This window comes from Psittacula echo (genome assembly GCF_963264785.1).
Source record: "Psittacula echo genome assembly, chromosome: 2".
Lineage (NCBI taxonomy): Eukaryota > Metazoa > Chordata > Aves > Psittaciformes > Psittacidae > Psittacula > Psittacula echo.
The window spans coordinates 124,790,981-124,863,069 of NC_137737.1; the positions used below are offsets into that span (position 1 = coordinate 124,790,981).

At 44.1% G+C, this 72,089-nt stretch overlaps 2 protein-coding genes across 3 annotated transcripts; one reads left to right on the top strand and one right to left on the bottom strand.

The window, feature by feature from the left end:
• Nucleotides 1-16,976: 16,976 nt before the first annotated feature.
• TRIM55 (tripartite motif containing 55) lies at nt 16,977-52,870 on the top strand (the record flags this gene model as incomplete). Of its 2 annotated transcripts, XM_080610760.1 has the most annotated exons (10): nt 16,977-17,165; nt 17,572-17,744; nt 24,485-24,650; nt 26,274-26,369; nt 30,227-30,460; nt 31,308-31,330; nt 31,430-31,554; nt 33,704-33,927; nt 35,774-36,061; nt 52,751-52,870. In XM_080610760.1, 10 exons carry the CDS (start codon nt 16,977-16,979, stop codon nt 52,868-52,870), a joined length of 1,638 nt encoding a protein of 545 aa, XP_080466886.1. The 2 variants fall into 2 exon arrangements, with proteins under 2 accessions (XP_080466886.1, XP_080466887.1); XM_080610761.1 differs by lacking the exon at nt 35,774-36,061 and having other exon boundaries at nt 16,998-17,165.
• Nucleotides 52,871-55,457: 2,587 nt separating this feature from the next.
• On the bottom strand, nt 55,458-55,985 carry CRH (corticotropin releasing hormone; the record flags this gene model as incomplete). The annotated part of the gene is made up of 1 exon (XM_080611539.1): nt 55,458-55,985. One exon carries the CDS (start codon nt 55,983-55,985, stop codon nt 55,458-55,460), a length of 528 nt encoding a protein of 175 aa, XP_080467665.1.
• Between the last annotated feature and the right edge of the window lie 16,104 nt (nt 55,986-72,089).

Genomic DNA, 72,089 nt, shown 5'->3' on the forward strand with positions numbered 1-72,089 from the left:
CTCAGAACTTACTATATGTTAAGCAACTATTCTGCCTTTTGAGCTGTTACATTAATGCTACTGCTTGGCTCAGCTTCCAGGACATGCTCGTGTATCTAAAGGTACTAAATGCATTTTACTATGGTAACAGCCTATTCAGTGCTTGGATGACAGTGTGGCTTGCTAAGAACTTCATCTAGGAGCAAATTACTAGTGACTGGTCGCCTTCAGGTGCTTCATTACTTCTGTACCTGGTCTCCAGCAAGGGCCAGTAACAAACTGTGTGTGTACCCTGTTCAATCAGTTGTAGCACTTAATAACCCAAATGCCATTAATAAGACATATCACGCTGATGCACTGGGTCACCAGAGTGAGATGGGCAGGCAAACAGATTAACTGGGTGCTGTTAAATAGCCTGATGGGTACCTGGGGGGCACTTGCTCCAACAAAAAGAGATTTTCAGCTCCAGTGTTGTAAGAAAAGGTTTGTTTGCATTTCCAGCAAAAGCTGCCCCTTCTCCTGGAGAAATGGGAAATAGAGTAAATCTCAGGGGAGACAAGGGTATGAGGATAACAATATTCAGACTGCCTGGAGGATTTCAGAGAAGAGATGGTGAAAATGTTCCCATATTAAGAGGTACTGGCTGAAGGATTCAGTGTAAGATACGTAGCATCCTTAGACAAGGTGTTCTGCTGCTCACATAGGTGGGAAACCACTGGAAATGAGAAACAGCTTTCCTGGTTTTCTTAGCATCTGAAATTATTTCTTGACTTAGGTCCTCTTCTCAGTGTCTCTCTTATGAATATGGCAAACACATTATTCTATTTCTACCGACTCTTCACCTGGCTTGAGATAAATGGGATTTCAGGGTCACCAGGTCTATGTGGTTATCGCTCGGCTAACAGCAGCTGTCTCAGCTGACACTGAGGCATGATTTTTAGCTCCCCAGCCATTCCCCAGAGCAGCTAAACTTGCCCTATTTCAGTAGCGGGAGCTGGATGAGTGAGGATCCTCTGGGGTCAGCCAAGCCAGAGTAAGACAGTGAAAAACTGGAAGATGCTGGTTATAGACTTGGGTGGCTGGAGGTTCACAGTGGGATTGAGAAAGAATCCATGTAATAAGCAAGATTTAAAAAAAAAACTAATCTCTTTGGAGATGGAGTTGGCAAAATTGAGGACTTCCAAGGGTGTTGAGCAGGATGTGCAGGTACCACGTTAACTGAAGGAATCCCCTAACAAGGAAGTCCATGTCTCCATCTTTCCAACCTGTTTCTCTTCTAACCTTCCCACTTTTCCCTCCACCCACTGTTGTGTAGGAGCCTCAGGAGAAGTGCAGGCCGGGAAGAAGAGGTGTAGGGGGGGGAAATGTGTAAAAGTAAGATTAGCGAGCCAGGCAGGAGTCGAACCTACAATCTTCTGATCCGTAGTCAGACGCGTTATCCATTGCGCCACTGGCCCCTGCTCTTATTGGGGGGCAAAGCCCAAACCGGGGCTGTGGTGGGGTGGGAGCAAAGTCCTGCACAGGCAGCTCCCAAAATGCTGGGTCCCCAGTGCTGCTCCTGACCCTGGTCTTGGCTGTGCTGTTTGTTTTTTGGGGAACACCCCAAAATCCGCAGTAGCGGTTGTGAAGGGTGTGCAGTGGAAATCCCATTTTCCCACCAGCATCCTTGTCCAAGCTCACTCTCTGATATTGCTCCAAAGAAGAGCTTTGCAACTGCAAGCTGGGAGCAAGTCACATTGTGTCACCTGCTGCAATATCTATGCTGAAAGGCAAATTAAAAAGACAAATGCCGTAATCCTATCCAGTTCCCAAATGCTGGGAGTTGTGTCATGCCCCTTCGCTCACAAACACTGTTCCCCACGCCCTAGGCAGCCAGTGGGGCCAGCAGAGCCTGCCTGCTCCTGTGGTGTCTGGAGGAGGAATCCTTGCCAGTGGGAGGAAGAGGTGCGATCTGCCTTTGATTCCACGATGCTGTAGCAGAAGAGCCTTGTAGCCTTCACCCCACACTCAGTCCTACCTCTGCAGAAGGACCCCAGAGCAGACAGAGAGGGCCTGCAGGGCTGGAACAGGCTGCGTGGTGCAGCGCTGAGCTGGTCTATTCAGGGCAGCTCTGAAGACACCATCAGCGCCTTGTCTTCCAGGAAACCCCCACTCCACTGTCACACCGACACCTCTGCCATTGCAACGTGCCTGACTCACCTCTGCATGTTGGTTCCTGCCCCAGTCTCTGAGTTACTCCTGGTCCATGCCCCGTATTTTCTTCCCGCAGCTCAGCTGTCAAGAGACAGCATTCTTTGGTCTGTCAAGAGAATCTTTGCCTCTGAATCCATACAAAGCACCATGCTGGTTCTTCAAGAGGGAGACCAGTGTCCCAGCAGCTGTTGTCTTGGTCACTTGGTATACACTGCAAAGGTCACAAGACCCCAGAACTTGTTTTCCAGTTTTTCCTTGTCAATCAAACCTTGCAAAGTAGGTTCTGCTTTTGCAGGAAGAGCCAAGGAATGCCTCACAGATTTATAACATTTTGGATTCAGTGTCAGGGCTTCTTGATGACATTTGCTGCCTGCTTCTCTGAGCCCTTTGCTGACCTTATGGCAGCCAAACATGGTGACCCATTGCTGCTGATAACCTGGGTGTCTGTGAACTCCTGGGTTCTTTCCAGTGGTAGCCTTTGATTGCTGTTTGATTTCTGGCCTGACCTTGTCCATTCAGGCAAATAAACAGAAATCAGTGCCAGAGAGAGCACAGCTACTGAAAATAAACTTAGCATATTTAGCCCTAGCTTTATTAGGCAAACAAAAAAACCAGTTTGCCAGTATTGGACATTAGGAAGCATGAAAATACATGAATGGCATGGCTCTTTTTTCCGTTCCTTAAGAGCAGGATGAGATTCATGTAACCTGCTGCCAGAGAAAATGCTGGGAGCGGCTGGAGACAGACATTCATCACTGCAACCCTATCTGAACACTCGTTGCTACTGTACCTCCCTCAGCAGCAGTTATTTTGCCAGACCACTGCGGTAAATGATCGCTTTTGGCTTGACTTGCTTGTGAGTGCTCCTCCAAGTCATGGACCATCTCATGGGGTGCTGAAGGTATTATTATGTTCTGGCTAACAATGAAGATGTTAAGGGTGAAGTTTGAAAGGAGAATGGGCCAGTTTAGCAGCTCTTGTTCCAAAGTAGAAAGGTTTCACTTCTCCTCCCCTCTTCTCCCCTGCACATCTGGCCTTGGCCTTGTCCTGTGGTCACTCCCAGCACCTGAGTCGATGTGCTAATCCAGCAAAGAAGTGGGTAAGGGGAATCAGCCCGGCTGGGAACAGGACCTTGCACTAGGGCCAGCACAAGGAAGGTGAGAGGCACAGGCTGCCCCATCCTGCTGGGCAGAGCAGCTCAGCTGCCTGCAGTTGCTGGTCAAACTGCAGCCCAAAGGAAGGATGTTGTGCTGAGACAGTGAAACTGAAGACATGGAGTGGGAACAAGGCGTAAGAGTTGGACAGGATATCCAGTAGGTGAGAGGTAGAGCCGCTGTCCGCCTCCACAAACACCTCGCTTTCTGTTATTTCCATCCTCTCTTCATTTTACTTCTTGTTCTCTTTACTTTTTGCAGGCGCTAGTAAGGCGGGTGGTGAAGGCAAGGCCAATGCCTCAAGCCAGTGCAGAGGGGTAAGCACCTCCCTCATAAGCAGAAACTTGCAAATAGCTCCTCTTTCGCACATGGGTTTTGTTTTTTTTTCCCCTCTGAATCAATCATGAAAAACCACAAAGTGAATGAAAGGGGGTGAGCATGTCCAAATGGCTGGTGGGCATATAAAAACAGGAAGAACCTAATTAGAAAGAGGAGTTTGTGGAGGTAGCACCTTCTTCTAGCTGGACGGCTTGAACTTGCACCTATTCTTCTAGTTGGCAGCCAGAGAGATGATACACCACATGCCTAGGCCAGGCAGGATAAAGGGCTCCCACGTATTTGCCCAGATATCCTAGGGATGTTATTACCCCACTGCAACAATGGGATGAAGAATGATGGTAGAAAAGGGTGATTGCCCAAATTTCCATGCACTTCAGACACAACTACTCTAAGCAAACAAGGCCTCTCGGTTCTGCCTAATGGTACACATGTACTGCATGCAAGAACAGCAGGAGGTTCCTGCTCGAGCTCAGGTGAGGGCTGCAACCAAGAACAACGATTTGAGGTGAAAACTTGGGCAAGCAGGGAACTATCTTCATGCCTGGAGGAAGCTGGAGCCAGGGCTGGGAAACCAGGCCAGTGTCCCAGGGAGAGAATCAATACAGGTGAGAGCTCGAGATGAGAAGGCGTGATACAACTGTGGAAGACACTTTTCCCCTCCTGGCTATTGCCTGCCTGGGGCAGGGCTGCAGCTGAAGGAAGGCACATTCAGTAATGCTTTGGTTATTATGGAGAAGAAGCTGGCAATCCAGAGTGCTTGTAAGGTGCCCCAAGCTCTAGGTGGAGATTTACCACATCCTTTGGCAAGGAACGAGTCATTAGTATCCAATTACACTGAAATCATACTTAATTCAAGACAGGTTAAGACAGAAAGCAAATAAAAACATTTACTCACAGCTGCCAAGATAGATAAACATATAAAAGATGTAGGTGGAGAAATGAGAGAAAACCAGGCTACAGTTACAGGCTTTGAAGATTAAATCAGCAAGGCCATTCCCTCATATCCAGGCATTTTGCCGCAGGCTCTCCTGACACAGTGAGGAGCAGCGAGCCTATCTTCTTCCCCAGCTTATACCTCAGGTTGTGTTGGCCAAGAAGTATTTCCTCATGGGGAAACAAAGTACCTCACATGTCTAATTTCCTCCTAAAAACCCAAATTCTTCCTTTCCAGGGAGGTCCACCACTTTTGTATGGAGCTCCTCCTATTTCTTTCTTATCCAGGAAACATGCTGGCCTTTCCTCTTGGCAAAAATGACTTCATTCTTTTAGCATTACCAGGCCAGCTAACAATGCTTTGGCTGAAGTGCTAAGCCAGAGTACTGTCATGGGAAATGCATTGTCTAGATTATCTGAATGCCACTGCTTTCTTTTCCTACCTCTCTTTTTATTATTGTTATTATTTTTTTCTGTAATAATGTAAATACCTCTTCTTTGCTGTGCTGCTATCACTATTTTAAAGGGCATGTGGGAAAGCATGGGGGGTTAGTCAGCCTTGGTTTGGAGGGAATGTCTTGCTTCAAGCTAGTGAAGGAGCCAGAGGAGTGGTTTTGCCTTGGATGAAAAGGATGAAAAGCAGGTTGATGTGGTGCTGCAAAGTAGAAGAGGAGGTAGGGAAGTTGTGCTGGACTTGGGGAATCACTTCAAAAGGCTTGTTCTGTGCAAGGGGCATCCTGAGACTTACCTCTGTGCATGCATACGTGGTCTCCTTTCTTATCTTTCGTTGTTACCGTGTCCTTTTTGCTTTGCATCTTCCTCTTGCCTCTGCAAACTTCCTCCTTCCAGTTTTACAAAGTGACCACACATAGGGACCACTCGGAGGTACCTGTGAGCCAGCTGGCAGCACAGTTTCCTCCCTAAACTGAAAAGGAAATGGCCAGCACCTTTCTATCCCCCTGCACAGCTCCTGCAAAGCTTCTTGCTCTATGCGTTGTCTCTTTCAGTTGCTTAATTTTTTGATGTCCAGCTCAGTGCAAACCGGGGCAACCCAGGAACACATCATGAAGTCACCAAGGAAAGGATGAGAGAGATGTCACTGTTCTCATACCTGACTGGGTAACACCCAGCTTGTTAACGAGACATACTTCCCTGGAACTGAACAATGGCTGGCTTCAGTTCCTGGGCATGAGCAGCCAATCTGGATGCATTTCAGATTACAGTCTGCCAGAAGCCTGGGGAATTGACTGTGAGACCTGACACATCAGGAGCACCCCAATGAATGCAGCCTGAGCTGTGATGTGCAGAAGAAACTTTCAAGGAAGCACTGTACCTTCTTAGGGCAATCACCCGCACACCATCTGGTGACAGGTGAGAGATCTTGCTGGTTTAGATGAATAAAGGTGGGGGTCTGTTTATCTTATCTATGTATTCCATAAATACAACCTATTTTGGGTGGATATTAATGGATTTTTTGTGGATAAATTGTTTGCAGTTTTGCTTAATCTCATCTGGATTAAGTGTGATTTCCGTGTTACTGGTTGTCCACTGGCATTGCTTGCTGAAGGTTATGGTGAACTGTTACCCTGTGGCCACTAAACTCAAGTCTGGCTCCTTGGCATGTTCTCCGGAGTATTAAAGGGCAGCAATAGCCATGCCTGCCCCATTTTGGCTGCAGGAGTGAGGTCTCTGAAAGCACCACAGCTCTCCACCTGGGAGCTGAGCTATTAAAGAATGAGAGATGTTGTCCTGAGAGAGACTCCCAGCAGGATCCTGCAGCAGGCCCAGGCGTGGCAGCATGTTGGCAAGTGGCAGATGCATCACTCTGGGATATGAGGAGCCAAGGCCTACAAGGCACCTTGGATACAAATTTCTGCACAAAGGGATGCTGCTTACAAAGCTGTCACCTCCCTGCTCATTTGTAGCAATGGTTAGGGATGGTAATAGCACCAAGGCCATACATACTATGTACTCATGCATAAATCTATTACAGCCTCTCTCATGTTTTCACTGCAGTCCTTGGGATTATCAGAAACAGCAGAAATGCACTGTGTACTGCTCCAACTTATCACCTCCCAAGTTTTCCCTGAACTTAGATTCCCTGCAACAGGATAGAGATGAGGGAGATACAATCCATGACATTAGAAAAACAGCAGCACAAGTGACATGAGGAGGTAAGACTTGCAATAAGCAGATCCATCAGAGGACTGATTTTGCACCACCTCTTCTTTCTTGTAGACTACGTGCAGTCACCCATGTGCTTCACTGGGAGCACAACTCTAAATGCTGTGGTAACAGAAATGCACAGTAGCTCTGGCACTGATCCTGTGCTCTACTTTGCCATCTTTTCCCAGCCCTCCCTGCACCCTGCACACACCTGTCCTCTCCCCAGCTGCATTCTTCTGATCCAAAGGGTGGCTGTGGCATGGAGACCTCGTAGCTGCCTTGCACTATCTGAAGGGGGCTACAAGGATGCTGGGGAGGGACTCTTCATCAGGGACTGTAGTGATAAGACAAGGGGTAATGGGTTAAAACTTGAACAGGGGAAATATAGATTAGATATAAGGAAGAAATTCTTTACTGTGAGAATGGTGAGGTACTGTAACAGGTCGCTCAAGAAAGCTGTGAATGCTCCAGTGTTCAAGGCCAGGTTGGATGGTGCTTTGAGCAACCTGGTCTAGTGGAAGGTGTCCCTGCCTGTGGCAGGGGGCTTGGAACTGGATGATCTTAAGGTCCTTTCCAACCCAAACCATTCTATGATTCTATGATTCTATAATATGGGGTTGGTGGTGCCCTGTTTTCCCAGCTTCTTGACCACAGTGGTAATACAGGGAAGGTCAAGCACATCCAGCTCGCAGCAGCACACCTTCCCTCAACACACAGTGCTGGAACAGCTTCCCTCACTGCCGATAGCTGGGGTCACAGGGAGTCACCCTTTAGGCTGGGGACAGGCTGTGCTTGGCTGGGTGAGGTGGAGGCAGGGGGAGAATTTGGGGTGGGGAGGGAGAAAGCCCCAAACTCTTTGTCTTCTCCCAGATTGCGGTATCAGATTAATATCATGCAGTTTGCTGCCATGAACTCTTCATTCATATTGCCCAAACTTGACCACAGGGGATAGGACTTCATGGAGAGATATGCATCCTCAGGCAGCCCAGAGGATTTTACTCAGGTACTACTACAAAACTGCCCCTTCCATGGCAAGGTCAAAAGCTTTGAAAAGGCACCTGAAATCTGATTCATTCTGTGGCCAGAGGACTTGCTGCCTGTCCTTTCTTCACTCACATTCTCTAAACACAGAATCAGAAAGGCTGAATCCTTGGGGAGAGCATGAGGGGAGAGAGGGACACAAGACCGTACATGCAGAGATCTGCCGCCATGCTTGGGATGCTTCTTGAAGTAATAGTTCAAAAAGACATTAATCTAATAGACTGCTGCTTGGTACAATGAACACAGTGTCACAGCGGATGGCATCCCTGATCATAGCTTAAAGTGCATTCATTCAACTCCTGCTCAGCTTGAAGGAATTTCCAGCTGTTGTCCTTGCAAACACCTGCATCTCTCACGCATCGTGCTCCCCTATGCTCACATGAATCTCACATGAAGGAGTGAGAGAAAGAACTTGGCTGGAAAATGGCCAAAAGGCAAACTTGTTCTTCTAATCTAACTTTCAAAAGAAGAAAGGCATTGGCACTCAGAAATGAATAGTCATGCTGGTTTTGCTGTACATCTAAAGAGCATTTGCAGGGGAAAGAAACACGTGAAAGGAAAACTGAGAAATTTGACAAAAGAGCTAAAGGACAGAGGTACCACCTCTGTTACCAGTCACATGCTAAGCAGGCACTTGACCAGTTCGGGTAATGCCTTGCTGTGTGAAAACCTTCCTGCCACCACAGAACAGCATTTTTGTTTAGCTGTAATACCGTGATGTCCGATCCTTTATCTTCCAGCACCAAATCCCTATTCTGTCCTGGAGGAATGACCCTCAAAGGGGATGGTCGTAAACATAATCTCGACTACCTAGGGAGCTGGGACAGAGTCTCAGCAGGTCTCTGACGTAGTGTAAAGTCATGTGCTGAGAATAACCTTAAAACCAGTCTCTTCTTTGAGCTACAGACCTCAGCATTGTCCTGGAGAAAAAAGATATCTGCATTCCTTTATTCTGCCAGCTGAGCTATGGAGGGGTTGTACTGAAATAGCATCAAGAGTGCCTTATGTTGAACAGACCAAGGCTGGGGAGAAACCTGACACTGGGACAGGGCTGTATCTCTGCGAAGTGATGAGCTGATGCCAGCTGGGAAGCCTGAGCTGGTTCTGTGCTGTGAAACACAAGTCACTTCTCTATTGAAACATCACTCTCCATTCCTAATGACAGAGCTGGGGTTGCAGCAGCAGAGTTTAAAGGGGAATACCATGGCCTGAGCAGTAATAGTATCTATTTCCCAGTCAAAATTCTTACTGTTAAAACTCTGCAATCACCTTTTCCTTGAATTTTGGTATGGTCAGAAGTCCCCTAGAACTGCCCCAGCTGTGCTATCTGTGTCCAGCCCTGTTGTCACAACACCACCACAGTTAACACAGCACTAAACAATCATGTTATTCCATAAAATGCAGGAACCTGGGGAGGAGCTGTCATTCCTTCCTCTCTGCTAGCAGGGAGACGTGTAGTGATGATTTACAAACAGGATCCCATGGGATGCTGTGATAGAGCAGAGGGGAAAGGGTCACGGCTGCATTTGAAGAGTGAGAGACTGTGTTGGAATAATAAAGCATTTAGTCACCTACTCTCCAACAAGAAGCAGAATTCTCCCACTTTTCTAACTGGTGTTTTCTGCTGGTTTTCTACCTGGTTTTGTTTTATTTATATCCTTTCTTCCTTCACATCTCATTCTCACTGCAGAGCATATTTTGGGGGGGTGGAAAAACAAGCCTGTGCCTGTTATCTGTGAAAATTGCCCCTAGCCCTGGAAAGGACCTATTTTTAGATAGGCAGTAGTGCAGTGCTATTTCTTCCCCACATGCACTGCTTCCTCCATGCAGTGCTTTGGACATATTTTTGTGCCTTGCCTGTGGAGTGTAGATATCTTTCCAGCAGTGATGTGTTGAGGGGATGAGGGTTTGGGAACCCCTGGGCTTGTAAAGTTGTGTATGGCTCAGGGAGATGCTGAAGCACTGATCTCGTGTTTGTTATTCCACAGCACTGGCAGCCTGTCTTTTCAGACTTACTGCTTTTGAGACTTAAGCGAATACAGATGACGGCAGGGAAGATGATTAACACCTTGTCTTCATCACCATTTGTGGTCACCCTGCTTCCCATGACCACCATTTCTCATCCCAATCTCAAGGACTATGAGAAAGCCAAAACTTTCTGGGATGTGTCTGTGTGTGTGTTCTGTTTCCCTGTGGCTTCTAAAGCTGGGTGACATGTAGGTCCACACTGGCCTGCTGGCATTACTGAAGGGCAGCAAGAAGCCACAGGACCCTCCTTCTCCCAGGCAGGGAGCCGGGAGCAGCAATCCCATGGATTGGTGACTCACCAGTGGCAGAGCCATGGCCCACAGGGCAGAATCCTCGATGGAGTTCATCCGTGGACTCTCCATGTTTCAAGGTCCTTTAATCTAAATCTCTGAGGTTTCTCTGCTATAGTTTATGTTGGTACTGCTGATGAATCTGGAACAGAAACTATAATCTATGTCATCTGCCCTTTGGTCCCAGGGGAATTACAGACCAGTCAGTCTCACCTCTGTGCCTGGCAAAATCTTGGAGCACATTCTCCTGGAAGGCATGCTAAGGCACATGAAAAACAAGGAGGTGGTTGGTGACAGCCAGCATGGCTTCACTAAGGGGAAATCCTGCCTGACCAATTTGGTGGCCTTCTATGATGGGGCTACGGAACTGATGGACAGGGGCAGAGCAGTTGATGACATCTACCTGGACTTGTGCAAAGCGTTCAGCACTGTCCCACATGACATCCTTGTCTCTAAATTGGAGAGACATCAATTTGATGGGTGGACCACTCGGTGGATAAAGAACTGGCTGAATGGCCCCATGCAAAGAGTTGTGGTCAATGGCTCGATGTCCGGCTGGAGACCGGTAACGAGTGGTGTCCCTCAGGGATCGGTGTTGGGACCGGTCTTGTTCAACATCTTTGTCGGTGACATGGACAGTGGGATTGAACGCGCCCTCAGCAAGTTTGCCGATGACACCAAGCTGTGTGGTTCAGTTGATACGCCGGAGGGAAGGGATGCCATCCAGAGGGACCTCGACACGCTTGTGAGGTGGGCTGATGCCACCTTATGAAGTTTAACCATGCCAAGTGCAAGGTCCTACAGCTGGGTCGGAGCAATCCCAGGCCCAGCTACAGGTTGGGCAGAGAAGAGATTCAGAGCAGCCCTGCGGAGAAGCACTTGGGGGTGTTGGTCGATGAAAAAATGAACATGAGCCGGCTTCAGTGTGCGCTCGCAGCCCAGAAAGCCAACCGTATCCTGGGCTGCATCAAGAGGAGTGTGACCAGCAGGTCGAAGGAGGTGATCCTGCCCCTCTGCTCTGCTCTCGTGAGACCTCACTTGGAGTATTGTGTGCAGTTCTGGTGTCCTCAACATAAAAAGGACATGGAACTGTTGGAACAAGTCCAGAGGAGGGCCACGAGGATGATCAGGGGACTGGAGCACCTCCCATATGGAGACAGGCTGAGAAAGTTGGGGCTGTTCAGCCTGGAGAAGAGAAGTCTGTGTGGAGACCTCATAGCAGCCTTCCAGTATCTGAAAGGGGCCTACAAGGATGCTGGGGATGGACTCTTCATCAGGGACTGTAGTGACAGGACAAGGGGTAACAGGTTCAAACTTAAACAGGGGAAGTTTAGATTGGATCTAAGGAAGAAATTCCTTACTGTGAGGGTGGTGAGGCACTGGAATGGGTTTCCCAGGGAGGTTGTGAATGCTCCATCCTTGGCGGTGTTCAAGGCCAGGTTGGATGAGGCCTTGGGTGGCACGGTTTAGTGTGAGGTGTCCTTGCCCATGGCAGGGGGGTTGGAACTAGATGATCTTAAGGTCCTTTCCAACCCTAACTATTCTATGATTCTATGTTTCTGTCTGTTTACTCCAATCTGTGGAAGCTTCCTGAGCGTGGATAAGCCCAGAGAAGGCTGTTTTCAAGCACAATTCAGCTCAAGTCAGTGTCCATCCCGTATTCAGAAGAATCATCCCTCTGACTGATCTTTGTAGCTTGTCCCTGAAGTCCTGTGCTCCTGGACATTTGATGTACTCTCAATGACTCACCATTAGAAATCCTTTGAGCTTGCCCCTGCTGTTATGATTTTGTATGTGCAAAAGGAAATTTTGAAAGATGTCCTTATCTCCTGTGCTGGTCCTTGTTTTCCTGGAGATCTGAAATCATCTCTCAGGTTGTTTTTAGAAGGTATCGAAACACTGACAGCATATGGCCTTTCGTCATGTATGAGGTACACAAAAATTTATATGTAGAGTGGAAAAATGTCATTCTCAAAAAGCAACTGCTTTTGAAAACACGTGTCCTTTGTAAAGGCTGTCTTTGACAACATAAATTGACATACAAGAGTAGTTTTGGTACTTATTGTGGGATGTTGAGTGACCACAATAAAGCAAAGAAATTATAGACTCATAGAATCAAGTAAGTTGGAGAAGACCTTTAAGATCATCAAGTCCAACCGCTACTCCCGGTCTGCCAAGTCCACTGCTAAACCATGTCACTGAGGGCCTTGTCTACATGTTTTTTGAACACTTCCAGGGATGGTGGTTCCACCACTTCCTAAGAAGCCTGTTCCAATGCCTGATCACCCTTTCAGTGAAGAAATTTTTCCTAATATCCAATCTAAACCTTCCCTTTTCTCCCATGTGTCAACTGCACCACAGAGGTTGGTGTCATTGACAGACTTGCTGGGCAAGTCGGCAGAAATGCTAGATACTGTTTGCAGTTTGCACTTGTGCAGGTAGGAGGGCTTCATCTTATAGCTGGCTCATTGGCTTAGCGAGTTGTTGCAAGTGTAAGTGAAATTTGAGTTCCTGCAACATGCCTGCTGTAGGTGAGAATGCTGGTGCTCACCAGCCACTGCTGAGGGGCTGCTCACCGCAGGGTAAATGGGCACAGAAAAAAGGTGAGATGGATAAAGAGCCTCCCCCCTACCTCCCCAAGGGAGGCTTAGCAGGATGGGAGGAGGGGAAGGCTGCCCTGTCATTTTATTCTAAATCTCATGTTTGGGTGGGCAGAAATGGATGCAGCAGCCTCCTTTTCATTAGATGCTGTAGTGTTCGGGCAGCCAGGGCTTTTTGCCAAGAGGTGAGTAAGGCAGGGCAAAGCTGAGGGGAGATGGGTTGCTGGTTCCAGGCACCAACCAGCCCTGTACTCTTCCAGCAGCAGAGCTGTCTTGCAAAGCCCTCTGCTGAGCCCCATGATCCTCGGAAATGCAGGTTGCTGCTGGAGGCAATGGAATGAAGGCAGGTATCCACTCTGTCCAGGGGAGAGTGGGCTGCTTTCCACCTGCTTTAGGGGTGGCAAGGGTGTTGGGATCCTTGCTCCTCCCCAGGCATAGGCAGGAGGTTGGGTGGCTGCAGGCCAGGGTACCATCCCATGGACTGGGATGTTCCATGCCACCCACCACGTCCATGCCTGGGCAAGGAGCCTCTGCTTGCAGATCAGGCTTTGTCTCTGCTGGGCTTAGTGGACGGGTAAGTCATATGGGACTTACCCTCTGGCAAAATACGCTTTTTGTCTTTGTTTTCCAGCCATGCAAGAGAGCCACAGAGCAGACTTTCTGTGACTGACACACAAGAGCTTCACAAGAGAAGAGGTTGCAGAGGGGAATTCTGTGAACACAAAATCCAGGGATGTCGTTATGGCATTGAAACCTGAACCTGGACATTGCTCAGCCTCTTCTTCCTCTTCCAAATCCCTTTCCTAAACCCACTGCTTTACAGCTAGCCTTCCAGGCTCTCCTGGCCAACAGTCCACAGCCCATAAGCTGTTACTTGGCTGCAAAACCAAAGGAGTTAGAAGTAATGTCCATAAAAGAAAGCATATCTCCAGGAATTAGTGCTCTGGTTGTGTCAGCAAAGCCAGGTAACATTCCCAGGCAAGCAGTACTGAAAAAAAAAAAGTCATTTAAAAATGGTATTTTCTTATTGGTGATGGCTGGAAGGCAGCCAGAGTTTCTATCCAAGAGTAGGGTTAAAGCAGGCCCTCTTGTCCTTTGTTAGTCACTTGAGAGATGGCTTGATGGACAGCTGTGCTTGCTGGTGGCCTTCCCTTGCAAGTGTGGAAGGGCAGGAAGAGGAGGATGACAAGGCTTCTAGGGAGAGATGGGAGGGTGCTGGGCTCTTTCTCAGTGCGAGTACTTCAAAGTCCAACCCAAGCACTTCCTGCTGAAGACTGCCTGCAGGACCATCCCCTGGATCCACTGCCTCTTGGGCTTTGCTCTTCTCTTCTTCCTTGTTGCAGCGCAGTATGCAACATTGCAGTTTGCAGTGCGTGGCTTTCCTGGCGTTTCTCATCCAGCATTCACAAGCATGACCAAGTCTCCGTATCTCTTTACCTAGCAATCACTGCTGGGGTTCATAATACTTTGACAGAAAAACCGAAACTTTTTTTTTTATGTGTCTGAACTACATATCCCTGCCAGAAAAATATTTCAGCTTAGGTGTGGCTGCAGGAGGTGGGTTTTTCTTTGTTTTGTCAACTCCTTTTCATGGTTGCGCTGTTTACCAGCTGGTTTGTAATAGCATGTTTCAGCACACAGAAAGGGGAAAACTGGCAGCAGCCTGTCCCTTATCTTGTTGCCACCGGTTCCTAAAATCACAGAATCATGGAATCATAGAATCACAGAATAGTTTGGGTTGAAAGGGGCCTTCAAAGCTCGTCTAGTCCAAATTCCCTGCAGTGACCCGGGACATCTTCAACTACATCAGGTTGCCCAGAACCACATCCAGCCTGGCCTTGAATGTCTCCAGGGTTGGAGCACCCACCACCTCTCTGAGCAACCTGTGCCAGGATTTTACTACCCTCACTGTAAAAAATTTCTTCCTCATGTCCAGTCTTAATCTCCCCTTTTTTAGTTTAAAACTGTTACCCCTCGTCCAGATGCATCAGGGATCACGCTCAGCCTGTTAACCTATGGCTTTTGTGGGCTACCACAGGTAAGTATAAATTCATTACATTTACATCCTAAAGGCCCATTACACCTTGAGAGGTGCATCAGTTCATAGTCCAAAGGGCTGGCACAGCAGCACAGTCCCCCAACTTCTTTTGATATCTACATCTCCCCTTCCTACATCACCATATGCGGGTGTTTCTGGGCATTGACATTTCTAACCTTCAGCTTTTCCTCCTAGATTTTATCTGTTTCTGCCTGTGTAGTGAGGTGGAAGTGCCTGCCTCACCAGGCAAGCACAGCTTTCCTCATCTAACTCAAAGTCCTTCATTAAAGCAGGTTTTGATGCATGAGAGGCAGCTGACTCAGAGTTAGGAGGGTAGGAATGAGGCATTCAAATTCCTGCAGACGTGAAAGTCACCTCTGACCCAGCCAAAGAGGGGAGGGAAGAAGAGGAATATCTTCTGAATGCTGCCAGGAACGGCTCCCTGCCAGCCCTGCAAAGCCCCAGCTGTCCATGGCTCAGCTGCCGGACCAGCTTCTCCTGCTCAGCTCCGGGCTCTCTTCTGCATCAGGCAGTCGAAGCAAAGGTGTGATTTCAAATGGGTTTAGCTGAGATATCATGAATGTCCCATGAACGCAAGACTTCAGAAAAATCTGTTTGTTTTCATGTGACTGCTGACAAATGTGTATGTTTAGGTAGGGGAAGTGCCAGCTCGGTGGGCTGAAAATGGGTACAGGAGTTCACCCAAACACTTAAAAAGTATGCAAGGCTTTGAAAATAAAATAGTCAATAATACATTTAACTTAATGTGATTCATTGCTGTTGCATGCAGAGAATAGTATTCATTTTCATGCAGAAAGCAATAAAAACCTTTACTTTTATATTCCTCCAAAGTGCACAGTTTCCAGACTGGTGTTGCATGCAGATGAAGGACCCTGGAGTCGGGGTCATTCCATAGAAGGGCTTTGGAGTTGGGGCCTGTCCCTGGACTTGTAGGGGACTTGCCCATCCGCTCTACAGCATTTTTCAGATGCAAGCCCTATGCATTCATGAAGGATTATAAATGAGAACTTTCTACAAGACACTTAACAGAGAAATCAATTGTAGGTTTTGATTAAAAGAGAAGACAACATTCTGATTTCATGTACAGTACAATGGCAGAGTGATTTTGTACAGTACATGCAAGGACTTCAGCTTAAATTTGAGGGTATTTATTGCTTGTACAGTTGTGTGATAAATTGACAAGTAGAAGCACAGATGGCTTTCCCTTAAGATCAGGCATCACATGCCACAAATTATCTGGGAAATTGTCATTTTAAAAATAACTCTGGAACAAGTGCCAAGCTGAGAGGGATATCAGTGTCTAATAAACAGATATAAACACAGCAGTGCCCAAAACTAAAATATATTTGAATTAAACTGTGTGGAGAGAGAGCATATACAATTAGCACCTATTCTCTAGCACCACAAATGAAAGCTTTTCAGACTGTATTTCTTCTGCCTCTTTCTCATCAGAAAATTCAAATAATGGGGTTTTTTTTGTGCATATTTAAATCACTGTGGAGTTCACAGCTTGAATAGTTGTGTTAGATTCTTGTGTTACAGCTCCTAGAAAAATATCAGACCAGGAGAACCTTAAGCACATTTATAGGCAGGCAATTTCTTTTTAACTGTTCTTCAGGGTGGTGACATGTTTACACCATGATGTGTCTGAGCTCCAGCGCAGCCATCGCTCCTGTTGTCTTCTCCAGCAACCACACGTGCTTCACACCTTGGGAAGGTGAGATCCCGGACCCTGCCAAAACATATGGGGAAAATAATATCCTGCATCTCACAGCCACGGCTGCTTGCTTGAAACAGAGCATTTGTTAGACTGGGGCAGCCCTACGCTCTCTGCTGCCGTGCAGAGATAAGAGGGGAGCGGACTTAGTTTGCTTATCACTTGATGTCTTCCTCAAGGGGTGAAGGCCGCCATGTGTGAGTGAGGAGAGCCAGGGCCCTGGGGGCCACCCCCCATCCCCCGCCAGCTGTCACCTGTCCCAGCCTGTCTTCCTCTCACGCGCTTATATGGGCACGGCAGGATGGCATCTCGTGACGCTGCGCTGCTAAAAACAGCCCCTGCTCCCTTCGGCCCCGCGTCTGAACAATATCCTCCAGCCACAGCAGCCCAGAGAGCCTCTGATCGCAGCACAGCCTTGGACTTATTTCAAGGGAAATTAACCTGGAAACCCCTCCGCGAGGCTGTAATCCTAAGCGTATGCCTCTGGAAAAGCTAGGGATGAGCACCGCCCTGAACTACAAGTCCTTCTCCAAAGAGCAGGAAACCATGGATAACCTGGAGAAACAGCTGATTTGCCCCATCTGCTTGGAGATGTTCACCAAGCCTGTGGTCATCCTGCCCTGCCAGCACAACCTCTGTCGGAAATGCGCCAGCGACATCTTCCAGGTAGGTTTCTTCCCGCGGAGAGCTCTACTTTCCAGGCAGCACTGGCTGAAATACATGGAAAAGCAGGGTTTTTACATGGTGTGGCTGATTGCTTTCAATGGTCAGCAAGGCGGGAAGGGTGGTGATTTAAAACACAAACTGTGTGTCCACGGAGGCCAGGGCTGAGCTCACAGCAGACTGAAGTGACACCTGTTAGCTGAAGGGACATGGCCACGTGTGTGAGCTGAGGAACTGGCCCCCCACAGCCACTGGGTGTTTTGCTGAGGGTGGGTTGTTGGAGCTACCCTCCCCTTGGGCTTATTGACAAATGGTTTCCTACAAGTGTGTTTTTGCCCCAGTGCTTTTGAAAGGGGTTTTTATGGCTTTGCATGGCCTTACCTCTCCTTGTGCTTCTTGGCAAGAGCAGGCCTCCAACCCCTACCTGCCGACCAGAGGAGGCACAACTGTGGCATCGGGAGGCCGCTTCCGCTGTCCCTCGTGCAGGCACGAGGTGGTCCTTGACCGGCATGGCGTCTACGGGCTGCAGAGGAACCTGCTGGTGGAGAACATCATCGACATCTACAAGCAGGAGTCCACAAGGTAACAAGTGAATGTGTGCCCTTTGGAGGAGGTTTGCTACAAAATCAGACAGGGCTCAGGAGGCTGGTGGCCTTTGGTGTCTTCGTTTGGTGCACATGAGGCTGATTGAGATGTTTTGTGTCTTGGAAATACAGAAAAGGATTGTGCTGCCATGCATGCCTGTCTGTTTGCTGTGCAATGAAGTCAGCTCTGACTGAGCACAGAAAACCTTATCCAAATAGATGCTGATTTTCCCTGCTTCCACTTACATCAGAGGACTGTGCCATGCTTATTCACATGAACACTTAACTCATGCAAGCAAAGCCCTTGAGGTCAGCATGGCTCCATGAATAAGGGAAAAGCAGCTAGGTTCACATCATTTATTTTAAAAACAGTTCAGATTACTTTCATTTGTCTTTAACCTGGGTGTTCTCATGCTAGAGAAGGGAAAGAAATTTCAAGTCTTGTTAGAAAATCGTGAGGGACAGACTGCAAACAAGAAGAAAACTGAATTTCACACAGAAGATACCCTGCATCACAATGTTGAATCAAAACTCAATAAAAAAAAATCTTCATTCTTATCAGCTTGCGATGTGAACTCATGAAATCAAGTCTTATTTAAGACTCCATAAAAGAGGAAGAATACCCAGAAATAATATGTATCAGTGCTGTGTGGCTGTGCACGAGAGTCAAGACCTCAGGGTAGACGAATGGGTTAGTCCTAAAAAGTAAGATTACTCCTGAATGTTAATTTCCTGCATTGGATGTGTAATGGATCCAGCAGTAGAAAAATGTTGCTTTCTCATCTTTATTTCCCTGGGATGGGTCAGACTCATGGTACTGACATGGGAAACTTAGTAGGGGGAATGCTAAGCCTGGCCCCAGGCCTCTAAGCAAGCAGATCTCACCCAGGGAAGCTGCCTTTTGTCACCAGCATGGATCCACAGGGCCAGTTTTATATGGCAAGGTGTTTTGTACACCTGAAAGAGGGTGTAATCCTGGCTGTGCTCCCTGACAGTCTTCCCATCCCACCCCAACAAGGAGCTGGGTTTTGCAGGAACAAGGTGGTATCACTGCAGCAGGTGGACACAGCCATTGGAGCCCAGAGCCTGAGGTGGCTTACGGCACTTCTCGCCTTCTCTGGCAGAGGAGGACAGTCAGCAGAGAACATTTCCAAAGGTGGCTTTGGCTTTTCTTGGCTGTTCAAATGCCTTTGGGGACTGTTGTAGCTAGGCATAGGTTGGAGCTCCAAAGTGTCAGAGAGCATGAAATTGGCTTAAAATTGTCCTTTTTGCTGCTCTTCACTCTCAGTGCCAAGGGAAGGTCAGCTACCCTTGTGTGTGTCATTGATAACCCAAATATTATTCTAGTCAGGAAAATCTCGGAGGAAATGAATCAGCAAAGCTATGGTGGTGGACTTTGCTTTTGACCTGACCAGCTGGACCTGTGTGGCTTCACGTCTTTCTTGGTTTTTTGGGTTTTATTTTTTCAGCTCACAGTTGTATTTAGCTTAAAATATAAATGCTGCTGCTTTTCCCATGTAGTTCGTGGGAATTGGAACAAAATTCAGTTAAATACTGAAGAGATTTGGTAGAATTTTTTTAAAAATTCCACAGAAGTAAACCACATGATCAATAGAAGAGGAGAATAGGGAAAAAAATGAAGCATGAACATATATTTGCTGAGATATTTGTCCAAAAGGCTAATTTATTCAGTCTGTTAAGGTGCTTATTTAACCTTCATATATGTCCTTAGAATGAGAGTTAGCATCAGGGTTACGTAGGAGCGGCAATGCATAGCAGCATTATCTAAACTATTTGGCACTTTGTAGGCGTCAGCTACTTATCTCCCTCTGCCTAATATTTCTCAAGCTTCTATGAGAATGTGAGCAAGATCTGCCATGCTGTTCCACTGAAACCAAAAAGCAAGTGAAATCAAGTCTTCTCCACTTCTTCCTTCCTCTTCCTAACTGAATGGCTGAGGCCTGGCAGAGGTAAGTAAGAGGAAGAGTGAGATGTGACCTTTGCCTCCTTGTTTCTTCCCAAGACAGCCCTTCAAACTGGCAGCAGCTGTGATTTGCACAGGAGCCTCTTTCCCTTCAGTCCTCCTCTGGGTATAATTCACCATAACTGTGTCTGCCAGAATGATGCCAGCTCCCAGCTGCATTTCACATGGACTTAGGAGAGTGAGGAATAATTCATCTAGGGAGCAAGCTTTATCTCCTGCTTAGGCAAAACCGATTTATTTTAAAAATACTTTTTGAAATTTGAGCTTCTATTTGAATTTCGGAATTAGGGCTTTTAGATAGAAGCTGGGGCAACAGCTGGGCTACAAGTTGGAAGGGTCTGCCCAAGCCCTCACAGGCAGCTTCTCCTATTACTGAAAATCACATCATCATGTGACCAAGAATGGTCTATCCCCATATACTCAAGTAACAGTGGCAGGATATCTGCATTGATTAACAGGGAGCTCCTGATAAAACACTAGAGAAGAAGCAAAAATAAGGTGGACAGATGACTCAGGGGAGACACTGTCCAAGCATGTACAGATGGACTCAGGAGGGACGTGGAAGCTAACAAGAGCTTCTACAGGTGCATCAGCAGCAAAAGGAAGATTAGAGAAAGTGTGGGCCCACTGCTAGAATGGAGCAGGGTCTTCTGTGGTAAAGGACATAGAAAAGGCTGAGGTACTCAATGCCTCCTTCATCTCTGTCTTTACTGGTAAAATCAGTCTTCAGTAATCCCAGGCTCCTGAGACCAGTGGGAAAGACCAGAGTAAGGAAGACTTACCCTCGGAGGAGTGGGGTCAGGTGAGGGAATATTAAAAAAAATGGACATCCTGGTGGGACGCACCCATGAGTGGTGAAGGAACTGGCTGATGTCATTGCAAGACCATTCTCAATAATCTTTGAAGGATCATGGTAATCGGGAGAGGTTCCTGAGGACTGGATTGGAAGAAGGCAAATGTTACTCGAATCTTCAAGGAAGAGAATCCAGGGAACCACAGACTGGTCATCCTCACATTGGTTCCTTGAAAGCTGTTGAAGCAAACCCTCCTGGAAACTATTTTCAAACATATAAAAGACAAAAAGGTGATTAGAAATAGCGAGCATGGATTTATGAAGCGAAAATCAGCCTGACTAATCTGATGGCCTTTTATAGTGAAACAACTAACCCAGTGAATGAGAGGAGAGCAGTAGAAGTTGTTTATCTAAACTTTCAATAATATCTCCTGTAACATCTTTTTTGACAAACTGCTGAAAAAAGGTCTATAGTGGACAGTGAAGTGGATTGAAAACTGGCTGAACTGCCAGACTCAAAGGGTCATGGTGAGCAACATGAAGTCAGGTGGAAGTCAGTCATTAGTGGTGTATGCCTGAGATTGATACTGAGGCTAATACAGTGTAATACCTTCACTAATGACCTCACTGTGCCTCATACAGCCATGCAGATTTTTTCTCCATTCCCTGACCAGGTGCAGGCACTAGGTGATGCAATGATACAGGAAGGGCTACAGCTATCTTAGGTCCTCAGCAAAAACACTATCAAAGTTGCATTCAAGATTTCAGTAGACACCTTCTTGGATATGTAAAAATCCTAAGGAAAACATGCTTTCTAACAAAACAGCAGTTTTCCTAAGGTCTTACTATGTCTTTAATTAAGGTGTGCTCTTTTAACTTGCACAGCGACTTTGTATTTCCTCACCAAATCACAGAATCACAGAATATCTGAGACTGGACAGGACCTCTGGACATTATGTGGTCCGCCCACCCTACTCAAAGTAGGGCCACCCAGACCCAGTTGCCCAGGACCATGTCCAGGTGGCTTTTAAAGACTTCCGTGGATGGAGAGTCCACCACCTCTGTGGGCAACCTGTGCCAGTGCTTGGTCACCCTCACAGTGAGAAAGTGTTTCCTGAAGTTCAGGGAGAACCTCCAGTTCTTCAGTTTATGCCCATTGCCTCTGGTCCTAGCATTGGGCACCACTGAGAAGACTCTGGCTCAATCCTCATTACACCCTCTGTTCAGGTATTTGGATACCTGAAGATATTGGTAAGATCAAGGTCATTGTTAAGATCCCCCCGAACATTCCCTTATCCAGATTGCAAGTCCCAAGCTGCAACCTTTACTCACAGGATAGATGCTCTAAACCTTTGATCATCTTCATGGTCCCTTGCTGAGCTCTCTCCAGTATGTCCATGTCTCCATGCACTGAGAAACCCAGAACTGGACTCAGTGTTCTAGGTGTGGCCTTACCAGTGCTGAGAATCCTTCTCTCCATAAAGCACACACAACACTCCACATGTTAGGATCCAAACCCAATGTTAATGGAAAAGAATAAACCTCTTAACAGTCAAACACAGGCTAAGCAATTCAAAGAGCAGAGTCAGAGGAGAGCACAAAGTTATTAGGCTATTTCAGCAACCTACCACTTCTTTGGTCACAAGCACATCTGTGATGAATCTTTTCTTTTACTACAGCCATGCTGTTTCTTTAATCAGCTACTCTTTAATCTCCTGTTTCAGGAGCAGCCACCATTTTAAACGTCGAGGTTGTGTTTTGGCTTTTGCTACACCAATATAGACCTAGAGGATTCCCTCTGAAGTTAGGGAATGCTGTGCTAAAAATCATTCCTTTTGTGCAGCCTGGGAAGGAGACTGTAGTTCTGTTTACTTCTACTCTTCTGTCAGTGTCTTTAGGGCCCCACTAGTTCAGGGAGTTCTGCCAGGTTTCTTCCAGCTCTTTGCTGCACCTTTGAAGGTTCATTACTTCTGGCTGAACTCGCTTGACATCTCCTTTTTGCCATGTGCGATTTGTCTTTCATGTTAGTGGCATCATTCCAGTGTCAAGTAACCTTCTAGTAGTTTCTGTTTCTGGTCTTTTAAATATTTGCAGGAAGAGCAGCTATTTCAGGCTTAATTAATCACTTTGAAATTCATTGTCTGTTAGTGCCGTCACATGCAGGCCCTGCTACTGGTGTGCTATAGCATGAATATATTAAGGGCTGTTTGCAGTCACCTGCAAACAGTGTAAAGTGTTTTTACAGTGGAAACACACGCCTTTTGAATAGCATTAAAATGATGCAGGATTTGACACACTGAGTGCCTTATGTAAATATATGCTAGAAATCTGACCCAAATAATACAGGCTTCCTTCAGAAGTTTCTGTTTTGTTTTATTATGGTATATCATGTTATTACTGCAGATTACAAACTTTCCATATAAATCCTTTAAATTCCAGTGCCTTCTTTAAATTAAATAATATGAATGCATGAGACATTGTCTTTGTTGCTTGATGGTTTTTTAAAGGCATCTAGTTGATCATATTCATTCCATTCCCTTAAGAAGAGAAAACCTGTACTTTGTCATTTAAAAATAAATGCCATGTCCATTCTACCAAACTGTATGGAAAAACTCCACTGTAATTTAATCTAAAATAGTGATTTTCCCATACGTGGTTTTTTTCAGTTGAACAGAATGACTGATTGCCTCGTTGCTACAGAGCTCTGTAAAATGGCTTAATTTTTTTTTTTTTCACATGGAATTCCATTAAATTCTATAGTTTTGGAAAATATTTTGTATCTGAAGATGAAAAGATGTATTTGTGTGATGCCATTGCTCCACTTGCTACAGGTAAATCATAGTTCTCCTTCCAAATGGCAGCAGAAGGGAATAATGGCTTATGTTGGAAATATTTAACATTGCTGCCATAGGAGTGGCAATCTTTGGGGGCTCAAACCCCCAGACACACTCCATCAAGCTACTGACCCTGTCCTCTGGTACCACATCTTCACACACTCATGTGTTGCTGCAGATGTGTTCAGGGTGTTAAGCTCAAAGCACGGGCTCAGAAAACCATCTGCCTGCCCATGCAGACTAGACCAGAGCTTTCACTTACACTGGGAACATCAGTTAAGTGGCTCATTTAAAGGAAGCTACAACTAAATTAGTTCCTAAAATAGCAGGAATTGACTTGTGTGTATATGGAGAAATCATTTTGCTGAAGAGAAGATCAGGACTGAACCCTAGTCTGGTGACAGTTCCTGGCTTAACACAGGAGAGGAATGCTCCTTGTGTAACCCATGTATTTTGAGATGAGTACAATCGAGTTACCTACTGTTAAAACGGTCAACATCGTACAAGCCAGACACATGCCACACAGAAAAAATTAATTTGTGTCAGACCTTATTTGGTTGCTGGCCTAGTGTAAAGGCCATAAGGACACAGTCCTGTTTGATAGAGTCCTGGCCTGAGCCTTGCAATGCTCATCAGCAGAGACGTAGAGTTAAAGGCATAAAGGTCCATCAATACCTAATTTGATTCAATTATTCCCTTGCAGAAGAGCTCTTCTATTTTAAAGCTAAGTGCCCAACATTTTGTATGATGAACCTGAGAGAAATTACATATGTTTCATATTTCAGATAGATGTTAGATAACATGCTAATTAAAGTATATGAGTAGTCTGAGATCACTCTTAGTGAGGTTGTTTACATTTTAAAATATGAGTGAGGGTTCAGTCACACTCCCAGCTGGCATTCCCATATGAACTCATGTTGCTATATTGTCATCACATCCTCTTGTGTCAGGACGTTAATCTGTCCCACTGTCTATTTAGTCATCCCATGTGGCAGGTTTAAGTCTACACTGCATATTCAGGTCAGCCTTAGATACTGCTATATATCATATTTCATGCTGATACCATAAGTGTTGTCATCAGAAACTCATGAGCACCAAGTTTGTTTTAATTTTGTATTCTTTTGCAGACCTGAAAGGAAGTGTGACCAGCCAATGTGCGAAGAACATGAAGATGAGAGAATTAATATCTATTGTTTGAACTGTGAAATACCCACCTGCTCCTTGTGCAAAGTCTTTGGTGTCCACAAAGACTGTCAAGTTGCTCCTCTCACAAATGTTTACCAGCAACAGAAGGTAAATATCTTTTTGTATGTCATAGTCAACAGACAGGAACATCAATAGGGATTCCTGTGAATTTCCAAAGGGGCTTTTGCCATTCCTGTGTGTGAGTGAAAGGCTCACACAAATCTGTTAGAACTGTTTAGAAACACAGGAAAATAAATCTATGAGAGATCACACAGAAATATATTAGAGTGTCCCAATTTTTATTAGTATAGTGAGTAAACATTTTAGACAGCAATTTGATGTGAAGCTGAGGATCTCTCACAAGGTTCCTATTGTCTTTTTTCAGTGCTTTTAGATCAGAAAAACAAGTGGGATTTACAACATATGAACTGGAAAGAGAACAGACCGTTACAAGCCAAATAGTTATCTCTCAGGCACTTTTGCCTTTAAGCATCCAATTTTTAAGAAAAGTTAAGTGAAAAACCTCCTTCTGCAAGTGAATGCAGGAATATTCAATAGTTGGCAGCACAGGATGTACCTAACATCCTCTGCCCTTGCTGTCACCAGTAGAAGACTTGTTTATTTTTAATACAGTATTAATTTAAAACCTGACTCACTGGGTTATCCTTCTGAGATAAACAGCTCATTTTTCTGGAGGGTCCCAGTGGGGCAAGCAATCAGACAGGCCAAGTTTGCAATCCCAGCCTCCAACTTTGTCACACAGATGCTTGTGTGTGGAAACTATAAATGAGAAGTTGCTTTAGGAAAGTAGCTACAAACATCCTTTTCAATCAAAAAAAAGAGGGAGAAGGGGGAGAAGTTTCTTGGACTGAATCCATGCATCCAGTCACTCCCTTTGCATGGAGATTTGCAAGGTGTGGTTTCCTTCCCAGAGTGCCTGTGGAAAGGGGCTGTCATGCCCAAGACTGGAGGTATAACCTGGAGGCTGCAGAATGCGTGCTTCAAAGGATCATTTACAAATCCGTGGAGACCATGGACATGGTTGCTTCTGTCACAGCAGACTGCCAAGAGTCCCTTACGCTCCCCAGCACCCTGAACAAGTTCCCTAAAGACCAGCTTTTCTGCTTCTCCTCTTCTAAGCATACCTCATAGTCATCCCCATCCACACATTCCGGCCATTTCTCTCTTCCACTGGTTTCCCTCATGCCAGTGGATCAGCAGCCTCCACTTTCACCTCCTCCTTTCCTCTCTTCCCCTCTCACAACAGCACCAGCCCTGCTGCCTTTGTGCCAGGGGCTCTGTAGCGCCCTGATCCTTCCAGGTCATTGGGCTACCTCTTCTACTCTCCAGTGCCAAGAGCTGCAGGCCTCAGGGAATAGCACAGTAGCATGGCTAGACACAAACACTAAAAAGAGCCAACCCATCAAGAGACAAAGTCTTTTCTCTCAACTAATCCAAATGGAATATTTTGGGGCTGTTGAAAAAGTGTTTCAGACAAAAACATCTAGAAGAGCTTCCTAGAACAAAGTGCTTCCTCCTTTCAAAACCATGTTTTTTTCTCCATGAAAAGTTTCAAAATGTCAATGTTTTCATAGTTTTTTGGGAGAGGAAACTAGGTAAAGCTAATATCCTGGTATGGTCTGTTCATCTCTTGCTCCTCACAATTAGATGTGCCACCTTGAAATGGGACAGTATATAACACCTCTTGCTTGCTCTCCCCTTACTTCCTAGTCTGAGCTGAGTGATGGCATTGCAGTCCTTGTGGGGAGCAATGACAGAATGCAAGGGATAGTCTCGCAGCTGGAGGAGACCTGCAAGACAGTTGAGGTAGGTACCACCTCTTTAAATGCAGTTATTTCAATAAGTCACATCTTTTAAACTGCTGGTAACAATTATTCTTTAACAGACCTCACTTTACGTAAGTGCACTCCCACAGCCTTTTACTAAACCATTACCTAAGACTTTGTACATTATCAGCTGTACTGCCTCAACCAAAGGATGCATCCTGCTGGGCACCCTGCCTCTGACATTGGCCATGTGATGAAGGACAAAGAATAAGAATAATCCATATCAGCACATCTTGCTCAGCATTCTTAGTGGCATAAGATATCACTGAAGTTAAAAGCAGATCCAACAGAATTCCATCAACTCCCAGCTCATTTAACATCTAAGATCAGGTTCTAGAGCTGTAGAAGTCTAAATCCTGACTGGTCCTGTGAACAGAGCCTTAGTCTAAGCCACAGAATAACCTGTGTAGCATGGCACCCAAGGAATGTCAGTGAGCTCTGTATTTGGTTGATGTGCCTTCTGCACAGAAGTACTTCTAAATACACTTAGGTTGGCATTTAAGAAGTCTTGTTTTGTTGCTTGTGGGAGTGAAGACTTTGGTTTCTTACTGGATTTTCTGGTAAAGGTCTTACTCTGACAGAGCTGGAATTAGTTTTGTGTCATTCAGTAGCAGAAGTGGCTTTCATTTTCTCCAAGAGGTTTGTACCAGCAAAGCAAATATGAATATCAGCTCTGACCAATTTGAGCATCACAGAGCAACATGCTGAAAGGAGCTCATATGGATTGATTTTGTGATAAGAGTTTGATGAAGCATCTAGTGAAGGAGTTCCATCCCCCTCAGCCCAATTAGAATTATATTGACCCTTTAGAGCTGGAGCAGAAAAGAGAAATGGCAGAGAAAAATAAGTTAATCCAAGATGTATAGACTCTAATTGGTAAGAAGAATTATTCCACAGTCTATGTACACAATTGGCCAAGGCTCCTATTTCCTTAGAGCAACGAAGAACAGAAGATGTTCAAGTTTGGTTCAAGGAACATAAAATCATTAGCCCAAGTAAATGAAAGTGGATGTTAGCAGCAGCCACAGCTTTGTAGTCAGGAAGGATGAAATGACAAGGATGGAAATGGCTGCTATCAGGACTTTGCAGACAGAAACAAGCTTTTCAAGTAGGTTAGCTGCAGAAATTGGAGTGATATAAAAGCAAAACCTTATATTCATTTAAGTTGAACTAGCTGAACCAGAAACAAAACTTCAAATATCTAGTCTGAAGTATGGAGAAAACTCTATGCTAAAGATACCTTAACAAATACATGAGTTTCTGAAACTAGCTTCCTCAGAGTCATCCACTCAATTTAAAGTCTAACCTTTAAACTCAAAACCTAAAGAAAGTACAGCCATTTTGCCTTCAGATGTTTTAACAGGCTCTTCACCTTTAAAGTCAAAGATTGCAGAAAATAGATCTTAGAGCTTACCTTGGACCTTCCTTGTTACATTTTAAGCAAATCACATTTCCTACCACACAAAAGCTTTATCTAAATTGACATCAGTTTGCCCTTGAAGATGAAAAGCTACAGCTGGAGCTAAGAAATGTGCACACATGGAAATAATGGTTATAATCCACGACTGTCTCTTCTCTCTGCTTAACACTTTGCAGAGAACAGTAAATATCTGCTTTAGCATAAAATTCATGATCACTTTCCTTTTAGCTGGAGTAGGTTCAGTAGCAGTAGTCTACAGTTCCATATTTAGTTATTGCTTCTATCCAATCCTAAAAACCACATATTACACTGAAAATAAAAAAGGAATATAAAATGCTAGGTAGTGGAAAACAATTCTAAATAATTAAGTACTGTTTAGCCCTGTAAACAATATGAGTCAAATAATGAAAAATTACTGTGTTTCAGTCAAATGCTAATAACATAGGCCAGTCAATACAGATAACTTCAGAATAAGCAGTGCAACTCATGCTCAGTGGCAAGGACTCTTTTATTTTTGCTGTAGCCGTGCTTTAAGAAACAAAAAGGCTGAGAACATTTCAGAATGGAAAGTCATGTATTTGTTAACCTTTTTCATTACACAGAATCTGATTAGGATACTTCCATGAGGCAGAGACTTCATATGGGAACATTTTGTGCAGAAAGAGAATATTTCAGAAATATTTCAGCATTTGCAGTTAGGAACCTGTTTTACACTCTTACTCTTGAGGTTCACAGCTCTGTAATATCTACTGGCAGGAAATAATATATACTAGAGTTAAGGAAGGATCTCTCGGGACACCCTGCTATCACTCTCTTGTTCTCCTCCTACCCTTTGTCCTGTGTCAGATGGCAAAGATAGCACATACATGTCTTGAAATTAAGGTTATTTTACAAGGGATCTGAATGACATTTCAAAGGAGGTCATTGTAGACTAAACCGAAGAGGAATCTGGAGAAAGCTAGGAGAGGCATGAAAGAAGAGAAGAAGATTATTTGAGGTCTGAAGAACAGAATGACACCCAGGAACTGTGACTCACTTGGTTTGAAAACTTCCTCATCCCCACCCCTTAATTCACTAATCAGGAATCTCTGGGAAGTGGCAAGGACCTCCAGAAGGTCAGGGCAAGCCTGCCCCCCTGCAGGGAGTTTTAAATTACAAGTGCCTGTTTAGCCTAGTCTTCCTCGTTAGAAAGCAGAGGTGGATACTTTGGTCAATGCAACAAGATCTGTATTCAATTCCCACCCCTCAGTGCAGACTATGATTTTTGGCCACACGTCCAGCTTCAAAAGGCTTTCTCCTCTGAATGATACAGAGCAGACTGTCACCACTTGTAGGAAAGAGCTCTGGCTGAAAGTCAAGAGAAAAAGTGGGATTCTCTCTGGCCAAGTGCTATGAATAATCAGTCTTACCACTTCCAAAAGTACTGTTGGACTGTTAATAATTCTGTGCTGCCAGGATCTCAGCATTATGCCTCAAGGGAAGAAGATGAGGAATTGATTCAACCTCAGTTCCTAGGAAGGATTTTTAAATAATCACCACCAACCAGAACCAGATATAACCACAATAAGGTTATGCCCCAGGGCACACAGATGACTCAAGTACTTCTGTTTGGTAGACCTCAGACATTATAGATAACCTGTCTCCTATTTCCTCCCCATAAATCCTCCCTTGCAAATGCAGTGTGTTCTTCTTAGAGAGCACTCAATGAAGCAGTCATCAAACCCATCCTCCTTACTCAGTGAAATATACTATGTTGTCTGATTGGAAGGACAATAAAAGTGTCTCAAAAAATGATGTGAAAACCAGTGCCTGAAGGCAGGATTGGAACCTGAAACCTCCTTCTTGTCTTTGTGCTTCTGTCACACGCTGTTTCCTTTGTGGTACCGCTACCTCATTCAGTGCACAGTAAATGGAATATAATGGACACCTATTGTCAAAATAGAGTCTGAGTGGGTGTATGTGAAAATCAAGGCCAGCCAGGATAGTTCTAGGTTCTCTGGTAGAAAAATAAAATTTTCCAGAGCTGCTATGAGACAATCGCCCCTCTAAAAACATTCTGTCCATGCAAATGAATCCAGCTGCTAATAAAATGGAGGTTTTTACTTTTTCTGCAGACTTTGATGTGTCACTGCAGATATCATAAAAACCTTTTACAGATTTTTTAGCAGACTGACAAGTTATACAATAACCTGTTTGGGGGCTTTCATTGTCTCGAAACTCAGAGTTTGAGAATGGTTTTAAAACTTTTGTTCCAATAGCTTGGGCTTTGAAAATTATGAAAGCCTCTGGGGTCATTCAGAATCCTTTGCACTACTCAGAAAGAGGAATCTCTTTGATGAAAATGCTTCCAAGTAACTGTAAAAATAGAAACTCTTTTAAGAACATAACATGTTTAACATAAACCAAATGATTTGCAGGAATGCTGCAGACGACAGAAAGAGCAGCTGTGTGAAAAATTTGATTATCTATATTCTGTACTGGAGGAAAGAAAAAATGAGATGACACAAATAATCACTAGAACCCAAGAGGAGAAACTGGAACATGTCCGCTCCCTGATGAAGAAGTATGCAGATCATTTGGAAGCTGTGTCAAAGCTGGTTGAATCAGGAATCCAGTTCATGGAAGAACCAGAAATGGCTGTGTTTTTACAGGTATAAAGTCAATAAATGCAGATAGAAGAAGAATGATGGGTTTATTGAAATACTATTTAAGCATTTCTCGATTTTAGGCACATTCAGAATTCGAGTAAACTTTTACTCAAACTCATTTTTTAAACACTTGCATCAGCACAGGCAAATGACTAGTCTTCTTGTGAATGGTGTCCAAACCAAGAACATGTGTATTTGATATGTGCACCAAAATATACTATTCTGGGTATGAATTTCTTATCCTCAAAGAGGAAACAGGAATTTTAACATTTTCCAACATATCTGTATTGTCCCACTGTTATAATATGCGTGTAGTTGAACTTCTGTGAGTTATAGGTTTTGTTTGTGTATTGACAGGGTGATTAACTTTCCAAGAATTAAATATTTATGTTTTAAGTCACATTTTTATGATTTTACTTATTTTTTTCCTACGATGTCTCTACATTAAAGGCAATATTCTTTCCAAAGAGGCTCCAGAAGTATGCCCTTATGAATGGCCAAAGACAGTTACTGTGACTGAAGATGTAACACAGCAATTGCTTTTCACCACAAACACACAAAAAAGAAGAGCAAAAATATTTCCAATTAATTTCTGTAGAAATTGTACATACTTCCAATCATATTTGGATTTTACTTTAAAAGTCTTCAATGGACTAAAAGGTTTACTCAGCTGTATACTAATTACCATGTAAATCTGATCTCATTCATAGGTCTGTCATGGTTGTCATTTATGAGATCCATATTAGCATGTTTAGAAGCAGCCACTGTAAGAATAGTATCTCAATGCATAAAATCTCTGAAAAAAAATGAACAATTTAAAAAGTCAGTTATTTCCTTTTTGTTTTCACAGAATGCCAAAACATTGCTACAAAAGTAAGTACCTAAACTTGAGGCTCTTGATCATTATAATGAATAACAAATTGCAAATTTATCTGCAAATCTAAATGCCAATAACTAATTTCTGTGGTTTAGAATTACTGAAGCATCTAAAGGATTTCAAATGGAAAAAATAGAGGATGGATATGAAAATATGAACCAATTCACAGTGAACCTCAGTAGAGAAGAAAAGATAATACGAGAAATTGATTTTGACAGAGGTATGTAATTTATTTCACCTAAATTGCTTTCTTAAATTGCAGCTTTGTGTGATTTACATTATGATACTGAGTAGCAAAACTTGAATCAGGTATTTCTATCCATCCTGAAGTATAACTAAACCATTTTGTATCAATTATAATCAATAACAAAAATCCATCACAGGTAAAAAAATCACATAAGATGTTGAAACCATGAATCTTACCTTTTACGTATCCTCAGTGCTTTCCTAAGCCTGAGATCTTTACTGATCCCTCATGTGAAGAGACCACAAAATTAAGGTTTTATCTCATTCTCTAAAGTCCTTTCTATTCCCCTAAAAGATGCCATTATTGTATGGCCTATCTGCTCTAGAAAGGCATTAAAGAAGTAGAATGTTTATTACTAAAGGAAGTACTTATGAAAGATACTTTGTTTTACTCTTTTTTGGTAATAATTGAGAAATATAACAGAAACAAAATTCAAGATCAGAAGTGTTACAGAGGGAAGCAAAAAATGTCATAATCTTTCATGCATTTAATGTCTTGTGTCATGTCATTTGTCATATCATGACTAAGCATGCTTAATATATCTATATGATGAGCACAAAGTTGTAATTTTATGTTTACCAAAGTAGCCTGAAATCTAGGCTCACCTGTGCTTTACCTTACAGAGTAACCAGAAGAAGTTAATGGAGACAAATGTTTCAAATAAGCAGATCTCTCATATTAAAAGGCAGCTGTAACAGTTCTCTTGATATCTCTAATTTTCTTGCTAGCACTGGATTCTGCTGGTACATTTACATTTACCTTTACCAGCCAATTAAGCCTCATGCAGATGCCACCCGTTGCTTACTCCTCTGCCAAGTCTTATACTAACTTCAGAGTGCACGGCTGCTCCCTGAAAGGGACCCTGCATGCCTGCTGTGCAGATCTTTGTATGTGGGTTGGAATCTGTTGACTAGCTATACTTGGCACTGGGATCCATGTAGCGGGACAGCAGCTGTGCACCAGTCAGCAGCAGAGAAGCAGGTGTCATTTCACAGGGCCATGAACCTCAAGGGATTTGTCCTGAGAGGGACAATTCCTAGTCACAGCCTCATGCCCAGTTCATCCCTGTGATCAGCCACAGCTGCCACTTCCCTGCCATGCATGAGCATCTGCCAAGATCGTGACCTTATGCTCTGGACAGACACACACCCCCACCATGTGATAAGGAATGTGACACCCACCTCCTGGAGACAAGCCATTAGCAAAGGCTTTGGCAATCAGAAGTTCGGTCCTGTATTTTGGGCTCCTACTGCAGCCAGGGGATGTGTAAACTGAGATTCAGCACTCTGCTCACAGAAGTGTATTTGCCTGCAGAAACATTTCTTCATTATGAGCGTGTTACTCAATTCACAAATTCTTTCTAAATATTCAGGCAGAACTATAACCTGTGCAAAATGTGCAATTAATTTGGAGCTTGCATTAGTGCATTCTCTGAAGTGCTAGGATGGCTCTGAACAACATCAAGTGTTTATAGGAATGAGTCATGTGATTATGCAAAAGAAAGTGCATTGTTAGAGGGCTTCCTCTGGAAACTAGCCAAGGCATGAATGCTGACAACAGGATGTGTCAGATGATGCAGAAATGATGGTTTGACCAAGTTTTACAGTCTGATTTTAGGAAGGTTGGTATCCCAAACTTCCAGTCAGGTATTGCAGAGCACTGATGTGGTAAAGATTTATTTTGATGGCTTCAATGGTGTTTAAAACAAACAGGCATCTACAATTTCAAGAGGGATTTTTTTTCCTGGCAGGTTGTGCCAGACTAGGTATCCTCTCCCCAAAAGGTGCAGGGCTCTGCTGCACATCCCTCGTGAGGATAACTGCATTGACTGGACATTTTGTCCTCCTTCCCATGGAAAGGATCAGCTCTAGATTTTAACAAGCGTGTGTGTTCAGTGACCTCCCTGTTGTGAAGTGCCTGATGGCAGATGTATGGCAGTGCCCAGTCCAGGCTGGCGGGACTAGGCTTCTCACCAATGTTCTCTCCCCAGCCTGCATCCCCTGCCAGGCAGAAGGTTATCAGTACATCTGCCATGCAATTGTAAATGGCATTTTAATTGCATAAAGATTGTAGCTATCTTCATGTGTTGCTCATCCCTGTCCTTTTACATGTGTCCTATCAGAGGAGGAGGAAGAAGAGGAAGAGGAGGAGACGGTGGATGGTGAAGAGTTGGATGAAGTACACACAGAGTCATCAGGAGGGGAGGAGGTGGAGGAAGAGGTGGAGGAGGAAGGGGTTGAGACAGCACCACAGCCACCTCAGCAGGACCCAGAACCACAGAGCACAGCAGGAGAACCCCCAGCCGAACCCGCTGCAGTGCCACTGCCTGCCACCCCAGCTGGTCAGGTAAGTGCTCTGGTGCCCCGCTGCTCCACCAGCTATGCTGAGTGTGCCCTGACAGAGCAAAAAAACACTTCCCTGTGCCTTGTGGGCACCATTCGTCAGGAGCACGGCTAAGGGAGTTAATGCGCTGGAGAGCAGAATTGTTTATTGCCCTTGCACACATATGAACAACTGTACCCTGTCTTCTCAACCTGTGTACATATCGCTTGATAGGCAAAAGATTACACTGCTAAATAAGTGAGATGTATATGGGATACATAAGATAGAAGAGATTCAGTTTGGGAGTCAGGCACATTACCAATGAGTGTTCTGCTTGCGGTGGTTTAACTCAGACTAACTATAATAAATGAAATGGTTGTTAAAATAGTTTTACTAAGAGAATATGGTATTCTCTCTGGATTTAGTGAGTTTTTCTCCACCAATTTTTACATAATACTTCCTATCTGTTTTCTGTGAATGGCGTTTGCCACCTTCTGCTTTTGTCATGCTAGGGATTTCATCTAGGAGGATATAGGAACTTCATAGACCAAACAGGAGAGGAAATGGCCTCTTACAACCTAGCAGCAAACAGATTCAGGGTGTGAATAATTTAGGCCAGCACTTATTCTTAAGGAATGCAATTAGAATGAGACCATAATTGCCACATATTCTAAAAGACCTACATAAAAAAATATTATTTCATGTGCTACTTTAGCTGGCCTTACATACAATTAACTTAGCAAATTCTCCTCTTATGCAATTTACCCAGTGAAGCTGCTGAGCAGGTAAAGTCTGCTGTGAAGATATTTGAGTAGCCCAGTGTGAAAACAATAGAGCATGTAAAGGATCTTTGTAGCAAGCTCCCCACATAAAATAAGGGAAAATAAATACTATAGATTCATTCTTGCTGTGATTTAAAAACATACCTGAGTTAACACCCATTGTGTGAAAATGCTCTTAAATCAGGCTTTATTGATTTAGCTAGTTTGTCCTTTGAGGATTTGCGCTGACTTAACTAAGCTTATGTAGCCTAACTGATGTAGGGCTTTATGCAAAGAAGAACTAGACATGAACAATTCTGCCCACTAACATGAAGTCCCTCAATTCTAAGGCTAAAATGGGAAAGGTACAGCATGCTTCTGTAGCAACTGTAAAATATCATTAGGAAATGGTCAGATGTGGAGTCAGAAATGGCATGTGAGTGTTGCGGTGTGCAGGATACCTGTATTTCAGCTTTTGCCTTCTGATGCAAGAAGGGCAAAGCGAAAATGCTGTGGTGATAGCACGAACGGTGTGGGCGAGCCCTGAGAGCTTGGTGCAGGTAGAGAGGTGCAGTTTATCTGGCTGCTCCTCTACCTGGCAGAAAAACTGTGCTTGGCTTACAGCACTGATAACAAGGTTGGTGGGCAAATATTTCTCTCCAGTGTCTTTGCATTACCCTTATTCCGACTGCTCATATCAACAGGCTTGTTGGGAAATGTGTTGTTTTTAACCCAAAACCTGACAAACCATTTGTAGGTACCTACACTTGTCCACAGCTGGTACTGGTTCATGAGGCTTTTATGCAGAATTTCTTTTATTTTTAAGATTGAATTGGGTGTTTATCTGAATTATCAAGGAACCACTTGCTCCTTCCTTTCTCAGGCAGCATCCCCTCCCCAGCTAATTCTACCCTCCAATTCTATTGTTTGGATAACTTATTTTCTTTCCCTTATCTGTGTTACTGATATGATAGTTGCTTTTGCTTTGCATTTTGATTATAATTCTTTCAGACCATATATAAAAACATGGCATGCAGAGCAATGTGGCAATGGCAGGAAGGTAACATGGTGCACTATGCTTGTTCTTCTCTTTATCTGTCCTGATTAAGGATGAGGTTGTGACACCAGGTGGTTCTCAACAGACTGCAGAGTCTGACACTCAAGTGCCGGCCACAGCAGAAGCCACAGATCCTTTGTTTTACCCTAGCTGGTATAAAGCTCAGTCACGGCAACCAAGCAGTCCGAGCTCAACCCCAGTGAGTGGGCTGGGGACAGTAGGGCCTCCTGTTTCTCTGGAAACAAGTGCAAAGAAGGCAGAAGCCTCAGCAACAGCAGCGGTCGAGGAGAGTGCACCGGGGAGTGGTAAGGAAAGTAATTCCACTGCAGCGACTTCCAAGGTCAGTGCTACTGAAGTCACCCCAGAGGGCTGTGATGCGCAGCAAGGCGGGAACGGCATCTGCTAAGGAAAATGTGACTTAACTTTCCTCTGCATGCTAAAGAATTATAATTTCAGAAATACAAAAACAGCACAAATTGTCATTTCAGCAAATCCCCTGGATTTACAGACGGTTTCAATATGTGGCATGCTGACTTTTCAGCATTAGAGCATGCCAATGGCTGCTTGTGCTTAACTGCCAGTGCATCTCACTTGTGTGAGCTGTTACCCGAGTTGCTCATGCGCATGCTCAGAAGCTGTTGGAGAGGCTGGGCAATGTCTCTGTGCATCAGATGCATGCATTAGCAGCAGACAAATCTTGTGCAAGATTACTCCCTTCACCTGTGTAAGCCTGTGTATACCACATGCCATCCTACTACTGCTGGTTGAGCATCTATGGCTTGGCTTTGCCTTGTGCAGCTCTGTGGGTGCACCTGGAGTGTATGGCTTTCGCACGTGAACACGAAGCTATGCAAATACCCAGAGCCTTCTTGTGTACTTGATTGCCTCTCGGTAAGCAGTGTGATTTCCTAGGTTCAGATCTGTTGCAGAGGGTTTCATCCAAGGATTCTTGGGACTTGATTAAAGAAGAGCAGGAAGATAATATATTCCAGTTCTGTGTTAGACTTCCAGCAGCATGATGGGATAACAGATACCAATGTATTAAGTACAGGAGGGTGTTTTCCTTAAAAGTACGATGTTAGAGTTGGTATAACTTGAATTTGAATATTCCTTCTTTTGTATATGTGTACGAACGCCGCATGGGTCAAAGATTCAAAGAACAGAACTGAGGGAGCTGTGTGTGAAGGATTTGCACAAAACACCAGCTCCAGCTCTAGTGACTGGTTACCAGCCCATGCGCAGCACTCTCTAAGTCAAACCATCCTGATTTACAGGCTTAAGCTGTATGTTGTAACAAAGCAATTACCTGTATGTGTGTGATGAGATTATGCGTGTGTGTGTGAAAAAGCGCAAGTGGGTAGTAGGTATTTAATGCTGTTTCCTTTAAAGTTGGAGTTGACCATTTAGCATACATAAAAGATCTTTTTGATTTTTGATTTGATGATAAACCATCACATGGTGAGCAAAAAGTTAGCAGGATTTCCTACAGATATGATAAAAGAGCACTTATCTTTTAGCAGTGACACTTGGATTTGCTGATGGAATGATTCTCACCAGCTCCAAACTTAACAAAAGCAACATTTGACCCCAAATTTCAGTAATTATTTTTCAAGTCATGCTTTGATTTGAGAATATTTGAGTGGAATAAAAAAAGTAAAATTAAATTATCAAGCCTGCTAGGACCTTGCCTTAAGTATTCCAAGTGAGCTGGCAAAAGCAGGTAAATTCACAGTGGAATTTATTGCTGCTGTTCCTTCCTATCTGTTCTACAGGCAGTCAAGCCTCACATTAGGCAGGTAAAATCTGTATGGGGTTAGTTTCCTGGGAGCTTGCCTACCTGTGGTCTGCTTCCCTGGATCCTAATTTACCAACAGCAAGTAAAGGAGCAAACCTGATGTTTGATGTCGATAATTGTCTGAAAAAAAGTGACAGTCTGGTACCCAGCTCCTTCATTGTCGGGTATGAGGAAAAAAAACAGGGAAAAAAGATGTCAGTTCCCATTGGCATGTGAGTTTTGGGGTGCTGGTTTTCAATATTTCCCAGGTCATGAGTGACACTGACATTCTAGGAGGAGGAGGATGTTGAAAAGGGTAGCACATGGTTCTGCGGATGCAGGGAAGGAGCAAGAAGTGCAGCTGAGGATGGGATTGCCCCTGGACTGGAGACAGAGGAAAGGATAGGAAAACTCAGGAAGCAGAAAGGTGCAGAGTGTGCTGAAGAACAGAAAAAACAGACTGACTAAGCTAGGAAGGGTGATGCCAGGAGATGAAGCCACAGTCAGATCTACAGATCTCAGCTGAAATGTCTCTATGTCACGAGCAGCATGGCTGCTGTCCTGTGGCAGTGATAATTTCTAAGTATGTGAACTTCAACTTTGTTTTTTTCCTGCATGTGATTTTACACAACCCACTCTGAAACACCATATTTGTGTATTTTTTTTTTAAAACCCTGGCTGATCAAACCCTGGTTCTTCGCACCACTGTTTTTATTCCCTTCTTCCAATTAAAGGATGTCATGGAAAAGTGCTGTGTAAACAGAGCTTTTTCACTAAATGCAGTGATAATGACTAGTTTGTGTCATGACAACACTGGTGAAGCACTTTTCTTATTTTCTCACAGGAGTTAGCATTCTGCATATCACTTTTGGCATTTCTTATCATACTACATCATCTTTGGAATCTGATTCAATACATGATTTGTACTTTCATGGGTAGGAAACATTTCCTTTTACCATTAACTAACAGTTCAAATAGTGTCTGTGGTGATGTTCCTACATGGTTTTAAGGGACTTTTCCCCTTTATTCCCATCCAAAACCATCATGCTAGTTCACAATACAAGCTGCCTAAAACATTTCTTCCTCCCGCCTTGGAAATGCCACCCTTCATCTTACTCCTGCATGGTTAAATATTGCATCCCTAGTTCAAAGTGAAAAGAGACATTTACTTCCTCAGATATATGGGCTTATATTTCAGTTGCTGTTCAGATGACCAGCAGGATAGAGAACCCGTGGGTTGACAGGAGATGTGAAAAGCCCCGAGCTTGTTCAGCCCAACAAATTGGGGAGGAAGATCTGGAAAGTTGTCATCAGAGGGGCAAACACCAGGAAGCAAAATCCATTGAATAGTCCTGCAGCTGTGATTCCCACCATGAGCAAATCACTGGTGTTCCCATGGGAGAATGACTCAAGCCCTGCTCCACGAGGTCCCCATGGACAGAATAGAGAGACTTCCTCCCAGCCCAGGCCACACATCACACCCCACATGTTGGGGACTCCTCTTCAGGTCCTTTTCCCACCAATGGCGTCCAAAGTTGTCTCTCCCACATTCACAATGAGCATTTAGTACCAAACGTGACCTCAAATGCACTCACATGCAGCTGGGAGGGAATAAGCCCCTTAGACACCCAAGGCTGTGTGTGTGTTTTTAACTATCTGTGCTTAAAAAATAGGGCATTTGTAGGCAAAAGCTTTTTTTTTTTTTTCCATTGGTCACACTGCTTAATTGCTGAAATACCTGTAAGACTAAGGACTGAGAACTTCACTACCCAGTGAAGTTGTCCCAGATGTAAATACTGTAGACTAAGCCTTAACTCCTTTTTGGTAGATTTGTCCAAGATTTAGTTCTTCCAGCTCCAAATTCATACCGCTGGTACGTAAGACATGTGTATATTCAATTTCCAAAGTGATATGGCTGATCTGCAGAGAATTCTGTGTTACTACTGGGGCATTTAATCTTATCTACTGAAGACTAAAGACCTCTGACACAAATAAATAGTAGTTACCTTTAGGTATATGCTCTAACAACCGAAGAATTGCATTTTGGTCTATTCTTCAACATAAAAATGCTGGGGTTTCCTTGCTTCTATACTGCACTGTAAACATTGTACATGTTAGAGTGTATCTATGAAAAATTATAAATTATTATTCAGCTTTTATGTGCAAAAATTCCAGCACTATGACTGAAGTATATATCTCCATAATAAAAGGGGGAGAGGGAAGAAGCTATCACCTATGTTTTGGACACATAAGTTATGCAAAATTATGCACTGTCTGGTGGTAATTTGAATTTGAAAAGCATCAGACGCTGTGAATCTCAATTAAATTTATGGATCATAGTTTATTTTCACTTATTTGTGTTTGGTTTTGAAAATTCATTGTATTATTACAAGAGGACATAAAGCCTGTTTGTAGTCCTGGGAAATCAGGCATGCGAATAGCATTATGCTCTTTTATTTAACTTCTCTTTCTTTTTGAATTCAAAATACCTTTTGAAATTAAAACCAGACAAATGCAGAAAGCTTTCATTTCTACCGTTTGAGACCTCTTTCTGTGCAGTCTCTGGTGACAGCTTTATGATTTATTTAATCATGAAATTGAAAGGAGGTGAGGGAGAAAGGCATTTTGGACTCTATTTGCATAAAAATTATTTTCTCCTCCAACTGTAGTAAGGTGGCTGTTTGGACAGTTTACGTGTCTTTATCTTTCATGTGAGATATCAGGTCACTGCCCTTTTCTCCTTTTCTGTGATAAGCCCTGAAAGCCACATAATAAAATTACTTGAAATTACTGTAATAATAATTTATAATAATAATATAAATCTGCATGATTCTTATCATAAAAGCAACATATATGTTATTTTCAGGCTATTTTAATAGAATGCACTGATAGGGATTTCCTTGCTTTTTAACAGCAAAAAGAACTTAGTTCCACATATTAATTCTCAAAATCTGTTTAAGGGCTGCTGCACTCTGAGAAATTATATTGATGCATCAAGAAATTTCCTCAGAGTGCAGGAGGGTGTATCAGCAGGGATATGGCAACAGGGGTGCAGCCCCCATGTGTACATGTTGCTTGGTCTAAGAAGGGATGAAAGGAGATGATTTAGCATGAGCAAAATAGGTAACTCACACTGGAGAGCCACATCCCACTTGAGGGAGTGCCTAAGACAGAAGTATAATCACCACAGGCTGCTTCTGTGTCTGATGGAGGATGAGAGGCAGCTCCAGTAAGAGAGACATTTCACCAACTGCTTCTGGTTCACACTTGGTGCCTCTTCACATCTTCCTGCTGAGCATAAGGTGACACTGCTCAGCATCTCAAGCTGGGGAGGTCTTTTGAAGTGAATCTGACCCTCTGCAGATGACAGCCAGGAGCCAGTGATTAAAACACTGGTAATAGGAATAACATCAGTGAGCTGCCTTGCCCCCATGGGGAGCAATGTACTAGTGAAGGGTGACATAGATGTTAACAAGCAGCCCTTTCCAGTGCATGGGAGAAAAAGATCTTGGAGTCCAAACCAAAAACTTAAGAGAGCTTAGAGACAATCTGTGTGAGGGGTTACAGGAGGTGAAGCAAGCCTTCACCAAGTCTTAAGTTGTCTTCTTGTGTTTGGTCTCAGAAGAGAGGCTAAGTGAGCCAAGAAGAATACATATTTTATGCATCAGACTTCAGAAACTCATTCACCCATTTGGCATTTCAGGGCTCAGGCATGCGTTTTTGTGCTTTGTGTAATGAAGATTACTGAAGGATGCTACCAGTGGCATACAGGTGTGGAGCTTAGGCATATGCAGTGTGTGTTTTGTAATTGCTTGTGGCATCTAACTGTTGGATCAGCACACCTGAAGGGGCATATGGCTCTTCACGTTCTCAGAAATCTGACTTTTAAGTATGCATTGAGTCATTTTTAGTAGTAAGATTAGTTTGTAGGAGTGTTGGACATCTATCACTTCTAACAGTGCAAACATCCAATACTCCCAGCTAACAAGCCAGGTATGTAAGCTCCTCTTGCTGCCCAGCTTTAAGCAACCAAATGTGAAAAGCCAGCCCTAAGCTCTGCCATTCTATTCCCTTGCGCAGACATCTGGCAGGTAGAGAAAGCCATGCACATCCAGAACAGTAAAAACACTTTCCAGGAATGTGTAGTCTTTTAAAATATCTTCACATGCACTCTATCCCTTGGTTTGTAATAGAGGAATCACAAAAACCAGCAGTGGCAGGTATTTGTCACTGGAAAGAGACAGATCCCAAATTACCTTAGATCTGCTTAAATTATTTCATTCTGGTTAAAATACAGAGGGGAATGGATTCGTGAGGAAAAGTTTATTCAATTTTTTCCCTAATCAGATTTTTGTAGGCAACATCTCTCATGCAGTGACACCATATAAATGTGGGAGAGTTTATGAAAGTCTTGTATTTGCCTTGGTGTCTGGTTATTCAGTTTATTTCACCTAAAATGAAGTACTGGACCTCATATTCTGTTGCTCAGCTCTCTGTGGCTCCAAAGGACTCACGCACACACATTTAGTCTGAAAGGAAATGCAGGTTAATCATCCACAAACAGTGTTCTGATCTAATTTCCCATCACTGCCAGTAAGTTCAGTGCTTTAATTCCGTGAGGACATAAAATATAATCAGGACTGAGCTCTTTGGGAGGAGAAATACTAATGGAGTGGCCTATGTTAATCTTGTTTCATTAGTTTTAAAATTTTCTATTACTTGCTTGCAACCTTATGCCATCTGCAAGAATTACCATAGGGACAGTCCTCTCTATATTCATGTATTGTAGTTCTCTTTGCCCTGCTGCTGAATACTTCCATTTCAGCTGGTGATCCTTCAAATATTTTTGCATGCACTTTAACTCACATATCAGAGAGGTCATTACTTAGCTAAGTTTTAGCCCCCTGGTTGTCATGTCAATACACAGACAACACAGACAAAATTAGATCCTTCAAAACCAAAATAAGCCCAAGATAGATCATGCTGTGCTCATTGCCCATGTGCCTCTGCTTTTCCACCACCTATAAAAGGTACCGTCCCACATTTTAGCATAGAGCTGCTCTGGAATGATTCTGTGAGTGTGGCAGTAGTACACAAATGATTTCCTTTCTCTTCTCTGAATTGGAAATTCAGTTTTACCAATCTGCTCAGATAAGGAAGCTCTTCAAGCCAGCTGCTCCAAGAGAGGGGACTGCTTGCTCGAGAGAAGGCAGTCTTGCAAGGCTGGATCTGGCAGGAATGATGCTAAGCAAGGGTCTCCCTCCCCTCTGGCCCACTCAACACAACGTTCACATAGCTTGCCCCCAGAGTGGGATGAGAAGTTTGTTAGCATCAGCAGCAGGCACAGCCCAGGCAGCTCTCTCAGGAAGTCAGCTACTCTTCCAAAACCTCTCTGCTCCCTGCCACAAGTGTATTTAATGCTAATGAAGGATCTAGGAACGTGGAGAGCAAAAGCCAACTTGATATTCACCATCTAGGTCTTGATATACTTGCACTGTATCTTTTTTTAGGTAGAAAACTGGATTTATTTCTGTACTGTTAAAAAATCTGCAAGGTTTGACTGAATGAAAAATGGGTCATCTATCCTTTGTGAAGTCAGGCCTTTTGCAGGGGTCCCATGAATCTGCTAGTGTAAAGGCCCAAATTAAACTCAGTTTGAAGCTTCTTCCTAAACTTTTCTTAAATTTCACTTGAAAAAAAATGTTGAGCCTGTAGCTGAAATGCAACACAAACACCAAAGTCAAGAAACTCAGTTAATGGTCAAAAAATTCTGCCTTTGCTTCTCTGTAATTTGACTTAGTAAGCTGGGACTCAGTTATAGTGGCTGGGTCTGAGGCCACTCATGCAGATGTTCAGTTGGTGGCAAATTCTGCCTCTAACTTTCCATTTTGTATCTTGACTTCATGCTTCAGGTGAGTGTTTTTTTCCTCAGTTTAGTAAATACATGCAGAGAAAATGAGGAAAGTCTTGATTGTTCCTTCTTTAACACCTCTCTCTCCCTTGCTTCTGAGAATTATTTGGGTGATTCAGAGACAGCAGTGATGAGTCGTGAGGGCAATGCATTAAGACCAGTTTTCAGACAACAGTTTCTCATAATTAATATGAGCAGCAAATACTTCACTTGAAGTTTTACCTCCAATAGTCTGTGGTTTGTCTGGTGAGTCATAGATACCATCTGATTTATGTATATTTAATTTTTTCAGTCCATTACTAGCAAAAGGACCTCCGCAATGACAGAGTGGACAAAATTATTTATCCTGTTCAAATTAATACAAAGCCAGGCTCACCTAGACATTGTCTTTCTCATTGTCTAGCTCATTTAAACACTGAATTCTACTTCCACTCGAGCTCCTCCTCCAAGCATCACTTGTTCTGCTCATTGTTAAAGCATTCAGAAAGGAGAGTGTAAACAAAAATATTTCTTAATCAAGGATGAACTGTTGCTGGTTTACATCAGAGTATGGTAGATATATGTCACAACAACACAAGCCACCTGTTTGTGAAATATTTGGTTAGTTATCCTACAGCTTTGAGACAGTTCAGACTTTCAGTGTAGTCACACACTTGTCTATGAAAAGCAGTATTTGTAGGCCTGTAACCATTAGAGGTGGATCAGTATTTAAATACCAGGCTACCTGACCGAAAATCCCACCAGCAGTAATTAATAAACTGGCCTGAGTCCTTCTGTTTGTATATTGTATCATGCCACTTCCAGACTTTCCTGACTTTTGAGCAGGCAAGGAGCCTGCAGTACCCTGCAGGATTCAGTTTCCACCTACCTTTGAAATGGACATAAAGATTAGAGGGCAGTATGTCCAGCCAAATTGAAATGTTAAAAAACGGACATTGCAAACAGTGTTGATTCCATCTGAGATCCCTTTCTCAGGTATTACTGACATCTTTACAATAATCTTCAGGTCATTAAGTAGTAGACCGGTGACTAATTCAGAAAACTTATTAGCCCAGGCTACTGGCCAACAGAAATAGATAGGTGCTGCAATGTGCAAACCACACTGCAGATGTCCAATATAGATGTCACGCCTTTGACTGAGCAGAGAATGAGGATCTCACAACCCCAAAGAATAAGTTATCAGAATTTCTCATTGCTCTTTTTAATTTAAAGAGCACCTTATAAAATCTGCCTCAGTCTATCTCAACCACCGAAGGTGGTGATTGAAATACAGACCCAGTCTGAGCACTCCTGGCTCAGCACTTCTGCCCACAAAAGTGACTTCTTTTTCATGATGAAACACATGCTGTATGACTTGCTCTATTACAAAATGCCTTACTGAGGAAAGGTAGCTGTCTTTTCCCCCATCAGTGCAGGTGAGAAGTTACAATGTCTGGCATCAGATTTTATTTTATTTTTTTATGAATTCATTTTTACATTTATGCACAATTTCATAATTTAGTTTTATAAAATAAATAGATCTCTTTAAAAAATAAAATGGAACCAGTGCCTGCCCAGATGCAGGTCAGTTCCAAGCTTGTTTCTTGTGACAGTTGCCTGTGATCTGTTCTCTACAATAATCAATAACTGTGACTGAATCTGAGGCTTTAAAAGCAGCATTTATCACAGCTTCCTCAGACTTCACCTGGGAACAGGGCAAGACGAGCAGGAGGAAGCTTGATTTAATATGTTGCGCATTGGTTGATTGAGCGCTGTGAAGCAAACCAGCATTGCTAATGTGCAAGCAAAGATTACAGTGTGAGATGTGATACAACAGACATTTGTCCAGGAAGTCACAGTGCTACTCACTGAGCAACGTGTTGTTCGAATAGAGTAATTTCTTGGCTACCAGCTTCACTTGCTGTGGTTGTAGCAAGGAGAAGGTTCAGGCAACAAAGGAAAAGGGGCAACAGCAACATGAGATGAGGGGAAAAGGGGGTTTTAACTGTGGCCAATAATTTCTTCCTCTGTTTTGTGCTAGCTTTAAAGAATAGCAACTGGTTTAGCTGAAGTTCCAGCTTTTCTTCCTGCATTTCCATCAGTGTCGTTTTGTCTCTCAAGAGAAAGTGTGCTGTGTCCACAGCTCATGTATACCCACCCCTCTTCCCCACCACGTACTTACAGCAACCCATTAGTCAGTCAGTCAGTCAGTCACAATGTGAGCAGTGCTCCAACCTGCAAGAGTGGTATGTGTCTACACAGCTCACAGCCATGCTGGCTCCATTACCGGATCCTGTGAATGGAGCTCTGGGTGAGTTACAGTCTGAACTGACACTCTGTTTCATTCACTGGATTTACAAAAATGCTCTTTGCAGAGGAAGAAAAGCTTTAAATTACAACAGTCCATGTTACTCAAAGGAAAGAGTACTGACAGAGGCATGATGTTAAACCATTACTAGGCTTGCTACTTCTCCTGAAAGCTAATAGCAGAGTTTCTCTGGCATGGATTAGATGGGTTACTGCCACAGAGGAGTTCTTGGAAAGTGTTTACTTCACATTTAACTTGCTGATCTGAAGTCATATCGACTTGTCTGATGAAGCAGCAGTAGGAAGAAGAGGAGGTAACTGGTAGCCTTGAGTAGCTTTCTGGTACTGGTGGCCAGTGCATATCACCCCTCCAGCCCTTCAAGATGACCCTTCTGTTGTTGAAAGGGAACAGAAATGACATGGTTGATTGATCAGGATGTCCTCAAAAGCTTGATTCTGAGAAGGATGAGAAATGATGTGTGGATAGATCTGGGAAAGACTCTTTCGATCAGGCAGCCTTAACATTCACATATTTGTAAGAGCCTTCTCTTGGGTTTCCTCCATTGTCCTGGACAGTAGCAGGACAAGGTTTTATGCAAATATACAGTTAATCACTCTCAACAAAAAGTAATGCCAATGAGGTGCAGCAGTGGGTGAAATACTACACAAGTATATTACTTCAGGCTTTTTTGTTTGAGTCATGAATAAGATATGTGAGATAAATAAGGGAATTCAATTTCCTTAGTCCAAAATAACAATTAGAAGAAAGCTGCTCTCTAACACCATTCTGTAAAACTGTTTCCACCACTGGTTCAAGTGTTTGGACCTCCATATCCTACAGGAGATGTGTGGATTCTGTGTCAAAAGAAGCTAGCAGGGCTGTTTTCCTCTGAAATATATTTGGCCGCTTCGAGGTCATTTTATAAGAGACATTGCATTAGACATTATGCACATAATGTTAATTGTAATCTAATGAAAATCTATTGAAGAAAGGCATTTCTTCCCAATGGACTTTTAAAATTCATTACTGACCACTATTGAGTGACATATTTAGTACTGTGACTGAGAGAGGTTGTCTGTGCATATTATTTTGCCTGCTAGTATATGCATTTCTGTGGCAGGCAATTGTAACAATTATTTTAGAGAATATTCTGTTGGCTCCCCCTAATAAAAAAAGATAAGATCTCTGCAAAATAAGCAGCCTCTTAGCTTGAAACAATATTGTTGTGATACATGTGACAGCTGCCAGGTGTTACACTGAAGGAGCTAGACTGCATAAAAATAAGAAAACACAATACTTGAACTAAAGTTTAAACTATTCAAAAATAACCTGTTGTGCTTCTTTTGTTTCCGCTGCCTGGAAGTGTTAAGTGCCAGAAGTGTAACACTTGACATTTGAGGCAGACGAACATAGCCTACAGATTCTGTGATTGCCTTGCCACCAGCTAGCATTTTTCAGTCATGCCTTTTCTTGTCAACACTGGGGGCTGTTTCTAAACAGCCCAGCGAAAATACGGGAATTAACTGTAATTTCTCACTCCTTTTCTGAGGCTGAAACCTTTTCTGAAACCATAGAAGCAGCTTGTATTTTTACTGCTTCTCTCTCCAAGACCCGCATTTTACAACCTATTCACACTCTTGCTGTCCGGCTGGATCAAGAGGAGGCAGTGAAGGCATTGGGTAGTTCACATGCCTCTAAGGGTGTAGATCCATTTTTTTCTCTGGCAGCTAAGGTGATTTAGGAGTTTCTTGCCAAATTGCCCTGCTTCTTATTCCTGTCCAGATGCCACCACTCACATGGCATTTGTGCTGAGGCAGCTGTTTGTTGGGCTGTGTTGGAATCAAGTCATTCAAATGGTCCAGGTTTAAAAATACCTTCCTTCACCTCAAAAAACAACACAAAATTGATGTCATTCCAGTGACATTCCCATTCTTAGTGCAGCCCTGCAAACAGCTGCAGCAATGCAAATGGACAATGAACCATAGAGGCAAAGTAAGAAGAGATGGATGAGGAGCCAAGGGGCAGGACCTGCTTTGGTTAGCTTTGTTGCTCCAGAAAACGTTCATATAGTGTGTAGCCAATAAATAACCGTCAATCTGCATAGCTGTAAGGATAACCCCATAACCTGGGGCATACTGACTCCTAATAAACCCCATGCATTCTTTTCTCACTTTTTTTCACTGTAAATCTAGACCTTTCTCATCAATTTGGTCAAAACTGAGACCATGACTCTACAAGATGGTTTGAAGAATTCAGCAATAGATCAGTGTTCAAGTAGTACAAATTCACTAGGTAAAACCATATTTGTTCAAAAAATGTGAGATAATTTTTTCTTTGCCAGCAAAGGCACAATCTATGCTCCTGTGGACAGCATAAAACCAGCAAACATTTTTGTTTTCTGATTAATTACAAAAATTATCATTTAATTATGCTTAATCCAGATAAAATATACTGCTCTACTGATCTACAGCCCTGGAGGAAATAACCATTTCAGCCCCCATTTCTCTTATTTCTGACATCTCCCTGCAAGCTGGTGTGATATAATCTCTGAGAAGGACATTATAACAATGGTTCCTCCAGATCCCACCTTATCAGAAGGCATTAAAAAATAACCAAAATTTCCAGAGCAAAAACCAAATTAAAGAAGACTAGGAAGACCCTTCACCTTTTCTCCTCATTTCCTAAATTTAAGAGTTACTGACCTTGTAAAAGTGATAATGCAGTCAAAGTTCTCAATTTCTAACAAGTAGTTTTCTGATATCCTGAAGTATTTGACTGAAATCTTTCTTGTGAAATCTTACTTAAAAGCCAGATCTAATCTAACCCAATCACGAAGAGTGTCTCTAGAGTCAGCAGAAAGAAAAGGGCACCTCCAGAGGGCAACCCACCCTATAGACACTTCTGAGTACGGGACAGATCACCCTCCGGTTGTGCCTTCCTCTCATCACTCCCATTATAGGGCATGAATACAGCTTGCTTGAGTGGATATCTCATTTCTGGATGACTCAAGTTTGGTAATATGGATGCCAGTCTTTGTACCTAAAGGCTATGGAGGTTAATGGAAGTAAAGCAGAAAATAATGTGTAGATTTCATTTTGTTTCAAGTCTCTGGAAGGTTTAGACTGCCTCTTTTTCCCCAGCATAAATGGGATAACTGCTAGACCCCAATAAATGAAAACATTATGACAAAGCCATCCTACTCACTCCTTTCCCCCCTCTACACCTTTATAAGAACTGTGTACAGATGTAAGTAGTGCTCTGCTTAAGGAAGCAAATGCTGAAAGATGCTGAATACCTGCAACTTTGATACAACTCATCAGGTTAAATTCTGAGATCCTTATTCATGCAAATTTTAGTGTGCCAGATGCTGAGGAGTGCTGAATGGCTGCTCAGTGGGAGTTGTGGTTGCTCAGCACTTCCAAAAATTTGGCTCGTGAACTTCAGCCTGGACTTTGCTTATGGGAAAAGCAAGCTCAACCATCAGTCATGCAGGGTGTGCTTTCCTCCCTGCTTCATGAGCTAGCCTGGTGAAAATTCCTGGTGCTTATTGAGAGCATAATCTGATGTCACTCTGCACCACAAGGGAAAATATAAATCAAAGTGTAAGTATTCATCACTCTCTCAGCATTGGCCTAATGTGATTAATGTAATCTGAGGTAAACACTTTAGTTATTCCTTATTACTGTTAGCGACACAAGTCAAGGGTTGGGACTTGTTATTCTAGGTAATGTGAAAAACAGCTCTACCCATGAGATCTCCAAGACTAAGATAAAGCTCGAGTAGAAGCTTGACAACAGTTACCTAATAGCAATGGATAGACACAACGAAGTGTTGAATCTGAACCATCTGAAAGGCATGTGGCAAGGGCTGTGCCGTGCTCAGCAGAAAGCTTTTCTCTGGCAGCAGAGCAGGGCTGCAGTAATAGGGAAAGCGAGATGATCTGAGATGAGATTGCAAGGACCTGCAGAGGGGCTGGATACCCTAATCCTATTGACACTGCTTCTCAATTGACAATTGCCCAATTGACACTGAGCCCGACTTCTGCTTTCTACCTTTCAGAATCACTTCCTAGTTCAAAGAGGTTGTTTTCTGTAGAAGTCTGCAGCTTTGTGTCACGCAATCTCAGAACAGTGTATAACTCTGAGTTGTGTGGGCTGCAGTTGGAAGGGAGGAACTGACTTAATGTGGACAGAGTTGCTCCTGGCACCTTTTGATGGTCTCTTGCCTCACATGAGGATAGGGTACCTTAGTCACTGTATGACTCAGAGCACAAATACTAAAGTGTCACAGGTGTGAAAATGCAAGTCTAAAAGGTGTCTGGGCATGATGGCAAATGATTGCTCTTGAGAAGACACATTGAAATATTGCAGACTGGCAGCCTGCTGAGTCCAGCAAGGTGCAGGGAGTAAATGCTTCATCCAGCCAAACCCAGTGGGAATATGTTGGAGCTCTGACATTGTTTTGCTGACACAGGAAGATGTCATCACAGCAGAATATGAAGGAGTTAACACCTTATGAAATGCAGATTTGGCAGTGATGCAGACAAAGATTGTTTTGTTTGAAATGCAGTACCAGCAGAGTTGGTTAACAAGGCAATGCAGTCATCTAGCCAGTCTAAGTCATTACGTTGTGATTTTTGTCTTCTTACACGTTAGGTCCAAATTCTATGAAACAAGCTACTTACTTAACCTTAAGTTCATACATTTGCTTCAGAGTTAACCTTAGTTTAATGTCTACTTCTGGATAGTAGCTGGTTGGAACAGCAAGTGGAAGTGCTAAAGGAATCCCATCTTGCACAGGCAGAGAAACTATGAGGTACCACTGTGGTTTTAAGTAAAAAAAATACAAGCAATTCTTTATTAAACCTCTAGCCAGTCCTATTCCTTTGAAGAGTGAGAAGTGAGGCAGGCTGTCCCATGCCTCCTTACATGCACTAGTGAAGGCTCATTGCACAAAACTGCACAACCAATTTCAAACCAATTCTTGGCTAGTTCAGGCAAAAGTCCTTCCAAAAAAAAAGAGGCAAATTTTCAACAGAGGTCTAATAGGACACCTACACTGCTGTACCCCAGTATCGATCAAGATATGTGATATATACCCCAGGATCGAGAGAGCACAGGATCTCTTATAACTCAAAGCCTAGCCATGTATTTAATGCTGATACCTGGATTTTGTAATCAGGTTGAAAGGTTTGCATTCATTCAGCGCTTTCCAGTGCTGAGGGGCAGATCTTCTATAATCAGGACTCAATTAACTACCTGCCTTTTCAGCTGAAGATCTATCGCCATGGGCCCAAAACTTTTGCATAAGCTTGGGAGACAGCCCTTCTCACTAACGTTGCTGAAAATGGACTTTGGTATTCAAATAGGCAGCTATTTCTCCCAGGTTTTTGATCATGCTTGTGCACTTATTAAAATGCATTATAAAGTTAGCAAGCAAAAGCTATATTCTTCTCCAAGATCCTTGTCCATAAAAATCCTTTCTGAGCCATGTATTTTGCAACAAATAGCAGTGAGTGCCTTGCTTTGAAAACATGAATCAAAGTAAAAGGTTAGTCTATATTTCATACATTTTCTCAGGTAGCATTTCATTGGAACAAGTAGGGTTATTCCAGTCTAAAGCAACTGAGGATCTGCATCTAAAAAAGGAGCTGTGAACTCTAATTGCATATAAAGAAATAGGGAGCTATGTTTTTCATACCTCCATGCAGTCTTTTTTGTTAGTGTCATGACACTTGAATAGGTAGTAACTGGAATGAAGCCCAGTAGCAAATTTATACTTAACATGCCATTAGTTCTTACTAATTCCTGTGGTACACTCTAACATTAAACACTTACAGAAATGCTTCAGAAAGTCATCCATCCCGTGCTTCAGTTCCTCACAAGCATCCTTGCTTCATTGTTTGTTCCTGGATATCTCTGTTAGCATCACTCCTTTGGTAACTTCCATTTAGGACAATATTATATAGATTGAGACATGTTAAAATTCAGAGGACACCACTCTCATTTTCCCTATATCAAGTAGTATCTTGACATCAAATAATTCTCCTAAGATCATGATAAAGTTCCCAAATGAAGGTGAAATGCTGCACAGAGAAGGCTAGCAGTATGGCAATTTTAATATTAACAATGTACAATAATTTATGTGGATACCTAGGAATATAAAGAAGGGGAAAAATTCCTGTATATTGCAAGTTAAATAGTGGTTTTAATAATGAAGACACAAGGTATCCCTTAGCTACCAAATCACCCATTTTTACATGTTTTATCTTTAATAGGATTTCAGATGCTGTCACAAATCAGTCTTCGTTCTCTGCCAAAGGGATCTGAAAACACTGGAATAGTAAAATATTTCTGCATATTATATTGGTCTGTTAAATATTCAGCTAATTTTCAAAATAGTAATAATTGCTGTGATTAGCAGTTACAGCATATTGTGTCTAGATTCCTTTTTTTACTGTAAGCATAGGATGCCTGTGCAAATAAAACCAGAATTTGCCCTGGAATATAAGCAGAAGCTTTTATTTCTGTATTATTTATTTCCTATTCTTGGGCTGAGTGAAATTGAAGTGAAATAAATACTAAAAGACTTTAAAGAAAAAAAGAAAAGATAAAAGCCACCACATCCAAGGCAGATTTCATGACAGCAGAACAAGGATCACTTTGAGTGGCAATGCACTGACAATAACTTTTGGCTTTGGTCCATATCAATCTGGAGGCCCAGCTATGCAAGCCAAGCTGGCTCTGGATCACTTCTAAGCAAGCAGTTATCACCGTCAGTGCAATAATATTCCAGAAGTCCAAATCAGGATTAAGCCCTTTACATAGCTGTGACACAGCTCACCTGGTGTAAGCCTCCCTCTTCCATTGTCTGTGGCAAAAGTCCTTCTGACTTCTCTGGCATTAGAAGTCTTTCTGGCCTCCCCAGATTTTCATGCTTCCCGCCTTTCCTCCTCTTTCCCACTTCATTCTGGTTTTCTGCATGTCGTGAAATCTTAAGGATTTTAATGCAATTCCTCTTTTCCTTTTCCGTTTGTCAACCTTTCCTTCCTTTACAGGCTGGTTCTGAACCATCCCCTCAAGGACAAGTGGAGGAAACTCCCGTGAGCAATGAGAGAGATGACGAGCCGGCTCGTCATATCTTCTCCTTCTCCTGGTTGAACTCATTGACTGAATGATGACTCACTCCGGCTGGCTTCTGGTGTGCTTCTCCTCGGAAGGACCACAAGCGCCCGCAGCCTGGCTGCAGTCAGCAAAGAAACTGCCCTGGAAAGGGGCATCCAAGAGGGTTTTGTTCCCAGGAACTCAGTTGGCCTCCATGTTGTACCCAGCCCTTGAGATGACAGTCCTGAGAGGGATGGGGACATGGGGACAAATTACTATGCTGTATTGTACTCAGAGTGTTTTTCAATAATTTCTTGTTTCCAAGGGGAAAACAGCATCACTTCAGCTGTAGGCTGAGCACTGCTAGTGTTTTGTTACTCACTTTTTGGCACGTCCCTGTGTAGGTGTAAATGCTTCACCACTGTTAGCTAAAATGCTGGTATGAGATTCACTACCAATTCCACTTACCAAAACAGTGTTTCTCCTCAGTACCCTCCTGCATCCCCACTCATCGGTGCTCTGGTGACTTCAGTAACACTATCACACCCTTGGCAGCCTCAAGCCAGGGTTGTGTCTGAGCTTATCCCTGCAGCCACTTGTATTCCCACAGCACTGGTGCCTCCCCACCTGCGGAGGTTGAAACAGGATGGGAGAGAGAAACTGCCATTTCTCCCTTCCCACTTGCTCTTCCTGCTGAGCCACCACAGACAACCCTCCCATAGAGGTAGGGAAGGTGCCCAGCAGCAGGGATGAGGAAGGTGCACATGCTGAAAACACTGGCCAAGCCTCTGCACATGACTGCAGAACACAGCTCTGAGCATGTGGGGCAGATGCTAGAGTGCTGCCCACATCTGTCCAGCCATAATGTGTCTGCATTTTCTCAGTCATCCGTGTGTGTCAGAAAACAGACATGTTCTTGCACGAAACCAGAATGGGATGAGGTGGTCACAGGTTTAATTTGAAGGCCCCATGATGAGCTGTAAAAAAGGCAAATGCCAAATGTCCTGTTCTGCGTGCATGGCAGGTGCTGAGCCGCCTAATGAAATCAAATTCATGTTTTAAAAACTCTACAAGTTGTACTGAAGGTGACACTCTGCAAGTATTGTCATTGGGGACAGGGTGTCAGCACTCAGTAGTGATTAAGAGAGACTGGCAAGTTGCTGGGAGTCCTTGGTGCCATAGGGGACCAGGTGTCAAGCTCTGCACTAGGGTTACGCATAGATCTTTCTGGGAGTCCAGAGCCTGGCTTTCAACACACCGTTTGGGCAGGGGATTGTGTGGGGCCATAGGCCTGTGCTGAGCTCCAGCAGGACTGGTAAGGTGGTGGTACAGACCCCAGGCAGGTTAGCAGGCTGTGAGGGGTCAGCCGCAGGCCTGGCCACTCCTCGCTGCCAGGCTGAGCCACCTCAGCCTTCACTGGTATCTGTGTTGCCTGGAAAATGCTCGTGTGTGGGTTTTGGAGAGCTGCACAGGCGAGCTCCCTGCAAAGCTTTGGAACTTGCACAGCCACCATCACCTCATTGCTCTGGCTGCTGGAGCGGCTTTTGCTGGGATTTGGTTTGTCGTGAGGGATTTTCTGGAAAATCTGGAGGACTTTCCCCAGTTCCTCCGGGGAAGCGTCTTCATAAGCACTGCCACCTCCCCAGTGCCCCTGGGAGGGACCCAGCTTGGATACCGCCGCCAGGACGGGAGGAGTTGAAGTGGGGAAGAACCTGCCTTTTTGGGGTGCGGGGAGGACGAGCAGAGCCAGACCGAGAACACAACAGAGAGGCCGGAGCTCACGTTTTCTCACCGCTACACTCTGGCGGGAGGAGAGTGCCCAACCCCGGCCGCAGCGGCAGGAGCCGGGAAGCCCCTAGGGGTGAATCGGCAGGGCTGGGTGCACCCATCGGCCTCCGAGCCCCCCGTTTCCCCCCGGTCCCCGGGAGCAGCCTGTGCCGAGGACTGCGGGGCCCGGGGCCGGCGGCACGTCGGGGCGCGCAGCTGGACAGCCCGCGGGGACGGGGGCTCCCGGGGCGGGGAGAGGAAATGCGTCCCCGGGGGGGATTTAGGGCTCCCAGCGGCTTCGGGTGACAGCGGCCGTGGGTGCCCCCCTTCCCCCGTTCTCCCCGCCCCGGTAAGCGCTGAGGGAGGCGGAGCAGCCCTCGGGCGTCCAGGCAAGAAAGTCTATCAAACCATCTTTACTTTGCAGCTTTTATTAAAAATATAAATATTAAACATTCTCTTACACAACCAAATCGACCGAGCGCTGAAAAGATGTTTTATTGTGAAAATGTTTACAGGAAAAAAAAGTGGATTTAAAGTAGCTTACAGAGATTCCCCCTCCCACCTCCCTGCCCCCAGCAGAAAAGTTATCTGTCTTCTTGGCACCATTTCTTCCAATGCTCACACATCCCTACGTAGCGATGGCACTAGAATAACTGGGAAATGGAGAAATAAATAAAGGTAGGGGAGGTTACGAGCGACACTCGTGTTTCTGCACTTGGTACACGGTTGTGCATGCTAGTCAAGGGACAGAGGCTGTTCGGAGTACACCCTTCTAGGTTTAAAGCTATATAAAAATAAAGAGATGACATCAGAGCAGCACTATGGTACATCGGACGGTGTAATTATTCTTGTGCTAACTGCGGAATCTCTTTGGCAAGGCGGGGAGGGGCCGCTTCATTTCCCGATTATCTCCATCAGTTTCCTGTTGCTGTGAGCCTGCTGCGCTAGCTGCTCGGCTCGGGCCATCTCCAAGACTTCTCGCAGGAGGTGGAAAGTCAGATCCAGAGAAATAGGGGGCTCCTCGGATCGCTTCTCCCTCTCCACGGCCTCGCTCTCTACTTCGCCCTCCTCGGGGCTGCCCAGCGAGCGCTCGGGCAGCTGCTGCAGCTGTTGCACCGCTGCCCGGAAAAAGTTGCTGGCGGCGGCTTCTGGCTGTAGGTGGCTGGCGCTGCTGGAGGAGGCGGAGAAAGAGCCAACGGGTCTCTTGTTGAGGTTGCCCAGCCGCAGGAAATACTCTTCTCCCATGCGGAGCAGGACGGGCAGAGTTTGCTGCTGCTGCTGTTGCTGCTGCTGCTGGAAGAAATCTGGCTGGTGCAGAGCCCCGTGGGCGGCTACCGGGTTCTTGCTGAGGGCTCTGCACTCCTGGCAGGGCAGGAGGGCTACCAGCAGGATTCCCGTGGACACCAGCAGCGGGATCTTCATGGTCGGGGCCCAAACCTGCGGGACACACGAGGGACCGGGGACGGCGTTACACAGCCGAGCACCGGCGGACGGGAGGGCAGCGCGGGGCCGGCCGCTGTCCCGGTGCTGAAACTCATCCCTCCGCGCCCCTCTGCGCCCCTCCGCGCGCAGCACACCGCTGCCCGGGAGTGCTCAGCCCGGGAGTGCTCTGCCCCCGCCGTCGATGCGGCCGCCCCTTCCCTCCCTTCCCGCCGAACAGCTCCGGGCTCCCGCGGACCAGGCAGTGCTGAGCCCCTGCAAGGAGAACCGAACCGACGACTCTTCACCCGTCCGGGGCGGGGTGCCTGCGGCGGGGTGGCTCTCCCCAGCAGCCGCGGGGTGCGAGCGCCCGGCTCCCCCTCGCCTACCAGCTCCCCGCCCGGCCGGGGGAGCTCCCGCCTCCCTCGGGACGCAGCGCTCAGCCCCACGCAGCGCAGTGCATCCAGCTCCGCGCCCAGGCGCAGCCCCGCACCTACCTGGGGCTGCGACGGCGGCAGGGCAGGTGGCGGGACTCGGAGGTGCCCGGTGTCCCTTCCTCTCACTCTTCCTCAGAGCCGGCTCCTGGCGAACTTGGGATCAGATTTGGTCCTAATCAGAGCCGGGGCGCGGGATTTTTATAGCTTAGACCCTCTCCTGGAATCACGCAGAACTTGCCTAATAAGCTGACGCTCTCCTGACAGCCCGATTGCGTGCCCCGATCCACTGCTGAATAAATCATGGGGGCCCGTCGGAGCGGCGATGGGCCGAGTTTCGCTATCGCAACCCCAAATCTCACGTCCAATTATATCAACAGATATTTATCGCCTCTGCAGTGACGTCAGCCGGGCCGGGGGCCGGGGAGAAGGGTGGCCCCCCCACACCCCATTGACAAAAATACTTGAATGAGATTGCCTAGCGGGCGCGTACTATGAGAGGTCACTCCGGGGAAACTTTCCACTAGCGGCCGGCCCGCGGCGGGAGACCCGCCCCGCCCAGGACAGGGCTGCTGCCCCGGGCCGTCTATTTCCCCCATCCGCGGTCCTCCTCGGCTGCGGCCGGCCGGCGCGGGAAGCTCCGCGGGGCTCGGGGTTTGCGTGCATCCCGTCTCTGCTCCGCGCCCGGGTTTGGGCAGTGCTTCCCCTGCAGGGCGGGCAGGACCGCGGCCGATCCCCGCGGGCAGGGCAGGTGCCGGCGCTGGTGCCGGTGCCGGGAAGGACTCGCCGCACCGAAGACACCGCCACGTTGCAGGGGCTGCCCGAGACCCCGCCAGCTGGAGGGGTGTGGAACGCCGCTGGGCACGGCAGGGAGGGCAGAGGGCGTCGACCCGAGAGCACCTGCCGGGGCAGGGACTGCAGCCCGAGCAGCGCTGCGCCCGCTCCTCCTCCCTTGCCACCTCCGACACCGCCGCCTGCTCCTCCCGGCCCTGCCTCCGCCGCCAGCTCCCGCTCCCTCGCTCTGGCCCTCGCTTCTCTCCATTGCATTCCCACTTCCTGCATGGAGGCAGCAGCTGCTGTTCTTCCCCCTCCTCGACTACACGAGCTGCTCTTCCTCACCTTTTCAACCCCACACCGGTGTGTTTCCCTGTTTGTCCCCCTCAACTAAGGCCCCACCCTCCATGGTGTCCTAATCTCAGGTTCAGCTCCCTTTGAAGTGTTCTCTCGTTTCCACTATGTCTGCAGGCTCCAGACCACAGCCCAGCGTATCTCCAGCTGGGCTGTTTATCCACTGATCTTCTCTTCCAGGAGGTAGCGCTGCCCATAGAAATAACTTCTGCCCAACACCCATTCAATGAGTAATGTGTGTTCTTCCATATTTTGCATCCCACTGCATCTCAGTCCTGCCTCTCCACTGCCTCGGTTGCAACATCAATCATGTCGTTCCCTTTAAATTCGAAAATTTACCATAAACCCAACTGTTTCATCCTGCATGGACTGTAAATGCTCAGGGTCATGCATTTGCTTGTCTCCCATCACAGTGGGGAGCTGCAAAAGGCCATAGAAAGTGGTCATATGCTATTGATGCTAAATTGGCAATGAATATGAAATCAATTTCCTTAATAAAATAACATATATTAAGTTCAAACAACTTAATAGATGAGGCTGGCCACAGCCCAAATCTGAGCATCTCCTTAGGGATGCTATACACTTTAATTTTTGTTGTACCTACCTCCAGCCTTGGATGCTGTTGGTGAAGTGCCAAAGAATCAGATCTTGTGCATCATAAAGAAACAGATGGTAAAACAAGTAGTAATACCAGAGATTTATCTCTGCATCACCTCTACTAGCTCAGGCATTCATGAACTGAAATGCGTATTACAACAAAAACAGAACAGAATATATTGTGTAGATAGTTGCACCAGAAGCTATTTGTATGCTTTTAAAGCATGTCAGCAGGGCTTTCAGTGAGAACAAGAGATTCAAAGAAACAGAAGCTAAGTTCAAACAGTTGATGGAAAATGTAAGAGGTACTTACTAAACTCAACCCCTCCAGATGTGCTCTGGGGTGGGTTTTATCACAGTGTCTCCATTTTTAGGTTTAATATACCTTTTAAAGACATGAAACCTCTTAAAATAATGTGATCATAAAGATAAAGAAGGAAGCATTTTGATCCAAATACACTTTTTTTAGTGTCGTGGGTGAGATCTGAATAAGGCATAGAGCTGCATCTCTCCAAAAGATTGATGCCAGTGAGAACTGGCTCAGATTATTTTATGTCTTCAATCATTTACAATATTATTTAGGTCCCTTTAGGCAGACAGTTTTGTCCCTTGAAGAAACCTGAGGAAAGCAAATACAGCATAGGAGCGAGCTAGGAGAACTCCTGCAGTTTTCACAGGAGCTGTACAACCTGCCAGGTTCTTCTCCCCTTTTTTCCTGACCCCCGGCTCTGAGCAGGGTCTGCAGTGTCTCACACATGCTGGTTTCTAATCCATCATGGTCATATTACCACACTTTGCCCATAGATCCTGAGTGATGTGTGATAGGGCTTGCAACAATTTAAATGCAGGGAAGACTGTGAGACATTTGGATGCCTTGATAATGGGGAATATAAAATATCAGAGATTCTCAACACGAAAAGTACTTCCCTTAGCATTTCAATACAGAATTGACTGTCTAGGAACATGGAAGTCGTTTCTCCAGAGTCATCACCAGTTTCTGATTGAAATCTCAGCTGTCACTCCTGATGGAGATTTCAACAGAAGAAACCTTGGGTTCCCACCAGGGGGGTGAGAGACAGGGCAGGTGCCAGGTATATCTGGATTAGAGTTTGATGCTTAGTGATAGCATATGAGACTAGCACCCCTTCATTAAGGAAGGTATTCCTGTTTGAGTCACTCTGCAAACATCAGGGGCAAACAGAATTTTCCCAGTGAATCAGAAAATAACATTGTCTAGGAAAAAAAGTGCCAGTGAGGCCCATCTCCTCTCTGCTGGCTCAGGTTGGGGGCACCTGCCCTTTAACCTTAGCGATCTCAAACTCAGGCGCCTAGTGAAAGGCAATTATAGCTACTCCGAGATAGCTAATGGAAAGCAAAGGCATGCCCAGGGCATGATACATCCCATCACAAAATAGTACCTTCAGGCTTCTGGAGAAGCTCACCTCATTCCCTTGTCTATAAAGGGAGTGCAGACAACTACCTACTAGATGCTCACTGAATTTTTAGATAGCTAATGTGAGGCAAGAAGAATCCCCTCCTCACTGACTGACCTTAGCAGAGAGATCACAGGGTTCTAAATATAGTAATGCAGAAGTGATGATGTTAAACTGAGGGCATGGCTCTTACCCCAGGTATTTTGAAGATGTCCAACTACAAACATGTAAGAACACATGATAGATGTAGATCAGCTTTCCACCACAGTACGATATTTCATTGCCCCACCAGCCTTTGTCAGAAGGTGGTAGGGATTTCTGGCATTGTGTTCATCAAATATTTCCACATCATCTCAGATGACCACTTCATGTGATCATCATCACTACCGGATCCCTGTGATCAGCTCTCTAGCATGCTATCTTACAGTCTGTGACTATTTCAGGTGAATTCATTGCGCTTCGCCCACTCTGAGGTGCCAGCAATCATGCACTGGCACATGTATACATTACATTTCCATTTCACTTTTTGGTACTCCTGACACTAAGATTATGATCATAAAATCATAGAATCATGGAATGGTTTGGGTTGGAAGGGAGCTTCAAAGCTCATGTAGTCCAACCCCTCTGCAATGAGCAGAGGCATCTTCAACTAGATCAGGGTGCCCAGAGCCACATCCAGCCTGGCCTTAAATGTCTCCAGGGATGGTGCATTCACCACCTCTGATGGTCCTAAATGTTATGGATTAAAGGGCAATATAGAGAAAAAGAAAAAAAAAGAAAATCAGGGTATCTTGCTATGCCTGAAGGTGACGATAAGTCATTTTAAGAACAAAATACGCTTGCCTATTATCCCTCAGCAGACTGAATTTGCTAGAATAATTGTAGAGAGCCTTAATTAAAGTGAGTTATAAAAAATCAGTAACAATAAATCAGTTACATTAAAAAGAGCACGTTCTAGGTTGGGACAAAGAACAAAACTGACAGGGAGATCAGATATCTGCCCTTTCCTATGAACCCAGAAATCTTCAAAACTCTCCCATTCAGTTTTAATTTCTCTTTCAATTTTTCAGTTACCTCCCTCCAGGAAGGAAGGGACATGCTCCTGTCACAGGAATTTTCTGTGGCACATCTCACCGTTACAGCAGAGCTCCACCTATAACTTGGAACACGTTTTCCTACAGTCCAGTGAGAGGGAGAGGAAAGCACCTTCATTTCCCAGACTTTCCAGTGGGGAAATACAATATGAGATGGTGAAGAGATTTACTCAGTATTCCTCAGGGATTTGTGTACAAGGCAGGAGTGAATCTTGCATTTTCCAAGATCAAGTTCATAAGCTCAGCTAGAGGACCATTTTAATTCATGACTTAACGTTCACACTCTTGACCCCAGATGTCTGACCTCAAGACACACTTTTATGGGCCGGGGGTACCAGCAAAAGGAAAAATTTCTCAGGAATATCCTCTGGGTTCCACTGTGTCTGGGAAGAACACAGCCGTTTGCAGTGGCTCATGCATGGGTGGATTTGCAGGGATGGTTTTCCTCCCAGAGCCCGATCCCCAGCTGAGCAGAGGCCAGGACACACTGCTCAGGAATCTCAAGCACGAATCTTCTGCCCCAGTAAAAGCCTTACCCATGCTCAAAGCTGTGCACATGCAGAGGGTTATTCCCACCAGCACGTGTAACACAGCGAGGAGCTGCACCTGTACCCTCCTGCACATCACCAAAAAGCGCTTCTGGAGGCCTCACAGCCTCAATCTCTTCCTTCTGAGCAGCAAAGGGAAGGCTGGAAGAAGCGTGCAGGCAGCAAGGGCTATGCCTCTCTCCTCCTGACAGCTCTCATCCAGGGAGGCAACAGCTGACCTTTATATTTACCTCACAAGACTTGTCAGTTGCTATTCTTGCTCTCAAATATGGGCTTGAGAAGGCTGAGCGGGTATGTGTGAGAGTCCTCTATGCCGTTAATGATAATGCTGGAGGAACTAACCTCACAGTTATTGGTAACAACAAGGAAATCCATCAAACAAGCACTGTCTGAGAGCTCCAAGCGATCAGTACTTCTGGCTGTCTTGGTGTCTGGGTACATTTGGAACCTCTAAAGTTGTAGCCATGTTACAAGCATGGGGAAACTGTGCTGCTGGGGTGCTGGATCTGAGCATCACTATGAAAACCAAGAGAAACACACAGCTCGGCTGGTGTGGCATTTTCCAGCATCCAGGCAGAAGCAATTTTAGCAAATTCCTGGGGCTATGTTTTTCCAGTGCCCAACCTACAACTGCCCTGGAGTAGAAGATATGTGAACAAGTGCTGGAGTTTGAATTTGCAGACAGTGAAACCCTCACTCAGTTGCAAAACATCCACAGCATGTGTTTGTTGTGAACCAGGATTTCCTTCGTAAGACACGTGATACATTTACATGTAAGAGCAACATGAGACCGAGAAATTAAAACTGAGTAGAGAGGGGAAACTATCAGCACAGTTTAAGGGAGGTTTGTGATACCAAGGGCAACTCCTGCTCCTGGAATCCTGTTACAACCTCAACTGTTGCTAGAAAAGTTTAGCCTTCAAGCTTAAAGACGTCAGCCAGCTACATCATCAGAGAATCCCCAAATAAACACCATAAGAGCTGAGCATGTAACCTTCTTCAAACATCTCATGATTCTGAAACCGATCTCCACATCTGGGGGAGAAGCAGATGGGGGCAGCACAATTTTGGAATACTTGAGGTTAGAGATGTTGCAACTGCCTTCTCATTCCTTTCAAGTGAAGAAGTATGGAAAGAAGTACAAACACACTATCTGTCTTGAATGGCTGGGCAACAGGCTATATATAGAATCTGCTCTGTCCTACTTAAGTTATGACTAATGCTAAACAATTAGAAATTCAGATGTCTGCATATTTGAAGGGGCAAACATCTCTAATGCACCATTTGTTGTTCATTAAAAAATGGAAGAATCAAAGTTTCTCTAAGCTCCAACTAGGCTGCACTTAACAGGTGCATGTTGCTGGAAGTGGAGCCCCATGAGACTAATTGCAAGGGATAATGAACAAGATGAGGCACTTCTTGGAAAAAAAGATTGTTATCTTTATGACCAGACTGATGCCAAAGCCTGCAAATTCTTTAGGGAGGAGGCTTTCTTTTTTGTTCCATGCCTGCCTGGTGTCTAGTACAGCAGAACCCTAGTCTGTGACTAGGAATCCTAAGTGCTACTGCAATTCAAGTGGTACATTATAGTAAATAGTACTATTAAATTAGCTGGGAACATGAAGGTGGTTTCTGTTACTGCAAAGCATTTACTTAATGAATTTACTCACTGGATGGTTTCTTTCAGCTCTCTTTTGTCATTACATCACGTAACACTGTAACGACAAGGGCTACAGAGGTGCTGCCACAATACACATCATCATATATTATTCTTTTTGAAAAAGAGGAAGATTTTAGTCTGGAAGAAAATATTGACTTTATTCTTCACTCCTGATGCTGGGAGAACAAAAGTGAATAGCAATGGAAGTATTGTAGCTGCTTCTCTATAACTTCAAGCATACAGTAAACTTAGAAACAGACACGTCTTTGGCTTGAGGATCTAATTAAAAACCCCTTTATTCCAGGTTAGTAGATACGAAAATCGACTAATACAGACTATGAATATTCCTATTTTTATTTCTCCTTTAAGAGGAAACAGCATTGCCAGTGGCCTGACAGCAGGCCACTTGATAAGAAAAAGATCTCAAAATGCTTTGCAAATATTACCATTGAAGTTAATGAATAGCCATATATAACTAATTTTGTTTAGCACTGAAATGCATTCTGTACTTAAGATAGCCCAACACCACACAGAATCAAGGCCCACAGACTGTGCTAAAACTAGCACCAGTACATGTGTATGAATACTGCATCCAAACAAGGCTGAAGGATGGGGGTGTTACAGGCAAGCCTACCTCATGTAATGAGCTCAAAGATGCTTGGACTACCCAAGCCTTCATCATGCTTTTCCAGCAATTCAATGGCCCAACTCATGTAAGAGTCTTGCTGAGAGATGGTGGCTCCTTGCTTTTCCTTTCAAGAGCACATGGATTTGGAGCAGCACTAGCTCAGTGTTCTCTTACTGTGCTTTGTTGTACATGACCTTGGATTGACAGTTAAACTGAAACTTCGCTAAAACCATCTGGGCCAAGAGCTCCTCAGCTCTTCATCTCTGGTGTAAGCTGTCTCATCCGGATGTAGTTTTTACTAAATGACAGACAAAGGATGAGATTTTAGGAGTGAATAACTAGAGCAGAGACCCATAGGGTGGCCCCAAAGACATTAGGAGGTACAAGTTCAGAGCTCCTCCTAGGATGTTTCAGATGGGAGAAGACAGCTGCTACCAGAGGGGCCAAAGCTTTTTTTAAACTTAAAAAATAACATCAGAACTGCAATCAGTAAATAAAGCCTAATTTTAGGCAGTAGTCGAGTTGATAGTGTCGCTTTTGAGGCAGCCACATATATGGGCATACAATGGTTGGGAGTGTCCCTATAAGGCTTTTTCAGTTCCCTTAGTGAAGGCTGTGTGAAATATAATTTTAGAGCAACCAAATTTAAGGTGTTAACAGTGAGTGCCATTGACCTTTGGATGATGCTGTAAGACAGCAACGTGAATAATAATAAAATCCCTAAGGTTGTCTCTCTTCAGTTTCCTACGAGTATGTTGTGCTCAGGGAAGATTTTAAAGATCCTTGGCTAAACCAGATAGCTCTTCTGAGGCTCCAAGGGATGCCACACCACAAAGTCTGCTCAGGAATGTTGCCAGGAATGTCGAGAAGCACATCTAGTAAAAGGGTTGACACAAAAGCACTTAGAGCTTAGTCAAAATTGCTCTTAGGCTTGAGAGACAGAAAGGTCTCTCTCTCTGCTAGTAGGAGAAGGAAGAGGGTCCCTGGGTGTAATGTGGGGAGTATATCTCAGTCCTCACTTGTCCTACCTGTATTAATGATCCTAAGGGGGGAAAGGTACTAGTTTCGACTCAGAGGGGATAAAGATGTGCATCCTGAGATCTAGGATTTTGACACTGACTGTAATTAAACTTGTCTTGGCCCCAAACTGAAAAGCACACACTTTCCTCCTATTTGTCTTGGCAGATCTTTTGGCAGAGCTGTGTGATGGAGGCTGGCTGACTGTTGCAGAACAGGAACGGAAAGGAGATGCCAATAACAGGAAACTGGTGAACTGGAAAGAAGGGCAGTGGTAAATGAACTGGCTTCTACATGGCAATAGGTGATTGAACTGCACAGTCATGTCTTTATCATGTCAGCAAGAACAAAGACAGTAGGTACACATGTGACTCAAGACACCCTCTAATTTTACTACTACAGTTCCTGTGCCTAAGAAGAGGAATTTCTGTCTGGATCCTTTTGCTTATTTCTATTAACAAACCAACCTCACATTGAAGAAACGAGCAAGAAGGAATATTGTGCATTTCACAGTCAACCAACATTCCGGCATAGGTCTATCTAGACCCAGGAAACACTCAAGTATGTCCTTCAGGGAGCAAGGAAAAGAGGTATTAATCCACTCTGAGAGTGAAGGAATTGTGGCATGTTTTTCTTGTTATAGTTAGGAACTCTGTCTCTTGGCATAGGCAGGGGACTATCCTCCCTCCTTCAGCTGCTGAGCAACATTTGAGGACACACTCCTAATAAACAACATGCCCTAGATACCCAGCTAAGGGGTAAATATCCCAGTTTTGGCCCCTCACTTCATTTCAAAAAATGAGGTACATGTTAATCCCTTACAAATCTGTTAGAGTCAGCAACAAACAGAGCAAAAGCCTGCTGGTGGAAAACAAGGCATTACTTCACTCTTCCTTTGTGGAGAATGAAAACAAAGTCCCAGTTTGGGATCAAGGCCAGGTTTGAAATCTTGCACCATCCTAAAGTGCAACCTTGTCTCTCTGCATGATTCTGCTTGAGGTACTACATGGAGCTTGAGGCAGAGCTGCCTCATGCTCTAAAGAGCAAACGCCATAGCTTAAGTATCTTCACACGCTATCTGTCATTATGACTGGAGCCACAAGGAATAAGTTTTCCATCTGTGTGTTTCCACCACAGCACCACAGAGTCCCTATTCAGCTTGACTTCTGTCTTCTAAGAATTGGACATGGGTGATGCCAACTGCAGAGGAGTCACAGACAATAATCTGGTGAATCTTCATATCTATTGACACCTACTGATAACCTGTCTCTGTTCATTCATTACCAAACCCAACTTATCTTTCAGCCTTCAGTTATGGCTAGGATGTAGCTTGATACAGACTAAGATGTTTTCAAGAATCTAAAGTGATATAAAACTTCCAGTGACTTCACTCTGAAGTCAACTGAGTTGTTGTGAACTCACAGCATGTATAACTCCTGCTGGCTTTGGAGAAATGAAGTAATATTTTGATAGCACAGTTTCAGATGGGGCACATACAGATTTTATACTTTAAATAACCTGGCCTTTTCCAGTTTGCCAAGCAGAACACCAGTATCACGTCGCTGCCCAGGATGCCAATCTCAGACTGTATCTCCCAACTGCACTCATCCTGACTTCCTTTTCACTTGGGAACTAACAGATGCCCCACTTACTAGCCATAAACTAGCTGTGTCTTCAACTGTACTAGCCTTCTGAGTGCTAAAGAAGTAACAGCTATTACAGTGCTTACCATACTTCACAAATACAGCACGGGTCTGCCATCCGTTTGTCTGAGCCTTCAGTCAAACAGCGTTCTCTGCCTCTTGCTCCATGTGCTAGGACCTGGTCACACAGCTCTGTGCACAGGGGCTCTGATGGGAAGAGGACTGGAGCTTAGGGACTTCATGATCCAGTGACAGGCTTTGTGTTTAATAGAATAGAAATTTAATAGAATAATATAGAATTTTCCTTCACAAATCTGCCTGAACAAAGACTGATCGAGAAGTGCTCTGTCTTATGAATATCTGCATTCAAAATAATCAAGCCCTATAACAAATCCTAATATGTAATGTGACTGCGATAAGAAAAAAGAGAACTTCAGTTATACAACCCAGCCATAAAACTGGTGATATCCTTCTTTTCCTAGGAAAGATAACTTTGCATGTGACATTGCTGCTCTTACACTGGAAAATCAAGGAATTGGTTTTATAATTGATTATGGAAGTCCTGATTCTTCCACAACATAGTCAATGCAAATGATCACCCAGAGCTCAGATTTCCAGTGGAAACAGAAGAAATTACAGCAGTGCTTTGTAAGGCTGATAGATTGCTTTTTGTCTCTAGGTCAGGAAATAACGCTTCTCTGAGAACAAGAGCAGAATGGAATGATCTTTATCCAAAAGTGCTCAGCTTCCTGATTCACCATTATTCATTTATTTAGCTTGAATCATTCCATACCTACAGGTGGGAACCAAGAGGTGGTGCTAGAACTCAGCTATCTTGTACCCAGCAAATGTCTATTCCACTTGGTTTTCAGGTGGAAAGGTGTAAAAGATGGCTGTCCTCACAATGCTTTATAGTATTTCCAAACCATGCTGTCTAGTCTCTCTCAGTTGTCTGTGCTGTTAGAAAGAGTATAACCTCTTTTATCGTTTCAGGAGATAACTGTTCTGGAAAGAAATCATCCATAGTTCTCCCTGCTTGCTTCCTAGAGTTCTTGAAACTGTTCACTCCTCCGCTACATCCAGAAGCACTCATTATCAATATAATGAGAACAACTACCTCAGATGCAAATATTCATGAGTTAATCTCATCTCATTGTTCCTAAATTGAGCACTAGAGCCACACACCACTATGCGTGAGTCAAATCATGCTTAAAACTAACGCCAGGCCTTTCACCAGTGACAAATCCCTACTTTGGGGATAAATTACTAGAAGCTTGCAGTGACAGTGAATGGCACTACATTTTGGGTTAAGGGCCTCAAGTGAAAAAACACCAGAGATACTTAACAGCACCATTGACAGGAGCATCTGCCATGGTTGAGGCTTTTCTTGCACTGTTCGTGTACGGCTGAACTTGGAAATCAGTCCCCTGGAGATTGCTCGCTTTATGCAGCCATCCTCAAAGGGAAATTTTGGTGCTGCCAGTGGATCTTTGAGCAAGAAGAGCAGGACATCTCTGCTGAGAGAACCACACATCAAGGTTTCAGTGGAAGTTTTACAACACAGATCTTGCCAAATCAAACTAAGCAGAGACCACCAGAGCTGTGAATAAATTTATATTACCAACTAACAGTACTTATCACTTGTTATCTTCACCACTCTTTAGCAACTGATTTTAAAAGGTCCCCAAAAAGAACCTTCCTTTTATAGATTACAGTGTGTTTCCTATATTTATGTCTATTAAAATCTGGGCAATTAAGCCTCCTTCATCAACTTTATTTATTCTACAAAAACAGCCCAGTAAAGACTGTTACTTCAGAATCAACAAGAGGTAGCTGATAAATTGTAGCATCATGATCAATGGTTATGGAATTTCTTGAAGAGCTCCTGAACAGTTAGATGACAGAGCACTTGAAGTGGAATATTTGTAAGCTGCTCATGAATAAACCTGGATTTATATCATCATAAAAAGAGCACACTGATATAACAAATTCAAATGCTAGGGTATTATGTAATTTGTCGTTATTATATTCTTATATAATTGGTATAACACCGCATTGTAATGCACTAGACCCATTTTCTTTGGAACAAATTAATGTAACAGCCACCTTCCATTTTGGGATAAACGTAAGCGTCGATTATAATACTCTAGGGAATCAGACAATAAACGATACTATTCTTTGTCCCAAAATGTGCACGCATCACCAATACAACCATACATCAGCACAAATAGCAGGGGAAGTTTATGGACATTGTTTTTGGGAGGCTCTCCATCTGAAAGAAGCTGAGAAGACTAAAGCTGCTGAGAAATAAAAGAAGAAAAGCTCATGACATGATCAGAGCAAGTTCTGGGCACACAGCTCCGAGTACTCAGTACTGCAAATCTGACCTGGCTCCTGCCAGTATTGGATCAAAAGTGCTGTAGCCACCTGGTGCAAAGTGCTGCTGGATCAGAATTCTTCAAAAGCAAGTTAATTTTGTACCAGCGGGGTTTGTGTTGCTCTGGGTATCATCTGTTCCCCCTAAAGCTGGCACAGAAGATGGAGGCAGTATAAATACCACAGCACGTGACGAGAGTAATTTGACAGAAATGGGAGCATATATTCATGCTCCAGCTGGATCGGTGGGTGATGTGGTGGTGAGCAGTTCTACCAGCAATGAATGTGGCATCACCACCAAAATGAGAGGGGACTTTCGGGCTAAGAACTGACTGAAAAACAAGTCCAAACAATTATCTTTTGTTGCTTGATTCTTTCACCAAGGTTTTGACAAACACCATTTTGTCAGCTTTTATCTTTCAGTGGCTATGGACTCATGTCCAAACGGGGAACAATAGTACATTTAGACAACTACAGAATATTTTGCTTAAAATAGCCCATTTGGCAACATATACCCAAGTTTCATAATAAAACAGCAATAGCATAGTTATTTAGCATTTTTAATGAACTGAGAAGACCAATGCATTTCAAACGAGACACAAACCAGCAGATAAAGTGTTTTGAGCTCTCATGGTCCCTCTCTGCCAAAGAACACAAATAAAACTATATCACAAGATTGAAGATTATTTCTTTCCTTTTCTTCCTCCCTAAATCAATTCTGTTACCAAGCTATGTCCTAAAGACCTTATCCAGATATTACTTACTTCAGTGGAACATGTTTCACCATTTAGGGCTTGCCCATGGCTCAGTGCAGACAGTTGGTAGATGTGTTTATCCTTTAGGAAATACCTGGAGCAAGCATTTCCAGGTGGGTTCTCTCATTAGCAATTGATGAACACTTGCTAATGCAGTATCACAGGAATTACCACCACCAGAAAGAGCACTTAGAGTGACCTACAGGCAGCTTTGTAGTCCTCAGTCTTTCCATAATTGTGTGCTCACTATTGTCTTTTTTGAGAAGTTTTATTTCCCACCTTTTTGTGGACAGGCACTTCCACCCCTGCATAAGGAATAAGAACCTAAGTTAGTCTAAAACTTGGAAGACTAATGCTCACTTCTTTTCTCTGGTACTGTCATCCTAGGTGACTTTGAGCAAGCCATGTACCATTTCAGTGCCTGAATTCCTTACCCCTGAAATATTCTTTCTGAAGATGCTTATAGTAAAGAATATAGGGTACATAGTCATTGCTATCCTATGACCCTAGACGAAGTACATATGGCCCAGTAGCTCCGTAAGTCATTTCAACTGTGCCAGTCCCTCTCCTCCCCTCCTATCAGTTTTATTTCAGAGCTCACAGATGGATGCCTCAGTAGAATGCTTCTAATCAGGCACAATATTTTGCATGTAGTTAATCATTCATATGGGACTCTACATTTCAAACAGTTCAGATTTTCCTAATTAATGTTTTGCATCATGATCGTATTTACAGTAATTGGGACTGATATTTGAAGTACAGTAAAAGCTGTCATCTCATTCCCTCCTAAAGAACCCAATTACCTTCATTTGTTAGCAAATTCATACTAACATTTGGGTTTATTACACTTGATAACATAAAGTCAGCTCTTTCCATGACACAGTTCAGCAGAGTACCATCAGCCCAGGCCTAAAAGAGGCTGCAGAACTAATCTTGAAGGGTAGAGCTGGGAGTGCTTTTCTGACATATCCTGACAGTGAAATCAATCAAAAGTGTACACAGGACAAGAATTTCCCTTGTGCCCATGCTAGACTTCAGTTCATCACTACCGAGGAAGATGACAGTTTTTGTAATCAGCCATTTCTCTGACGTTCATGTGCTACAGGAGACAGCTTGTGCCCAGGCTCACTCAGCCCGACTTCCACCTAATTCCTCGTGCCTAGTGTTTTCAATTAGCACCTCTGAAAACCTGTAGCCAGCCAAAAGGAAATATTAGGCACAGAAACTGGGGCAAAAGTCAGACCACATGAAACAAGGCTTTAGTCTTTTTGGGTTTTCACGTCTCTGGATTACAGTCCTAAAAGATGGCTCCAGAGTGGCATGTGCTACTCATGTAATTGAAAGCCATAGCTGCCATTGTATCCAAAAGTTAATTTCATGATCAGGTGTTAAAATACACCTGTGTATATGGCTATGTCATATATACATATACATGTACAAATACAGCCATATACATCTAAATGAGATGTTTGCAAGTATGCTGTACGGGGACATCAGAGGGAGTCAGCTGTTCCACAGGCGGGAAGGAGGATGGAAGAGTGCCATATTTGTTTCTCATTCTGGGAAGTCCTATTTCAGCTACTGATTATTACCTAATAACCTAATCAGCAGTAACAGCAATATTTGGCACTTAAAAACACTTTATATTCAAAAAGCTACACAAGCAGATTAGGTTGAAAATTAATCCCTAACTAATTAGCAAAGGAAGCAAGCAAAAACAATACTTTAGGATCAGAAAACAGAGCTACAGAAGCAAGGTCAGATCATTAGAGCGCAGTCATTCATTTGTTGTGCCTTTCTGCAGGAAAACAGGTGTTTTTCAACAGGGAAGTAAGGTAAACTATGATTTTAACAGATGTTTGTGGGTCAAGGTCAGGCCTAGTGGGATGCTTTGAGCTGCCTAATTAATAAATATTTAAACATTAAGAAAAAAAAGTTTAGATCATGCTCACCCCAGCTACAGCAGAGGTATAAAATGGCTTCTTACAGCATGTCAGTGAGCATCAGATGCCTCCCTGCCTAGGGTAAGCAAGGCGTGAATGACAAACAGAAATCAGGAGGTCCTACCCTTCCCACCTACCTACGGAGAAAAACAAATTTGTCTCTGCATGAAATTTCAGCACTAAGTTTTCCAGCTGAAATCAGTTCCATGATTCAACAGTTCAATAAGCAGAAACCTCTCTCTCTTCTTGATAATTTTCCCAAGAGTTTCCTCCAACTATTTTAGCTCTTAATTTTTCTCTTTTCTTTTCCTTTTTTCTTTTTTTTTTCTACAAGCAACTTCTTCCCCCAAGCACCTATCTACAATTGAATCCTCTAAATTCATGTCAAGATCAGCTTATGTATTCATTGCTGAATGAATTTCAAATATGTGCTCCTTGTGTTCCTTTCCCAACAGGATAGAGAAGCCTCTTGAGTTTCTTTAAATGTCTCATTACAAATGCTTCATTAGAAACTACGTCACAGATTGTGTCAATCTGGTCCACACTTTCATGCCAAAAAGTAAAGACTTTCAAGCTGTGCCTTTCTTACCATTAAGTTTCCAATCTGTTTTTAGAATCTCAATCAGTTCTTTAAGCAATGCAAATGTTACTTCTCCCTTTAGTGCTGAAACTAGCCATTGGGAAATGCACATGCATAATGCTTTCCTGTTCCTGCATGTATTGAAACAATAATCAATGCTGGAAGGGCAGGCTACTTTCTATATGTTTTCTGAAGGACACACAGACCTTCGACGCCCTTAGGAACACACCACCTCCTTCACACAGTGCGAACAGAAATAATTCAGTTGAAA